Raw genomic sequence first — 71,239 nt, forward strand, 5'->3', positions numbered from 1 at the left:
AACTACGAATTCACCAACCTAAAAGGTACCCGTTTCTAAGCTGTACGGGGGGCCTCCTGACAGAGAGAGGACGTTGGTGGCGAGACCGACCCTATTGTGGGAAGGATAAGCCAGCACCAGAGGGAGTACATGAACATTTGGCCGTGCCAAACATAATGGGGGAGATTTATCAAACATGGTGTAAAGTAAAACTGGCTCAGTTGCCCCTAGTAACCAATCAGATTCCACCTTTCATTCTCAAAAGAGTCTGTAAGGAATGAAAAGTGGAATCTGATTGGTTGCTAGGGGCAACTGAGCCAGTTTCACTTTACTTTACACCATGTTTGATAAATCTCCCCCAATGTGTATAAGGAAGTCACGAGAGAGCTGTGGGCTGAATGATCACTCAGTGACTGATAATGTATGGCCACCTTTGTACATGATACCTGTTGGCTGAAGTTGTAATACCACACACAACCTGGGAACAGGGGTGGTGCTGTTTTTTGAGAAATCAGCAACATTTAATGGGCTTGGAAAAACATGGCCACTTTCTTCAAGAAACATAATTTCTCCTGTCAGTTCTATTGAAGTGAATCGAACTGAATTGTAATACCACACACGACCCGAGGACAGGGGTGGTGCTGATTTTGCAAGAAAGTAGCTGTGTTTTTTCTGATCCTGGATAACCCCTTTAAAGATGGCCAGGCATTTGCTAGCTAAGTCTCGACAATCCTACATATACTAGCAGGACAGGGCTCTCCACTCTCTTTGCTGTTTGCTGCAATGTATTAGTCTATTGTCTACATTGGATGCAACCGCACAAAGGCTCAGCTGTCAAAGTACTAGGGGGGAGACTTATCAAACTGGTGTAAAGTTAAACTGGCTCAGTTGCCCCTAGCAACCAATCAGATTCCACCTTTCATCCCTCACAGACTCTTTGAAAAATGAAAGGTGGGATCTGATTGGTTGCTGAGGCAACTAAGACAATTCTACGTTACATCAGTTTGATAAATCTCCCCCTAGGTCTTTACTGGTAAGAAAGATTTTTTTATTATTATTCATGAACAGCAAGTTGAGGAATTGTAAAGGGACCATTTCATTATGCAATGATTATGCTTCAGTGACATAAAACTGGAGTACCCCTTTAAATGTCCATATGACTCCATTCATACCACTACTTGGCTATGGCACAAACCAATCCCATTCCACTCAGTTTTTGTTCTTTTTCTTATATCACATTAGCATAGTATTCTTCTGATCACAATTGAAGACATTTTATTTTCACACAATACTGTTGGGTGTGTCCATTATTGAAAAAAATAAAATGCTAGCATGAGCCTCCGGGCCCAGAGTACGAAAAGTATAATGTTGTCTGCAGATGACTGGTTCATGATCTTCCTATACAATCCCAATTTTTGTTGGCAAGAGTCCCAAATTGGGGGGTGTGGTCCGTCAATGAACTGTAGATGAGGTATGAAAGACATGGCTGCGCTGTTCCAGGAATAGTGCCACTCTGTGGCTGTGGCTGGAATTGCAGTTCATCCTCATTCAAGTGAATAGGGTTATACTGCAGTACCAGACACAGCCTGTGGACTGTAGTGGGGTGCTATTCCTGGAGGGGAGCAGCCATTTTCGGAACCTCTTGTGATCTTCACCTACACTCCTTCTGATTTCTCTGCCAGGTCCCCTTTAGACTTGGGTTGCGTCCACCACTCGGAGTAAATCCCTTCTTCATAGTCTCCTTCTCCTTCAAATTCTGCATCAGACGGGGGAGGTTCTGTGTCTTGCAATGTTGCAATTTCAATCTGCAATGAAATATATAATATATGATATTCCAACATTCCAGATCCTTCTCTCCTTCCTGTTGGGGGATGCCACCATACATAAAATAAGTCTCTGTACATGACTCATCATAATAAATACCAGTGTCAATAGATCACCACCAGATCAATGACTAAAGTCCTGTTTATAAGGAAAGACATAGTATCTACGCAGATAATGGAAAACTTTGGATCGGAGGAATGTTGTTATCTGTCAGGAGTTCAATGCCCTTCATAGTCTTATAGACATTACTATATCATAGTCCATAGATTCAACCACTGCCTATTTTAAGGATCATTAGGAGTAAATGCTTACCTTCCTGCGGCATAAACTTAGCCTATTAGGCGACTCGATGATCATGGGTCCCTGGGTCTCCCGCTCACAGCGGCCGCTGTGAACACTTCCTAGTCCGTCTGTGTATTAACAGCCTGCTTAGCCAATCACTGGCCGTGGTGCTGTCCCGTCTTGGGTAGTGATTGGCCAAGCAGGCTGTCCCTACAGAGACAGGTTTGGAAGAGCCACCAGCAGCTGCAGTGAGCGCGGAGACAAGCCAGGAGGACACGGGGAGCATGGACAGATACGAACACCTGGGAGATCTTCGAACATCTTGGGAGATTTATCAAACATGGTATAAAGTGAAACTGGCGCAGTTGCCCCTAGCAACCAATCAGATTCCACCTTTCATTCCTCACAGACTCTTTGGAAAATAAAAGGTGGAATCTGATTGGTTGCTAGGGGCAACTGATCCAGTTTCACTTTAGACCATGTCTGATAAATCTCCCCCCCTATCTCATAAGCCTCACTGTAACACATGGCGACCCACAGTCCGTGGACAATGACCTTTAAGGGTCCTATACTTGATTAGGACACATATCGCCCCCTGCAATAAAGACAACAATCAGCCGAGGAGCTGTGTAATATGGCCTCAACATGTTGAAAGACAATGATTAGCTGATAATCAACTTTTCGCCTGATTATTGTTTTTATTACACAGGGGGATATCTGCCCGATTCTGTCTAATTCGGCATGTAATAGGGCCCTTAGCCTAGCCTCTCTACAGAGAGAAAAATGAAGTTTTCCCCTTCATATCAGAAGGTGCTTGGAGCGCGATGCATCCTCCACTTAGAAGGGAGTGTGCAGAGTCTGCAAAAAACAATATTCTGCGATTCATTCTATCCCAATCCCTTCAGAGAGCAAGAAAAAGACTGAAGAGAAGGAAAAGAGAAAACAATTATACAGCCTGTCAGGGCCTTGGACCAAGGGGATACCCTGCTATAAGACTTCAGAAACTGGCACCCCGCAGTTGGGAGCTACAGCTCCAGAATTAGTAAAGACTTTTGGGAAAAGCTGGGAGCCAAGCATTTAAGATTCACCTCAGGGAAGAGACAGGGACTAGTGACACAACTGGGGCTAGGGTGAAGTTCCAAACACCTCCATCACACTCCAGTTCGAGGGTTACCTGCTACTAACCTGTGTAGGAGACTGTGCCTACACTTGTGGAAGAATTGAGTTGCTTATGGTAAAAGCTGTGCCTTCATGGGCATGGCAAACAGGATCAGGCCGGATCTCATACAGGGTGTGCCCCATAAGCACTAGCATCTACAGGGCAGCCTTGTCTTCACTGTGCCAGTCCATGGAGCATGGGACGACCCTGTGGAAGTCCTTGTTCCAGTGTGATCAGAATAAAAGGTGACCACTGGAGGACTAAAGGTCCTATCCATTCTTAGGCTATGTTCACACTACGTAAGTCTCCAGACATAGCGCGTTCCGTGAATAAGCGGCCGGAGACTTACGTAGTTTGCGTACAAAGGAAAGTATACAATGTACGGCGGCACAGTTCACACTACGTAAGAACTTACGCCAGGATCGTATGCGGCGCCGTAAAAAAATGAACCAGACCATTGTTTGAGGACGGAAATGCCGTAACTTACGCCTGTAGCGTAACATGCGGTCCCGTACGTAGTGGTGATTTCTTCATTTTTCAAGCTTTTTGTGCCGATCCAAAAAGTTCTGTGGGGTGTCCGGGGCTAGGCGAAGATTTACAAGTAAAAGACCGCTGTCAGATCGCTACGTAGGGCACTCGGGAAGCGTAAGTAGACTGCGGGCGTAAGTTCGAGCTCCGTACGTAGCCGGCCGCAAGTAGCGTAAATCCCCGGCCGGAGTTTAGCGCGTACATATACGCAGTGTGAACATAGCCTTAAGGTGTTTTCCCCTGCTAATACACCCCTCTTAGCTTACTGAAGATTAACTACTTTTTAAGATTGAATTATTTTTACCTCATCGTCATCTCGACGGAGGAAATCTTTGGCGAACTGTAACAACTCCTTGTGCCGGGTGGTCTGGTTATGATACCTCATAGCTTCCTGTACAGAAGAGAGACATTGATAGGTTAATATACAGTACATTTCCCTTAAAGGGGTTATCCAATGCTACAAAAAACATGACTACATAGTAATTTTAAAAAAAATGCAAGAAAGTTATATAGAATTGCATATTATATATAAAAAAACAAACAAACAAGCCTTCCAGTACTTATCAGCTGCTGTATGTCCTGCAGGAAGTGGCATATTCTTTCCAATTTGCTGCCCGTTCCCCATAGAAAACCTCTCCTGCTCTGGGCAGTTCCTGTCACAGACAGAGGTGGCAGCATTGATCTCCATATCAAACTCGAAAGTCTGCAGAACTGACAGCAGCTGATTTTTGAATAAAAGTAATTTACAAATCTGTATAACTTTCTGACACCAGTTGACTTAAAAAAAAATAAAAAATCTATTTTTTTAAAAGTATTAATAGCGCCAGCAGTGGAACCCCATAAGAATCCCAGCATAGCCCCCCTAAAAATAAAGTCCTAGGAGCAGGGCTGTATTAACAGCTGCTGCTGCCCTAGGCACTAAACCTGAAGATGCCCCATCTTCACGCACCTATTGGCGATACCAGACCTGACCAATACCACCATACCCCCCACCCCCCTGGAAAAGACACCAGATTTACTGGCAAGTCTGAACGGGAGGAGGGAAACTAAACAAATTTAAACAAAAAAAAAAATAGTTTTTTCTGTCCCCCAGCTCCCTGGTGCTGCCCCCCTGCAAGGTGCTGCCCTAGGCACCGGACCACGGGTGCCTAGTGGTAAATACGGCCCTGCCTAGGAGCATATTATAAGCAGTGCCAGCCTGATGCATAGTACTTATATACTAATACAGAAGACTATATTCCCTGCTTCCCATCACTGCTGGTGAATTTGCTGCAACCCCATGGTAACTATGGATACTGCACGTAAAAGAAGATGCAGTAACCATTTGGGTCGGAAAAGGCGTTAGAGTTACCTCTCTGGGGTTGAAGTCCGTATCCTCCAAGTCCCACTTCTCTTTATAAAACTTGTAATACGCCAGATTTTGCTGCATCACGGTATCCGTCGGATCAAAGAGCATATAGCTGGACACACACTGCACAGCGTTCTTTACATCGTTCACTGAAACATAAATGATACATGTGGACGGCAATATATTTTATATTGTTATACAGTATATATACACAATATACAGTATATAACGGGTAATTACTTACGCTTGTAATATGCAAATTGCAGATAGTGATACATGGTGGCCACAAACTTATGAACAAAGTAGCCCCCGACGTTCGGGGTCAGGTTAGATACGCACTGAACCTTACATTCCAGGACATCGGCAAGATGATCTAAAAGGGGGAAATAGGATAGTAAAAATCCTCAGATATAAAAGTGAACGTCCACTTTTTAACATTGTATGCCTCATTAAAGTGTCGGATTCCTTACATAAATATAGATAAAATTTTGCTGCCACCACCCAAAAAAAAATGTAGGGAGATAAAGAACACTGTATCAGTAAAGAAAGGGTTAATCAGTTAACTCTCCGTCCACACACACAACCCCACAGGTGGCTGCAAATCTGCTGGTGCTGGTACCAGTGCCGACTGCCTGGCGGTGAAGGGGTTAATTCCAGGGGTCAGAGGGAAGCAGCAGTCATACACTATCCTGCCCCATGTGTAGGCAATATGGCGGCCACATGTGTGCGGCAGCGGCGGGAACTGTCTGGATGAGGCTCTGGGGAGTTAAAGCTCCACCACTTGGGTTACGCCCAAGCACCAGAGTAGGAGGGCGGCGCAGCCTCACTCACACTCAGTCCTCCGGCAGCAGGGAGAGGCGATGCCCGCTTCCACAGGAGGATCTCCACACGGACAAGCAGTCAATCAAGTATCAGTGGGTTAAAATGAGAGGGCTTTCTACCCAGTACAGTATCAGGATGGGGACACTCAGAGCTCCTATTATGAAATCTTGCTAGTTTACAGATTTACAACTTTTTAAAATTGTTAGCTTGTCTTGTAAAGTGCTCTTAGACCTAGTTACCTACTTCTGGGTAATCTGAGATCATTGTATTTCACTGTATTTTGTTCACAGTTTGTTGTACTGTATGCAGCAAGCTCCCCCCACTGGTGATTTCAGCTGCTACCAGTGTTCAGATACCCCCAGGACTTACAGTAAGGTCGCATTATGTATGGCAAAAAAATGATGAAGTTAGCTGTCATAAATTCAATCAGAAACTTTAAAAACTGACCTAAATGAGCTTTTCCTGACTATTTCCCTAGATCTATCCTTGAACACTGACCCTAACATCAGACAAAACTGACCCTGCTATATCCCTAATGAAACTTCTAAGCTGCAAAACTGACCCCAGGACCCAGAGAGAAAAAAAACACATTGTCTATACAGGGAATGCGGAGCTTGTCTTATGAAAACTGACCTTCAACCACTATAAAGATACATTAGAAAAGGAATAATGGCCTCCCGTCAGCAACTGCTTCTCTAAAAACAAATGTTAATCAATGTATGGCTGCTGATCTGTCTTCTGGAATCTGGGGTAAGAACAACCCAAGTGTAATACTACAAGCTGATATGACCAAATAACATATGGATATGCATGGTTTACTGGAGAGGAACCTGCTCTTACATAGTGCCTCCTTTATCTGGTTCATAAACCGGGGTCCAGAGAGGGTATGTGGAGGGTTATATTGATGAGAAACCTCTTTAAAGGGTTTGTCAATGGAACCAAACTGTAATACCAAACAGAAACTGAGGACATGAGTGGCGCTATTTCTGGTAAAAAAAAAAAAAAAAAAAAAAAGCAGCCATATTCTTCTGATCCTAGACAACCCCTTTAAAGGGAATCTATCAGTACCATAACATATACTGACCATTTTGTGTCATGTAATAGCCGCTGCGACCCTGAAGACATCATTTTTTGCTTTTGTAATATGCTGATTGGTTCGGATTTGGTTTGGCTAGTAGGCGATGAGATTTTTCCTTCTGGAAGGGCACTCATTTGCATACTGTTGTTGTCACAGCTCCACCCCTTAAATACATTTGATTTTTCTTACCTGCAACAGCTGGATAGAAGTCTTTGAACTCCCTCATCTCATAGACCCCCTCGCAGTCGGTAAGGCAGGTGTTGTACGCCTTATAGTACATGGGCAGAGCTTGCTCCATGTCCTCAATGCTGCGTCGGAAGTCTCCAGCGTTGTAGGACTTTACTGCTTTGACAAACACTCCCTGTGGAGGTTCAGATCCTCGATTAGAAACAGGTTCCCCATAAAAGACAATCTGTAATCACTAAATGGCTGGAAATGTAACATCAGTAGTAGATGTAGTAGCCAGTAGAGATGAGCGAAGCTCGAGCACGATTGGGTTTGACCAAACCTGAGCATGCAGCATTTGATTATCGGTGGCTGAAAAAGTTAGATGCAGCCTCAAAGGACAACTCCGGCCAAAATCTATTTTTTAATATGTTATTACATAAGCAAAGTTAGACAAATTCCTAATATATACTAATTATGGGAAATGCACATATAGGGAGAGATTTATGAAAGGGCGTAAATATACACCTGGTGCAAACTGCCCACAGCAACCAATCACAGCTCAGCTTTCAGCTCTGGTAAAATATAAGAGGAGCTGTGATTGGTTGCTGTGGGCAGTTTACACCAGGTGTATATTTACACCCTTTCATAAATCTCTCCATAGTGTTATTTCCCTCAATTTAGTAGATCAGACAGGCTTCAATTTCGCAAAAAAAAAAAAAAGTTACGTCACGACCCGGTTTATACCTGAAAGGTCCAGCAGGGGGTGCAGTATATGTAGAAATTACATGTAAAAAATGATAACAGGGCCCTCCCTGTGCTTTCTGCTGCTGAAGGGCCGCTCTTTTACACCAGCCCTGTCCTGTGCAGCAGGGAGGAGGATGAATTTGCCTGGCCACGGGTGGGATCTGGAGCCGCCGGGTGGCACTGGAGCGGCCTCTTGCGGGGGGAAAGAAGCAAGCCCCCTGCTGGACCCTTCTGGTATAGACGGGGTCGTGACGTCACATTTTTTTTTTTGAGAAATTGAAGACTGCCTGATCTACTAAATTGAGGAAAATAGCAATATATGTGCATTTCCTATAATTAGTGTACATTAGGAATTTGTCTAACTTTGCTTATGAAATAACATATTAATAAATAGATTTTGGCCCGGAGTTATCCTTTTACCCTGCCTGGAAAACATGGATACAGCCATAGGCTCGCTAGGGCTGCATCCAACATCTTCAGCCACCGGTAATCAAATGCTGCATATTTGGGTTGGGACGAACCCGAGCTTGTTCGAGATTTGCGCATCTATAGTTGCCAGTTTTAAGGTTCACGCCATTCTAAGGTTTATTTAACTGAATAGACTATCAGACCCTCATCATCTTTGGCCAGTCCTGTTCAGGTGCATCATTTCTCCTAAAAGAGTTGAGATGAGTGTACACATTAGATTATAGTTAAACAATCCCCCTAACCCCCCCTCCCCCCCCACCACCACCACCAAAAAATTCAAGAATCTTGGCAGGAGAAGCAGACCAAGAAAACAGAAGATACACACCATAAAATTCTTTTCAGTTTCTTTATCCAAAATAATTTCAGGATAACAATGCACATAAGGTATATCACCCAACACTCGTGCTCATAATCTTCAGATGCTGTGTGAGAGACGGAAAAGTCCTTTAAGGCTCAATCAGAGCTCTGCCGTCCTCATGGAGGTGATCGGCGTCGCGGGAGCAGACGCCGGATTCTGCGACGTTTCGTGGAGGAACTCCACTTTGTCAAGCCACACAGCACACTGTATTCTCTACCTGTAACACCACACAGCACGCTGTATTCTCTACCTGTAACACCACACTGTATTCTCTACCTGTAACACCACACAGCACACTGTATTCTCTACCTGTAACACCACACAGCACACTGTATTCTCTACCTGTAACACCACACAGCACGCTGTATTCTCAACCTGTAACACCACACAGCACACTGTATTCTCTACCTGTAACACCACACAGTACGCTGTATTCTCTACATGTAACACCACACAGGACGCTGTATTCTCTACCTGTAACACCACACAGTACGCTGTATTCTCAACCTGTAACACCACACAGCACACTGTATTCTCTACCTGTAACACCACACAGCACACTGTATTCTCTACCTGTAACACCACACAGCACGCTGTATTCTCTACCTGTAACACCACACAGGACACTGTATTCTCTACCTGTAACACCACACAGTACGCTGTATTCTCAACCTGTAACACCACACAGCACGCTGTATTCTCTGCCTGTAACACCACACAGCACGCTGTATTTTCTACCTGTAACGCCGATATTGGAATAAAGTAAAGAACTTTTTGAATTTTTTTTTCTTTTCATTTCCACACACATATTATGATCAAGCATCTGTTATCTTTGAAGTTGAGCCCCACAATAAGGCTCTGATCCTCTCTGCCATTTAGCATCATTTACTTGTGTTACTGCATCATTTTTGTGAATACGCTGCAGTACTGCAATGGCACTCCAACATGTGTGAACACAGCCCTAATTTCACTGCACACTTCTGCACAATTAGTGCAAAACCTGCTTCCCTTAAGTCCCATTGGCATCACAACATATGGGGTAAATTCGCCCCTGCGAGCCCATGGGATGAAGGAATATTTAATGAAAAAATAACAATTAAATTTTAATCCCCTCCTCCTTGAGGTATAAATAGGCTCCACCTCCCCCTAGACCTCAATCTTTTTTTACTTCGTTGCAAGATCTGTTCTTAATGCGGATGTAATAAATAACCCGCCCATTGGGGATAATGCTTGCTAATTCCCCATATGTTGTGATGCCAATGGGGCGTAAGGGAAGCTAAAATTATTATGTTAATTTGTTTTCCCTGAGACCCATTGGCATCACAAGACTCCCTCCCTGTGTTTTATGTTTCTTTATAATTGGACTGAGGTCTAGGGGGAGGTGGAGCCTATTTATACCTCATGGAGGAGGGGATTAAAATGTAATTGTTATTTTTTCATTAAATATTCCTTCGTCCCAGGGGCTTGCAGGGGCGAATTTACCCCCATATGTTGTGATGCCAATGGGTCTCAGGGAAAGCAAATTAACATAATAATTTTAGCTTCTGGCCGGTTAGAAATGGTGAATCACTCAGGGGATTGGGGGATCCAGCCGCGCTTCCTGGGATATCACGCCCTGCCCATTTTTTTTCACTTCCTGGATTTCTATCAGCTACCAGTGTGGCAGAACCGTACAGATACAGTAATACATTGTATAGACACATCTATATAACTTTTAATGTACTTTTAATAGAAAACAAGTTTTTCTTATCCGGAGTTCCCCTTTAATGTGTATCTTGGTAATGCCTTATGTTGAGTTTGGAGAACCTCTTACCTCATATGGTTGAGCCTCCAGATCTATGAGAAACTCGTCAACCTCCAGGAGGGTTTTGTAGTAATTCATGTATCTTAGCGTCATTTCATGAGTGGGATTCTTCTGTAAGAAGGTGTGGGCCGCGGACACTGCTTTTTCCAGTTCATTGATCTAGAAGAAATGTGAGGAATCAGACATATTATTATCACAGTAACGTTAAGGCAGGTTGGCAAACTGGGAAGTGGTCTTGGGCCTCCTTCCCTGAAGGACCCTAATGATGGAAACCCCAAACTAAAGCTAACTATAATTTAGTGTAAGTAGGGATGGTCCGAACCTGCCGAGGTTCGGGTTCGTACGAACCCGGATTCTCAGCAATGATTCCTGCTGTCTTAAACCTCCGTGGAGAGGGTGGATACAGCGGGAGGACCGCCTGGAAAACTGGGATACAGCCATAGCCATAGGCCATATCCCAGTTTTCCAGGCGGTCTTCCCGCTTTATCCACCCTCTGCACGGAGGTTTAAGACAGCGGGAATCATTGCCGAGAGTCCGGGTTCGTAAGAACCCGAACCTCGGCAGGTTCGGACCATCCCTAAGTGTAAGGTATTAGCTGGAAATTGGAAATTTTACCAGAAACAGCGCCACTCTCGTCCTCAGTTAGTATGGGATACTGCAGCTCAATTGCATTGAAGTAAATCGAGCCAAGTTGTAATACCACACACAACCTGAGGACAGGTGTGGCTCTGTTTTTGGAAAAAAGCAGCCATGTTTTTCTAATTCTGTTAGGGGTTGTACAGTAATTTTTTTAAATGAATGGAGCCGAGCTGTAGTACCACATACAGCCTGAGGACAGGAGTGGCACTGTTTCTGGAAACAAACTTTTCTAAATTAAAAAAATAAATAAATAAAAAAAATCCACCTCTTCTTATTGCTCATTCATCTCTGCAAGTGACATATCATCATGTGACATGTCGGCATCCAAGAGTCATGTGCTTGGAGAAGAGGTACTTACTTTCTGTCTTTTTCTCAATCTTATTTTTTTTTTTTACCCAACCTGAAATAGTTGCTGATGGCGAACAATAGATTGCACATTTTGGTCCCTTTAAGCAGTAGCGTGCTTGGAGTTTTGCAGGTTACAGCATCTGGGAATCACACTGCTTGAAGGGTTTTAAGTGTGAAGACTGGAGACAGATTCAGGGCATGTCTGGAGACGTGGCAGTCCCCGACCTCAGCCCAGAGATCTCAAGCACACAAAATCCGATGTGTTGCTGGCAGTGGATATAGCACATGCCTCCAGGATCAGGCCCGCTGCTGCGCTCACCTGCATCCAGACAGTCACTCAATAAATCTGACCATAATAGCAAATGCTGACAAAACCAAACAGGGCAGGCTGGTATATGTAGTCCACAACATCTTCTATTAGCTAAAAATTGGGCTTCTACTGCTTGAAGGCCATATTACAGCCCTATTTTGTACAGATCAGTAGAGGCGGTTGTGAGGCTGTAGAGTTCCTCCCCAATATAAATTAGAAGAACGTGTTGTTACACTATAGTCAGGTGCACATATATGACTTATTATGGTGTGGAGGAGGTCACGCCGCTCCTCTAAGCCCCACCCACTGTTTATTTTTAATTATTTGAAAAAATCTAAGGAGGGAACGTATCAATGATTTCACTAGAAAACCAATGTAAAAAAGTTCTAAACTTCTAAGCAAATAAGAGATTGAAAATCTGCAACAATTTTAGACCGACACCTACACATAAACCATTCATAAATCTCCTACAAAACATAGGGGGGATAGTAACTTTTCCCCTGCGGGCCTCTGTACAGACTCATGAGGCTCCCATCTTAACCACTGATGGGCCATGTATGACAACTGACAGCAATAATATAAAACTAACTGTGAGACCACTTGAGGGTGCGTTCACACCTACAGGATCCGCAGCAGATTTGATGCTATGTTCAGTCATTTAAATGAAATCTGATGCAGATCTGCTGCGGATCCGCAGCAGAAAATACGCTGCGGATCTGGTAAGTGTGAACGTACCCTAAAGGGGTATTCCGAGTTACACCACAGGATAGGGCAGGGATGGGGAATTTTAAGCACTCCAGCTGTTGCAAAACTACAATTCCCATCATGCCTGGACAGCCAAACAGCTGGAGGGTCGGAAGTTCTCCATTCCTGCCCTATCCTGTGGTGTAACTTGGAATACCCCTTTAAGTTGTTTCACAGTTTATATTATTGCTGTTATCTGACTCTTATTTCCTATCCACAGAACATAAGTGTTGCAAGTTGGAATACTCCTTTAGGCTATGTTCACACAATGTCGTTTTGCAGCCGTCCTAATAACATGGTCATGGTCATTATTTTTGGCCGTAATTATTAAAAGACGATCAAAAAACGATGATGTGTGACTATATCTTTAAAGTGGTTACCCAGGACTAGAAAAAAAAAAACAAAAAAAACAAAAAACAGTGCCACACCTGTCCTCAGTTTGTGAGTGGTATTGCAGCTCAGTTCCATTGATATAAATGGAGCCAAATCCGCATGGCTTTTTTTTTGCATAGGTTTTTGCTGTAGCGTGCGCATGAGATTTCTTAAAATGAGCAGCGGAGATAAGAAATGAAGAAATTATTCCCCTTTCCAGGGACTCTGACATTGATCGTGGCTAGGCTGTCACATTAGATGGTTAAAATGGACGCCTCTCTAACCAACTTTAGCTATGCAAAGGATTTATTTATTGTAGCATGAAGGGGTGTGATGTTGGAATAGCCATAGGACCCATGCTTATGGTTGTATCATGAACCATATCTGTTATATCTTGTCTATAGACAGCTATGGGATCATACTATACTGTTATACATTGACACATGGAGTGCCCCATAGGGACTCCATGTGCTTCCATTTAAAGGGGTACACCAGCTAAAAAAAAAATCTCAAATCAACAGGTATTATAAAGTTATATAGAATTGTAATTTACTTCTATTTAAAAGTCTCAAGTCCTCCAGTACTTATCAGCTGCTGTATGTCCTACAGGAAGTGGTGTATTCTTTCCAGTCTGACACAGTGCTCTCTGCTGCCACCGCTGTCCAAGACAGGAACTGTCCAGAGCAGGAGAGGTTTTCTGTGAGCATTTGCTACTGATCTGGACAGTTCCTGACACGGACAACGGTGGCAGCAGAAAGCACTGTGTCAGACTGGAAAGAATACACCACTTCCTGCAGGACATACAGCAGCTGATAAGTATTGGAAGACTTGAGGTTTTTTTTTTAATAGAAGTAAATCACAAATCTATATAACTTTCTAGTACTTATGGATTTGAGAAAAAAAAAAGTTTTCGCTGGAGCACCCCTTTAATGTGGCACTATGTGGTCATTACGATTATGGTGACCATGGCCATTACATGGGTATCACAAAGGTTTTTGCTCTGGATGGCACTGAGGTCCGATAGCCTTGGTGCCTACGGCCATTTTTGATGATATACTGGTATATAATAGAAGGAAACAATTGTTTCACGCCTCACCTTGAAGTAGGTATAGTGCAGATACTGGTAGGGGTCACGTCTCTGGAAAGCTTCCAGGGTTTCCTTGTCCGGGTATGGCTGCTGGAATACCGGCAGGGTGGCTTTACACTTCCTCAGACACACGGCCCGGGAGAGAACCCGTCCAAACATCTGCAGCTCCAGCTTCCAGTCCCCTTGTTCCTCCTCTCCCTTAAGTTCCTCCAGGCCAGGGATCTGGGACTCTTCGATACAGCTCTGACCGCAGAAGGCTTCGCTGTCCTGGAGCAGGCGGTGGAGCCTCAGGCTGATCTCCAGCATACGACTAGCCTCTCTCCAGGACTGCGCCTCGTACAGTTCCATGGCTTTGGTATAGGTGGGCTTTAGAGGTTTGATCTCAGAACGGGGAAAGCCTCGAAAACTGTACTGTTCATACTGGGAAAGGCTTGGGGCCACCAAAAGGACTAATGTACCCAACAGAAACATCAGCATGGTGGCAACAGCCATAGGAGCCAGGGCAAGATGAGGGACTCAGGAAAGTTTAGAAACTTTGGCTAAAAAGTTTGGAAACTAGAGATAAACTTCTCAGAAGAGTTTATGAAGGAGGGAGACTGAAGTGTAGCATCAAGACGTGGAGGAGAGGAATGAGAGACCTGGAGAAAGACTTAAGAAGAAGGGAAGACTAGCAGGGGGGGCTGCAGGGTCTGCTTACTGCCAGCTCAGAGGAGCTCCTTCCAGGCCATGCGCAGGGATGTAGATGGTCTGAGCCCCTTTAAGGATCTGGTTGGGATACATCAGATCTTGTAGATCACAAAGTCATCCTGCATAGACCTTTACCCCACTCACAGCTGCCACCATCTTCTTATAACAAATGTATCATTCAGGGGAATCCACTCTGAGTAATGTGATCTGGATATTCACAGCCCTCGCTGTGCTAAGAAGCTGGAATCCTCAGGGTCTTAAAGAGCAAGTCGTAATGTGCAGGAGGAACGGAGAAGGGAATGGATGAAGACTTCTTTAAGAAGCCAAAATACCAGTCCTTGAGACGTCGCCTGTAAAAATTCCTCAATTATACAGTGTTTCTAGTAAAGTTTGGTGAACGTTTCGTTTTCAGTTGCTATCCATCTCTTCAGGATACATTCATCCGAGCTTTAGACAACAATGCGGAGTTTTTTCTCCACATCAGTCAATAAGACGACAGTATTAATTCTTATTTTATTTTTAATTCTAGTGCAAAACCCTAAAAAAGTTGGATGCAGCCCTGGAAAACATGGAAACAGGCATAGGCCATAGGTTGGGGTTCTGACATACGCGAGAATGCTCAAGATTCCCTCATCTCTAGTTAGGACCCATCTCCAGGCACCAGGGCTGTATATACTATAGAGGCCAAACATGAGGCCTTAAAGCGCAACTATAAAATATTTTGACCATTCAGTTTTAGTTAGCTTAGGTCATGATAAGAATTTTTCCAATATACATTAATAACCTAAAATGAACAGTTTTTTTTAAATACAGAAGGCTGATTATGCCCTTATAGCCCTCTCTGGCTGTGACTTATTTCTGCATTCCTGCTGGACACGCCCCCTCCCTGCAGATCTGTCCTGAGTGTACGGACTGTGACAGGAGGATCAGATAACAGCCCTGACACAGACACAGCCCCTCCCCCCCTCCTAGCAGCACATTCTCCCCCCTCCCCTCACAGAGGTCACATACTGTAGCAGAGCTGAGGGTGTTGTGTGTGAGGAGCAGCGCAGGGGAAGAGCTGGAGCTGACATTATCCCACAGTGTAATGAGAGCAGATGACTGTATCTAATCCCACTGTGTGTGATACCATCTGCTGGGGCTCTGTATCTAATCTTACATTGTGATACTGTATGCTGGGGCTGTATCTAATCCTGCTATGTGTGATACATCTGCTAAGGTGCTGGTCAGTGACTGGAGGGACGCAGCCAGGGAGATGAGGGATAGGCCACGCCCACATTCTCTCAGCCAGAAGAAAAATTCATTTATTCCTCTGAGCCAAACAACTGGGGATATCTCAGCGAGCATACACGCTATCAACGCAGTTTAGGGCTCTTTTTAAAGGGTAACACGTGGGCTTTTTATTTGAGGAATTTTATTTTTTGGCTACTGAAATTATAGTTACGCTTTAAATAACTAAAACCACTATTATAATGGGCTGGGGGACACTGTGACCTTCTCTATTCTATATATAGCCATTCCTATCTATTATATACGCCTAATGCCTATACATGCAGCTGTATGAGAATGAGGGATGTATCACTAAGCACACAGGACATTGTGCTGTCCCTAAGAGTCTATACATTGTGATGGACATGCATTACATCCAATATTCACAAAATTGCCAATAATTACGCACCAGCTGCTAGTGTATTTAATATCTATCTGGTAAATAAAATTCACGTTGCATTTATAAGTGAGCTACAAACTTTCTGTTCTCTACACAGAGATGGAGAATTGCAGTTGCCATATATATATATATATGTCATTTAGATATAACACCCATTCTCTACACAAACAGCATCATCTATAAAGGTATTGTGTGTGTTCAGATGTATATTAAGAAAAGACCTTCAGTTTTAAAGGGCGCATTGATTATAATACCCTATAGTGCTCAATAGAGAAACCAAATACTCAATATCAGTAGTGTCACGTCATACAATAATTCTGGGCCTGTAGATTTAAAACCCACTATGGCCCAATTGGCCTTGCCATGGAAACTGGCAACCAAGAGAAAAGTCCCCAAAATCCTAGGTTACTGATCTGTGATATCTATATCCCATGGCTTACATGTCATAAAGGGGTACGCACTTTGTCCTCAAACATGGTGTATGATTATACACTTGGGGTAACTTTGAATACTTAGAGACATTAAGACGCACTGGGACACTTTCCCCCCACACCTGCACTTATGAGAGCCAGCTTGTGCTGGGAGTTGTGGTTCTGCGACACCTGGAGAGCCAGCTTGTGCTGGGAGTTGTTGTTCTGCAGCAGCTGCAGAGCTAGGTTGTGCTGGGAGTTGTGGTTCTGCAGCAGCTGGGAAGCTAGGCCGTGCTGGGAATTGTGGTTCTGCAGCAGCTGGGAAGCTAGGTTGTGCTGGGAGTTATGGTTCTGCAGCAGCTGGGAAGCTAGGTTGTGCTGGGAGTTATGGTTCTGCAGCAGCTGCAGAGCTAGGTTGTGCTGGGAGTTGTGGTTCTGCAGCAGCTGGGAAGCTAGGCCGTGCTGGGAGTTGCGGTTGTGCAGCAGCTGGGAAGCTAGGTTGTGCTGGGAGTTATGGTTCTGCAGCAGCTGGGAACCTAGATTGTGCTGGGAGTTGTGGTTCTGCGACACCTGGAGAGCCAGCTTGTGCTGGGAGTTGTGGTTCTGCAGCAGCTGCAGAGCTAGGTTGTGCTGGGAGTTGTGGTTCTGCAGCAGCTGGGAAGCTAGGCCGTGCTGGGAGTTGTGGTTCTGCGACACCTGGAGAGCCAGCTTGTGCTGGGAGTTGTGGTTCTGCAGCAGCTGCAGAGCTAGGTTGTGCTGGGTGTTGTGGTTCTGCAGCAGCTGGGAAGCTAGGTTGTGCTGGGAGTTATGGTTCTGCAGCAGCTGCTGCTGTACAGCTAGGTTGTGCTGGGAGTTGTAGTTCTGCAACAGCTGGACAGCTAGGTTGTGCTGGGAGTTGTAGTTCTGCAGCAGCTGGAAAGCTAGGCTGTGCTGGGAGTTGTGGTTCTGCAGCAGCTGCAGAGCTAGGTTGTGCTGGGAGTTGTGGTTCTGCAGTAGCTGGGAAGCTAGGTTGTGCTGGGAGTTGTGGTTCTGCAACAGCTGAAGAGCTAGGTTGTAATGGGAGTTGTGGTTCTGCAGCAGCTGGGAAGCTAAGTTGTACTGGGACTTGTGGCTTTGCAGCAGCTGGGAAGCTGGGCTGTGCTGGGAGTTGTGGTTCTGTAGCAGCTGGAGAGCCACATGTTGGAAACCACCCCTGCATAATAAAGTGTTGTAATTGCAATTGATTGTTTACAGCATCTGTGTAACCCTTCCTGGGCTGTGCCCTTCCCATCACTATTCAGTCATCACACACCTCATTTCCATGTCCCCAGGGAAGCAAATAACATTGTGGTGACAAATGCGACAAGGACGGAATATTTGCCCAGCTCCATGTGAGTGCAATAGTAATGTAATGTGAACGAGACCCTGTGCATTCTGCTTCTCATATAGAAGACCAAAGTAGCTACAGGTTTATATAGTCAAATTAATTCATTTTGACCTTATGCATCGCATCACAACTAGAGATGAACACAACTGGAGCATGCCCCAATCCGATCGTTCGGCATTTGAATAAAAAAGTTGGAACCAGCCCTAAGGGACTCTAATCACAACCTTATGTTATATGAAAGCTCATCCTGAGCTTTCTGATTCATGAATAGAACACTAGACTGAGAGTAATGGCCCTATTCCACGGGCCGTTTTAGAGGAGCAAACGAGCGCTATTAGCGCTCGTTTGCTCCTCGTTCGCCGCTCGCTGCCGCCGCTATTCAACGCGGCTGCAGCGAGCAGGTGAGTGCGGGAAGGGCGGGGGGGCTGCTCGGAGGATCGCTGATCGTCCGGGCAGCCCATAGGATATAGCAGCGTCTGCTGCCGATGCTCCTATTCAGCGGAGCGACGGCAGCAGATCGCTGCTATATCAGTCGCTTGTTTTTCAACATGTTGAAAAACAAGCGACTGCAACGATCAGCCGACATGAACGATGTCGGCTGATCGTTGCACTCTATTCCACGGAACGATTATCGTCCGTAGCGGTCGATATCGTCCGAAAATGAACGATAATCGTTCCGTGGAATAGGGCCATAAAGACTGACACTCACTGACACTGCAGCTGCAATACCGCATACAGACTGTGGACAGGAGGGATGCTGTTTTTGGAAAAGAAGAAAAGATTCTAACCCTATCTCCATCCTTCGACTCTCCAGCTGTTGCAAAACTACAATTCCTAGCAAGTACTGATCATCACAGGTTGGTGATCACTACCTTCAGGCATCTGTGTAGTGCTGTGTATGTGATCCTGTGACTTGTCCTCACTAGTGATCTATTACCTGTTGTCAAACTACAACTTTGTCTTATGGTGCGTTTACACACACAGATTTATCTGACAGATTCTGGAAGCCAAAGCCAGGGATGGATTTGAAAACAGGAGAAATCTCAGTCTTTCCTTTATGATCTGTTCCCTGTTTATAGTCTGTTCCTGGCTTTGGCTTCCAAAATCTGTCAGATAAATCTGTGTAAACGCACCATTAGGGTCCATTTACACAGAAAGATTATCTGACAGATTATCCGCCGAAGATTTGAAGCCAAAGCCAAGAATGGATTTGAAAAGAGGAGAAATCTCAGGCTTTCCTTTATGACCTGATCTCTGTTTATAGTCTGTTTCTGGCTTTGGCTTAAAATCTCTGTCAGATAATCTTTCTGTGTAAATGGACCCTAACGTTGATCATACAATGCTGGGAGTTGTAGTTTCACACCGACTGCACACCACTCATTTACTTTGATAGAAGCGGCACTAGGACCCTGAAGCTTGCATTCCCTCCATCTTAGACTTGGACTAGTTCCAATAAATTTTTTAGCTCTTTTACGCTCTTTTTTTGTCTCGCGGATCTTGCTTTACGTAAAGTAACTGTATTTTATTTAAACTTTTTGCATTTAAAAGTTTTTTTAAGGAGGGGACATAGAAGTAGAATCCACTTCCTCTCTCCTTTGTGGGAAGCACCGTCTCCTCCCCCCTAGCCAAACATCCAGCCTGAAGCCCCTGCTTCTTTCCACGTTAACAAAAATTCCTTTATAACCAGAGACTTGGCAGTCAATGAAGGAACAGTAGAGAGGAAGCAGAGGCAGCAGTGACAGTCTTCAGGGCCGAACTATCTGCAAAGATGATTTTCAATAGTCTCATAGTGTGGCTACAATTCTTAATCTTATGTGTTTCTTCTGAATCCGGACCCTTAGAAGATGTCGTCATTGACCGCTATGACATTCCCAAGATATGTCCCAGGGAAGTTCAGATGGGAGACTTTGTAAGATACCATTACAACGGGACTCTTAAAGACGGACAGAAGTTTGATGCCAGGTACTCATCCCTCTTATGTAGGGTCGGTGGCGGTGGTGGTGGGGGATACTTAGATTTGTTACCCCATTGTGGTTTTATATGCACCCTTTTCATGGGCTCTATGTTATTTTTCGCGATGGAACCTCTTCTTTTTATTGGATGTCACCATTTTCTGTATAGGTTTCTCTATAAATCTGTTATATCTAATATTAGGCTTCTACAAATATAGAGGATAAGGTAATTTACTTATATAGCACCAACATATTCCATAGCGCTGTACAGTATTGTGGCACTGGAATTCATAATCTTAACTATAACTGAATCCATTCATTGGTGGTGGTGATGGTGGGGGGGAGTTCAACCACTGGGATCATAGATGGTGGGAGGAAACCCATGCAAACATAGGGAGTACATGATAACTCCATGCAGATGTTGCCCTCGGTTGGGTCAAAACCCAAGACCCTCATGGCAGTAGTGCTAAATACTAAGCCATCTTTACATGGGTTATCTATCTACAAATATGGATGGAGTATCTCCTACCCATTCATTGGTGGGGGCTCAACCACTGTGATCATCTATGATGGATTTGACTACTGACTATTATAGACCAGGAGCTCAAGTGGCATTTTGGTCGGGGTCGGGGTCATAGCAGTTAGACCCCTATCAAATGGACAGAATCAATCATAGACGTAGTCATAGAATGATGGACCTCTTCTCTATGGTGGTGGAACTCTCTTCTCCTATGATCTTCCCCTTCTTTGCTCTATTATTTGGACCCTCGGCCAACGAGATAACGTCAGTTTTTACAATTTTCTTTAGAAACGTCTTGTAGAATGAACCTTATAATATGGATTATTCTTATGGTGAGGTGGACATTGTTGCTGGTCACTTTGTAGATTGTCAGCTCATACTGATAGGACTCTTTCACTTCAGTAGTAATAGGTTCCTTATGAAAGAACTTGTGTCCTGCTGCACACTGTAGACATCGGGGGAGGTCTCCAGTAGCTATAGGTTTGGGGGATGGCGTACTAGGGTTATAGTGAGTGCACTATTGTCTTTGTTCCAGATGTTGCACCCTCCAGCTAACTTCTACTGTACACTGAACACTGTAGTGTTAATAGGTGGTTGGGCCTAGCAGGAGCCGGCTGTGAGGGAGGCGTACATGTGTGGTGGGTGGGATTCAGGCCTCTATTTGTAGACGTGGCTGAGCCAAACATTGCCTGCAGCGCTGGCTGCCTGTGGATGCCCCATTCACAAGGGGTCTGCACGATGCTCCACGTATCCTAAAAAGCAAATCTAGCTGTTCTGGGAAAGCTGGTTAACCCCTTTTATTGCAGACTCCCAAGGCCTCAATGAAATGGGCATATTACAGATTTGTACAGAGTTGTACAGAATTCTAAAAGTGCATGTCCCTTTAAATATACCATCAGATGCCCCATGGAGGGATTCTACCTAGAAGCAGAGTTATAGCCCCCTTATTGCTGTAAACTAGGTAGACTTGCCCACTAAAGCTGTAGGAAAGCTGGGTGCTTGCACCTCACATCCATGCAACTGCTACAGAGCCTGGGTTGTCGGCATCCTGTATCCTGTATTTTAAGGGGGGAGAAATGTACAAGGATCTGAGCATGCATGGTTTTTTTTAATGGAAAATGGTACTGCCATACTTCAAAATGTCTTGATGTACCCCTTAAAGGGTACTCCGGTGAAATTATTTTTCTTTCAAATCAACAATGTCAGAAAGTTATATTAGTTTTAATTTCATTTGATTTGAACTGATTGATTTAATTTCAGCCACTGTATGTCCTGCAGGAAATTGTGTATTCTTTCCATTCTGACACACTGGTCTCTGCTGCCACCTCTGTCCATGTCAGGAACTGTCCCGAGCAGTAGCAAATCCCCATAGAAAATGTGTTCTGCTTTGGACAGTTCCTGACATGGACAGAGGTGGCAGCAGAGAGCACTGTGTCAGACTGGAAAGAATACACCACTTCCTGTAGGATATACAGCAACTAATAAGTACTGAAAGACTTGAGATTTTCAAATATAAGTAAATTACAAAACTATATAACTTTCTGGCACCAGTTGATTTAATAGATTTTTTTCTTTTCTCTGGAGTACCCCTTTAAAAACGTTTTTAGCAACTTCACATGGAACCAAGGGATGGGGAACACTGCTTTATGAGGACTGAATTCAGAGCTTCAAGGTGTAAGAACTTGGTCCATGATATTGCACAATGAGCATTTATTTCTTCCAGCATTTAGAGGAAAACTCCAGGCAAACCTCGTGTTATGCCTAATGCAGAGTCTGAGGGGTGGAGCATCCCAAGGGAATTTAAACATCAAAGAGAGAATCTCTGTGTCATGCTCCACCCTCTTAGGCCCAGCACTATGCATAACATAATGTATTAGTATTGCCTAGAGTGCTTCTTTACCCTTAAAAAAGTAGGCACAACTTGGCCATGTCAATAGGTGTTCAGACCGCAACTACATGTAAGACATATATATAAAAATATGTCTATGTAAAAAAAAAAGCATACATACCCCTCGAAAATGTCCAAACAAAACAGACAACTAGTATTAAACAATATTTCTGAGGGGTTCCCCATACCCACCTACTGGTCATCCATACTGGCTTTGTAATAATATTCCACCAGGGCCTGTTTGCCTAAGAATCTATTGGAATGAATACCAGAGCGAGGAGTGGTGAGCATGTAAGAACCTGAGTATATTCTACATCATCAGGGCGTGTTCAGACTCTGCAGCCTCCATGACATCAGTTCATTTGCATCAGAAAACCTTAGCCAGAGGGAGATTACAGTCTGATAACCTCTTCGCTGACCCTGTGGTTCATGTATCCTAAAGAGACAATAACATAGAAATCTGAAATGGTGGGGATGGTGACGGGTAAATTCATGTATCTACAAGTGGGTTAAAGCTTAAGTATCACATAGATTGATTTGATTTCTAATTGATTTCTATTTTCTGACTATTTTTTTTTTATGTTTTAGTACATTTTTATGGGGGCAGCCATTTTGCTTGAGCAGCATTTAGCAAGAGGCTTTACAGCAAGCCACGGAAAATGAACATCTCCAAACCCTATTTTTATATGGGAAATGTTTGTAAGCATGCTCTGTGACCTGTGCAGAAGTCCTCTACAGGGAAGGGATGCTGAGCTGGTGTCACTTTTTAGTGTTGTGCTGTACACAGGGCCATTTCCAGGCTTTCTGCCGCCTGAGGCAAACCTGGGCACAATTTCAGGATTATTTTAAAATACAGATGGTAAAATGGAGAATTTAAAAAAAAAATCACAAAAAAACCCCAAAAACATTTAACAAAAACTTCAATTAAATAATAGGTCATTTTGATGACACATTCCCTTTAAGGCATTTAGAAATATGCTTTACAGCAGGCGTCATGGACATGCCCTATCCTAGCAGACCCTATCCACATAAATGGGAGAGTTTTCTAGGCATGCTCTGGGACCAGTGCAGATGTTGTTCTACAAGAGTGGGGAGACTGAGCGTCCGATATTGTGAACAACAGAACTTGTAATCCTGTCTTTGATAGTAAGGAAGACACTGCTTGACATAGTACCCCAGTCGGTAGGGTTAAATTACATACCCTGATATATCTGGCCTGGAAGTCATCTTCAAAAATTATAAGCCATTCAAACATCAGGGCCACACATCTTGCTTAGTCACACTAAGGCCAGCCTTCCTTCCCAGTAGGCAGTCCCACCAAGGCTTTTCCAGAGGTGCATTATGTAAAACCTAGTCATCAGCCATTATGACTGGATTTTATTTATTCTATTTTTCTATCTTTGGCTTTGTAGTCTGGACCGCTCCTTTAACTAATTTGAATAGCTGTCAGGGAGCGGCCCAGAACATACAACCAAATAAAAGCAATGGATCTCAACAAAACTGAAAAAACTGTATGTTTAAAATATATATTACAAATTTCTTCTTTTTCCCTTACACTATGACAACCAATTTTTACAGTGAACTTGCCCTTTAATCATGATTCCTCCATTGTTTCTGTGTACTTGCAGTTATGACAGAGGTATCCCTGTAGCAGGATTTGTGGGAATAGGTCGTCTCATCACTGGTTTGGACAGAGGGATTCTGGGTATGTGCGTGAACGAGAGACGGAAACTGATTGTCCCTCCACACCTGGGATATGGCAGCATAGGAGTCCGTAAGTGTCATTGGTAGTCCATGCTCTTATGTGATTGTACTGCCCCCTAGCAGATGATTTCTGAGATGACGTATTATTTGTTCTTACTTAGCCGGGATGATCCCTGCCGATGCTACTCTCTACTTCGACATCATCTTGGTGGATCTGTGGAACAAAAAAGATGAGGTGCAGATCACGACCCTAGAAAAGCCCAGCCAATGTAACAGAACCGTTGTCGACTCCGACTTTGTGAGATATCATTATAATGGAACACTGTTGGATGGGACATACTTTGACTCCAGGTAATAATGCATACTTACCTTCTCCCGGGCCCTCGCCTATTCTCCATCTGGTCACCCGATCTTTTGACTTCAGCCTGCTTCCATGATGATCACTTAGTGCAGGACCTGCGGACTAACCCCATTGACTGTCTACATTGGTATCCCATCTCTTGCAGCCATAATGCCCCTTTAATTTAATATAGAGAGTTTGCTCTATGGAGGACCTAGCACATGCATTACATGGAGGATGTGTAATACTTCCCTCCTCCTGTGGTGGCACTACAGGGAATTGAACAGGTTCCACTACAGATTTCAGATGATCGCCGGGTTTCCCAAATGATAAGGAACCCTTTTAGCAAAAAGGGATTCTCCATATTGGACAAGTCCTTTACCATTTCAGTCTTTAAAGCACTTGCATTAATTATAATACTGTATATATAGGGTTTTAACACTGCATATAAAAAATTGTTCATATTGTCAAGTAATTCAATATATCTGAACTTCCCTACAGCTACAGCCGCTCTAGCACATATGATACCTACGTGGGGTCAGGATGGTTGATTAAAGGCATGGACCAAGGCCTACTGGGCATGTGCGCTGGAGAGTGGAGGAAGATCATTGTGCCACCATTTTTGGCCTATGGGGAAAAGGGATATGGTAAGTACTATAAAAAAAAAAAAAAATCCTGTATAGGTTTAGATAATTTTTTTTATTTCTTTGAACACCACTTGTTAGGGACAGATGCTAGATAGTTGAATAGAAAGTTAGAGCTTGTCGGCGAGTGCAGTCCATGTAATACTTTACTAGGGAGAGGAGTCATTGTGAGGGCCAAAAATGAGATGACGAACCATGCAAGCGATCAGGAAAGAAATGGGGAATCATGATAGGGACCAGGAAAAAGATGGGGAGATATGCTGGGGATCAGGTCTGAAATGGGCGTCAATAATGGGGACTAGGACAGAGATGCAGAGCTATGCTGGGGAACAGGAGACAGATCCATGCTGGGAACTCGGAATAAGAGGTGTTCAAAAATAAGTTCCACCAAATAAAGAAAAAAAATGGAGGAAGGCAGGGGGTGCAGAAAAATAATGTAAACAATGTAAACTCACCCGTCCTGGTGTTTCCTTAGTGCTGCTCATGGGTCCTGCTGCCAGATGTCATCTGCTGGAAACTGAGTATGTCACTTATCCGGCTCTTCCAGCTGCAACGAGATTGCCCGCTTAGCCAGTCAAAGACTCGGTTAATGTCCCGCCCAAGTCACTGATTGGCTGAGCGGGCAATCACTCAGCCAGGTACGTGACATTGCAGATGGGAGAGCTGCAGGACAGCAGTTGCTGTCAGCTGGACCCAGGAGCGTCGCTATGGGGCACAAGGATAGGTATGTTTCATTTATTTATTATTTTCCTGCACCCCTTGCCTTCCTGTCATTTTTGGATTTTGTGGGACCTCTCCTTTAGGTATCCCTCACCTCAGTAGCCTTTACTAGGTACACTGAAAACTGAAATAAAATGGATAATAGCTGAAAGTGTCTTTATGGAATAGATGGCGATGTAACTCTTGTTTGTCCTTGTCTCTAGGGACAGTCATCCCTCCACATGCCTCTCTGGTGTTCCACGTTCTAATGATAGACTTTCACAACCCCAAAGATGGGATTACAGTGCAGAACCAAGTCCGCCCTCAAAACTGCAGGCGCAAGGCTGTTACAGGAGACTTTGTCCGTTACCACTACAATGGCACCCTCATGGATGGAGTGTTGTTTGACTCCAGGTATGTGAATGATTCCTCCAGAACGTTGTTGTCTTTCTATCTGCACTGAAGGCCAGTCAAGCTTCAGTTGTGAAAGTGCTATTTCTATTATGGCACTACTGTGTATGGCCACCTTTAATATCGTATGAAATGGTCACATTTCTCGATATGTTTTGTACTATTCATAACTACTTTGGCTTATTTTGTACTTGCTCCCACCAGTATCCCTATAGTTATCCAACTTTGTGGTGTTACAATGGGTTTATGTCTTACCCTCTGTATTGAGCTCTAGAAGACTTAGGAAGATGACGGGAAGACCTCCATTACAGTGGCTTGGGCTCTCTCTCATAAATGCATAGAATGACTGTGTATAACAAGTACGTCTTATGATTGTCTCCACAGCTACTCCAGAAATAACACGTACAACACATACATCGGAATGGGTTACATTATTGCCGGTATGGATGCCGGTCTTCAAGGCGTTTGTATAGGAGAATGGAGAAGAATCATCATCCCTCCACATCTTGCATATGGAGAAAAGGGAGTAGGTAAGTAAATTAGGGCCCAACCAAGACTTCCGCTAAATTCATGTCTATCCTTGAGCGTCCATACTTCTGACAATAAGCTTTGTTTTCCAGAAGACCATTTTACTTCCATAGCTGTCTCTATAACTATCTCTATCACCATTAGGAGAAAATATTCCTGGATCTGCTGTGTTGGTCTTTGACATTCATGTGATCGACTTCCATAATCCCAAAGACAGTGTTGACATAGAGGTGACCTATAAGCCGGAGGTGTGCAATGTTACTTCTCAGAAGGGTGACTTCATCAAGTATCACTACAACTGTTCCCTGATGGATGGAACCTTGCTCTTCTCATCGTGAGTATCTGTATCCACGCAGTTATCATTATAGTTTACGTTACACTTAGTTCTCTTGTAGAACTAAGGATGACAACCCATTCATTGCGGTGCTGTCTGTGGTGAACTATGGGTAACAGCAAACTTAGACCTTATACAATTGTCTTTCAGACACGTGTTTGAAAATCCACAGCAGATTAGCCTGGGCATGAACAAAGTTATTGATGGTCTCGATATAGGTCTGACGGGAATGTGTGTAGGAGAGAGGAGAACGGTCATTGTGCCCCCCCACTTGGCACATGGAGAAAGTGGAGGTGAGTCTTGTCTGAATTCATCTATTTAACACTTTTTCATTAAGCTGAAGGGGTGGTAAATACATGGATGGGTGCCCCATTACAACTGTCCTTCCTGTCAAGGGCCATATACTATCCATATGTGGTCTAAAGGAATGGAAGGTAGTATATAGTTTGATCACACCACCAAGCCATATCTCAATGACTAGATGGCCAAAAGGCAGCAAGTCATCTTATTAAAGAATATTGTCTGGAAGGTGTAGAGACTCTAAACGTGTTTGCCCATCTAGTTCCTGGATTCCTTCCTTGAGACCACATCCATGCTCATCCGGACATGTTTTGAACACTCATCAGTTCCATCTTATAAAAAAAAAAAAAAAAAAAAAAAGTATAGTTCATTTGGAACCCATACCCCATTTGTTATCCTTGCTTATGGACAGCTACACTTCATCTTAGCCAAAAGGCCAAGCAGCAAACTCTTATAGACATCTACACTGACTACATTGTCCGAGCAGAACTTAGAAGGAAGGGCTGTCTGACAGCCGATACATTAGATAACATGAGCTCATTCTGTTTCCTGGCTCGCTGCTTAAAATCTTAAAACCAGATGATGTTTCCACCTCCAGAGCGTATTGACTTTCCACAGCTTTAGTGTTTTACCGAGGAAAGTGGAACATGTCTTGTTAAACAGGATATTGTTAGCGGTGGTTATGCACTTATTGGGAGAGATGGGCAGTATTGCCTTCTGAACACCCTGGAGAAAAATTTGGTTGTGACCATGTAGTACCTGGAAAATTGAGACTCGCAACTTAGGCTCTACGGACTCCTTTTTTGCACATGTAGTTCCCAGAGAAATAGTCTAATGCAGTTTCTGAGTCCATTTTCCCTTCTATGACAACTTATTCTGCTGGGCAATGGTTTTGTCTTGTTTGGCATTTAGGGCTCTTTCTCTGCAGTTCTGCACTTGGTTTACTTTGGCCATGTCAGTAACTCTACAATCCATCTTTCCACCATCGTCTGCCAACGTAAGACTGTTGGGCTGCCTTATGTACATATAATCGTCAGACAACTTTAATCTTGCATGTATGACCAAGCTTGTCTTGTTCAGAATCTGTCTTCTAGCGGATCACATAGTACTGGCTTGCTTGAATATTTTGTTTTCTTTACTGTAGCTCGTGACGTACCTGCAAGTGCTGTGCTTAAGTTTGACATAGAACTGGTCCATAGAGAAGAAGGAGTCCCAGAAGGATATCTGTTTATTTGGCTCCAAGATACACCTGACAATCTATTTGAAGAGATGGACTTGGATAAAAATGGAGAAGTTCCTTTGGAAGAGGTACATTTTTTTTTCCCCCTTAAAAATTTTTTTTTACAGGTTAAATAATTTTTGAATAAAAGTAATGTACAAATCTATATACCTTTCTGACCTCATCCAGATTTTTTTTTTCAGAATACCTCTTTAATCTTAATAGGCAGTTTCCATCTTTCTTTAATGCCTTCTACCGATACCCTTGACAGAGGCCTACCTCTATATAAAATAAATGTAATTTCCTGGAATATACATTTTAATTTAATACTTTTGTATTTCCAGTTTACCAGCTTTCTGAATGCTCAGGTGCAAGAAGGGAAAGGCCGATTTAATCCCACCGTAGACCGTGAAAAGTCCATCTCTGACATGTTTATAAATCAAGACCGAAACAAGGATGAGAAAATCACCGCTGATGAACTGAAACTGAAGACAGAGGAGGAGGCAGATAAGGTTCACGAAGAACTATAGGAGGAAGCGTGCTGAAATATCAAGAAGATGCCAGTCCCTCCTGTGGTATGCACCATGCCTGTATGGGTTCTTAATGCACTGCGACTTCTGGAACCCTATTACAGCCAGGCGCGGCTGTGACCTGTTGTAGATCATTGGGTTACAGGCTTCTAGCTGTGAGGGCATTATCTGGCAGCTCTGCACAATACAATCCACGAATGTGGAAGCAATCCTGATCTCAAAGGACAGAAATGATGGACAACAAGCAGGGAATCAAAGACTCCATGCAATTGCTAATGCAACAGACTGTACTATTAGTATTTGTTTCTTGTGCTTAGAGAGTATTGCACCTTCTATAATAGTCCAAAGAATTCCTGAATCTCTGCCATAGAGGTTCAGCTCTCCCCATCCACATCAACAACATCCCAAATGTCACATGCTGTTCACAACAGGACACAATTGTTATTTTTGCAATTTAATTTTCCACTATTAAAACAAGTGGTTGAATTTTACAGTAAAACTGACTGACGTTTGATTCATTATATTCAATTATACAAAAAAAACAAAAACAACAGATAAAGGGTAATGTTTTCATTGGTGTTTTTATTAAAACAGATGTATTTTGTAAGCTCCTGATCCTGTATGAGAGGTTAGGAGGTGGCTGATGCACATTGTAATACGTTACATGGTAAGTCTTATGCATAGTTGATGGACTAAAAAAAATAAATAAATAAAAAATTCCGCAATTGGGGGATGAAAATAGATGAGAGTGGACTTATAGACTGGAGTATTGGTATATTGCTGACATTGACATTTATCCATGATTCGTGGTGAAGCTGTAGCACGATTGGTTCTTGTAATCTGTGAGGGTCCATACCCAATGAGTGGAAATTGAGCTTGCTGAACAATCATGTTCACAAGTACCTTTATTCTGGGGTCCCTCATACATCTCCAGTCCTTTAAGACTGTCCTATTATCTCCACAGGAAGAAGGGTTGGTTCCTATTGCTTCACCAATCTACACTTGCAGCACTCACATAGAAGTAGTGTAGGTCTCCACTTTAAAAACAATTAAGGGGCATTCACTTGTTCCATGATTATAGTTTGTGCACGGAAGATTTGCTCTGGCCTGCAATCAAGGAACTTCTGGCATCATAAGTCAAGGATGCCAGGAGCTCCGCATAACATTACGCAGCACACTTATAACACAGCACCAGCATGAATTTATGAGGGATCGGTCCTGTCAGACTAATCTGATCGGCATCTATAAGGGTTTAGCTATAGACTGGACCTGGGGGAGTCTGTGGACGTTGTGTATTTGGACTTATTAAAGGCATGTAAGGTTGGTGTACAAATGAGGATGCTGGGACCCGGCTGAAATATGTAAATGGGTCAGTGGTTGAGGGACAGAAAACAGAGGGTGGTTATTGATGGAACATACTCTGATTGGGTCACAGTTACTAGTGGGGTAATAATAATAATGCTTTAGGGTATAAACCCACACACCGTATATGCAGCAGATATGCAACAAATACGCAGCAGATTTGTTGGTACATATTTGATGCTGTGTTCAGTTATTTAGATCTAATCTGCTGCGATTTTGCTGCGAGTTTGCTGCGTATCGCAGCAGTAAATACGCTGCATATACGGTGTGTGGGTTTATACCCTTAATCTAAATTCACCTATCTGTATGTTTTGGGTGTGGGAGGAAACCGGAGTACCCGGAGGAAGCCCATGCAAACACTGAGAGAACATACAAACTCTTGGCAGATGTTGCCCTTGGTGGGATTTGAACCCAGGACTGAGCCACCGTGCTGCCCCATGACCTTGTAGAGTGGCTATTTTTGCAGATGATACTAAACTGGGTAAAGTAATCACCACAGAGGAGGATAATATCTTATTACAGAGGGATTTGGAGAAGCTGAAGGCTTGGGCAGAGAAATGGCAAATTAAGTTTAAATGTGGATAAATGTAAGGTTATACATTTGGGCCACAGAAATAATAAGTACAGTTATGTGCTAAATAATAAAACACTGGATAAAACTGCTTCTGAAAAGGACCTGGGGGTAATGGTGAACAGTAAACTCAACTTTAGTGATCAGTGCCAGGTAGCGTCTAGCAAGGCTAATAAAATAATAGGATGCATCAAAAGAGGTATAGATGCTAAAGATGAGATCATAAGTTTACCTCTTTATAAATCACTGGTCAGACCACACACATGGAATGCTGTGTACAGTTTTGGGCACCGGTATATAGGAAGAACACAGCTGAACTGGAGCGGGTGCAGAGGTAACCCACCCATTCCCTTAAAGGGGTTATCCAGTGCTACAAAAACATGGCCACTTTCTTCCAGAGACAGCCCCACTCTTGTCTCCAGCTTTGGCGGGGTTTTGCTTCTCCGTTCCATTGAAGTGAATGGAGCTTAATTGCAAACCGCAGCTCAACTGGAGACAAGAGTTGTGTTGTCTCTGAAAGAAAGTGGCCATGTTTTTGTAGCACTGGATAACCCCTTTAAGGGAATGGGTGGGTTACAGTACCAAGACAGGTTATCAAGCTTGGGGTTATTTAGTCTAGAAAAAAAAAAATGTTTTAGGGGCGATCTGATCACAATGTACAAATATATCAATACACAGTACAGAGATCTTTGTAGTGGTCTTTTTACTCCTGGGTCTGTAACAATGGCAAGGGGTTATCCTCTACATCTAGAGAAAAGGTTTCACCATCAGCACACACGCGGGTTCTTTACTGTACGAGCGGTAAGACTGTAGAACTCTCTGCCACATGATCTTGTCATAGCCGATTCATTAAATAAGTTCAAGGGAGGCCTGGATGCTTCTTAAAAAATATAATATTACAAGTTATGGGCATTAGGTTTCTGGAAATACACTGATCCAGGGATTATTCTGATTGCCATTGGAGTCCGGAAGCAATTTTCCCCCTGTGATGGGGTAATTGTCATCAACCTCGTGGGGGTTTTTGCCTTCCTCTGGATCAACACAATATGGTTTCTCTAGGTTAAACCTGGTGGATTCTTGTCTTCTTTCAACCTTATTAACTATGTTACATCATCCATACACTGACTGTAATCACAGAATGTGTGAATGCCCCCTTAGTGGAGTGTGAAGATTCCATGGTGCATCTCCTTAAGATGTCAATACATATAAGATAGCTGTCAGCCAAAAAATTATTTAGCAGACAGCCATCTTTCTCTATCACATACACAAGGACACATGGCTCGAGCATATCTATGTTTTGAACAGTCAGAGGGGATAAGAATTGGCTATACACATACCATAGCTTTTGACCGACAGCCATCTCTTCCCTCACTTCTGTTGTTGAAGACCTAAACGGCCCCAATACATATCACACAGATTTTTGGTTTGTCCAACACATATTGCTGTTTGATTTGTTAATTTGTGAAATTGAAGGAATTTAAAGGAACCCTCTAGCTATAATATTCGGATATGCCTAGTACTTAGCTTCTTGAGGGGCAATGCATTTTTAACTTTGTGTCATGCTCTCCCCCTCCCTTTTAATAGACATAACCCAGTATCCGTTATATCAGGAGTGTTTCTATGACCCTCTCACAAGTTTACCATTGGATTGTATCTATTAGGGGAGGGATTCCCAGGGAACAGCCATATCCCAAAGTAAAGGGCAGGTTTGGCATGCAAATATTCACTGCCCCCTTGTATCAAACCGTACACTACTGGCTTTATAAAAGTGATCATGGCTCCTCCCTATAACACCGTTTCCTGAAAGTCTTGATCTGAGAAATGGTGCTGGGTTGACCACCAGTTACAATGACTGAAACCGATTAGTTACTGCACATTTTAGAAGGGTCTTGGAAACGTGACTACATAAATCTATGACATCCTAGGGTAGAGCTGGTAGGAATCCGTACTGGCTTGAGGTTTCATAAGACTTAGCACAGTGCTGTTTTTAGAGGAGATCAATTCTTGGCAGTTATGAAGTTGAGAATACCGTTCACTATATCTAAGGTCTCATCTCTGATCAGGACAATGTCGTAGGACTGTAAAAACTGATCTGTCAGCTCTTCAACCTGCAGGGACAAAAGACAAAAGGACAATAAAGATACAGTTCATATTCTCATTGTGTGCATCCTATTGTGGGCTTTGCCTTTGCGGCAGCTGCCTGGTACTAATTGTAAAGTTAAAAGGATTATCCAGTGCTACAAAAACATGGCCACTTTTCCCCCTCTCTGGTCTCCGGATTGGGTTTGAAACTCAGTTCCATTAAAGTAAATGGAGCTTAATTGCAAACCACACCTGAACTGGAGACAAGAGAGGGGGGAAAGTAGCCATGTTTTTGTAGCGCTGGATAACCCCTTTAATTTTTATTATCTATTACACCGCAAAATAGTTAAGTTCACCATAAATAATCTGGTTCTGCGCTTGTCCTCACCTTGTCATTGAGGAAGCCGATCCTGAGAATGTTCTCCACAGTAGTGACTCCTTCAGACATCGTGAGGTCGCCCAAGGTATCTCCAAGGAGAAGAATGTTAGTGCGGTGGCTGATCTGCTTGAAGTACTCAGTATCTCGCAGCACAGTGTTATTCTTGTTGTATGTGTGAATTAATTTACCCTTAAATCCTGTCAGGATGCCCTGGAATGAATGAATGAAGGTATTGGTATAAAATCACCAGAATACATTGTCACCTGTCCTGAATACACATACTCCCCCTTGTGTCATTTAGATACAAGTACAGAGAACTCATTCTGCCTTGTATGTGGGTGAGAAGATGTGTTCACCTCCTTCCGGTCCCAAGACAAGTGCTTAGCTGATCTCTACTCGCCGAGATATCAATCTTGCTGCAGGAGGCCACAACCTAATGCAATACTAAGCATGGTAAAAATGCACCCCTAGCTTGCAGAGATGGAAATGAGGAGACTAAGCAAATTAGGGAGGTATATAGGAGAACCGAGAAGTGTGTTCCAAAATCTAGAAAATGTATTTTAGATCATGGGGGGTATATAGGAGAACCGAGAAGTGTGTTCCAAAATCTAGAAAATGTATTTTAGATCATGGTAACTGCCTTTAAGGGTAGCTTCACATGTACCGTATCGCAGCAGATTTGACTAAATGAGTGAACACAGCATCAATCTGCTGTGGATCCGCAGTAGATTTGACAGTGTGCTGTGTTAATTCATTTAGTCAAATCTGCTGCGATACGGTACGTATGAAGCTACCCTAAATAGGATCTGTCCACTCTCCTGTTTTAAGGGCAAATTATTAACCAGGAGCAGTGCTATTAAAAAAACAAAAAAAAAACTCTTTGGCCGATAATTGGCCCATTTATAAGTGACAGTGATCAGCTGAGGATGAAGAAAACACCTGATCCTTTACTGTTCGCATCTTTTGGGCAGGTTTCAAAAATGTGTAAACAGGGGTTATGCTCACAATAGCAACAAAGAGAAACTGAGAACACGGATAGACATGTATCCGTGCTGTCAGTTTCAAGATCACAAGCAATGCATACTTACCTTCTGTGCTGTTGTGTGTTCCAGCGTCCCACTCTCCTGTCCTCCGGCTGCTGCATCTCCAGGCCTGAAGATACAGGACGAGAGAGCTGGTGGAGCGGGATGATGTATCACAAGCAACGCTGATGGTGTGTATGCACTGCTTGTGATCTGGAAACTGACAGCATATTCGTGCTGTCAGTTTCCATAATTGCACAAACGATACAAGGATCGTTCATGCAGCCCGACTGCTTGATTTATCATGCCATGTAAAAGGCACTGCAAAAGAGCACTGACCAATCCTTGAATATATTTTCTTGATACTGGGGTATCACTATTCCCCATGCCAATAGGATGTGTAAAGAGCTCCAGAAACATTATGGAGGATGCAACTAGGAAAATAACCTAAACTCCATAGGTTACTTACATTATCATCAAAATCCATGTAGTTAGAGACCACCTTAATATTGGAATGATACACGCCAGCCTGGCGAATAATCTCCTCCAGGACGTCACCGATTCCAGCAGAGAAGATAAAAAGAGGGACTTCACTTTGGTACAAGGTGTCGAAAAACTTCTCAAAGCCATCCCTAGAAAACACAAAAATGAGACTTGCAAATGAGGACACTTAAAAGAAGAGAGATATGAGAGGGGGCGGGGATGGAAGGCATCTACACATATAAGAGCTAATATATTACCTTAATCTGGCCTGTGAGTCCTTCACAACCTGTGACAGCATCTGCTTTTCAATCCTCTGTTCACACAACAGAGTGTGAGCTTTACTCCACCTGGAAGACACAAACAGATCAGGATACAACTTCTACTGGATTAGGGGGAGTTTCGTAGAGGGAATCTGGCATCACTATCATCATGTCTGAACCAAGAGTCATCAGGGCGGTATCAGTGACTTCTCCCCGTCCTACCAGCCTGGATTGATTTATCCAGGAGAAAGAGATCAATCAAGTAGGCAGGGCAGGCAGAAGACAATGGAGGCTGCCCCAATGACTCATGTTTCATGCAGCATGAAAGTGACGACAAGTTCCCCTTAAAGAAAGCCTTCATCTCTCTTGGCGTGATCCCCTTTGGATTTCTGTTTAGTATAAACACCACAATGGACAGCAAAAGTAAGAATAGGTGTCATTTATTAATAATGATCAGACATGTTTTGAGGAATTACCTTTGTCTTCCTCAGGTCCATGACACCTATTTTTTTTTTTTTTTTTTTTAACCATTTTCTGTGGTCATGTTATTACTGCATGTTTTATACTAACTAATATCCACATGGGTATCGCACCAAGCTAGCACCACTTTTCAACCCCTGCCAGCCCTTCTACATTTAAGCACCACTCTCACCAATGATTACAAATCAGATGTATTAATAATTATCAGCAAGAAACAATCTGAAATCCACCACCTTACCATTCCACCATGAGAGGGTACTTTTCTTGACTGGTCCGATTTGGGTCAATTTCCAGGGGATAGTAGATATTAAAGAGATCTTTCAACTGCAGGAAGCGCAAGACATAAAAATATTGTAGAAATCTACGTACTATGGCTAGCGATCTACATTTAAAGGGACTATGAGAACAACTAATTATACATAACCCATAGGGTACAAAGATGTTAGTGAGGCGTTCTCCTGTATATCTTAGCGAGGAGCTGCTGAAGGCAGAGGCTCTCACTTCGGAGGGTACTTTGTGGGCAATTATTGTATGGCTGTCTACTCATCTTAATGGGAGACAACAAACAACTTCTACTACTGGTTGGTGGATGTGCTCAGGCTGCTGCTAAATAAGTGCAGATGTGGCCCGAGTGTAACAAAAGCAGATTGGGATTCAGTGTAACCACCCTTCATATGCTGGTCATTCAGAGCGTTACGCTGAGGATTGGAAAAAGCCAAGAAGCTCCAGGTTTCTGAAAGCCCCATACAAGTGATCCTCTCTGACTGACATGGCAACGGGTGGAGATTCTAGCCATGTAAGAATTACAGGGAGGAACGCCGAATATAACCCGTCTAAGCCGGCCACCTACCTTCTTCCTGCAGTCCTCACTAATCATCTTGCTGTTGTCAATAATATCTGTGTAGGAGAGACGTCCGGCAGGTTTATTAACCACACAATGATACAGGCGGCCAGCAGGGGGCGACAGGCACATACTCACTATAGCAGGTAGGACTTCTCTGGCCATTATACTGGAAACGACTCAATGTCATGTCAAAATCAGAGATCACCTGTAAAGTGGAATAAGAGAAGTGACTACGCTGAGAATTTATAGCGATACTGACTGATTTACCTACAGTGGCAGTTCATAGGGTTACATACAACTCCAGGTATAGCCTCGCCGGTAGACTCAACCACACCCCACAAGATTGGCCGTTCTGATAACGCTTAGTTGGTCCCTGTCAGTCACTCAGATCCTTACATTTGCCCCTTCTCCTGCTTCCAACACATTAACTCCAAGACCTGACTGATCACTTGTTGCCTAATATACCCCGACCAGTCAGTGCTATTCACTGCACCAGTCACATGTATTATAGTCATGGCTGATGAGTGTATATGTGATATACTATGCTGGATCTATGTAACTTACCTGTAATTTCTTATCCCCTCCATTCTGTAACGCCAAGATCACCTGTCTGACGTTTTCTGGGTCCTTCATGCGGACAGTGTCTTTACTCAGCTCTGGGATCTAAGGATATAATACAGAAATGAATTAGAGATCTATTCTGGAAAGACACAATGATGGAGTATGCTGAGGATAGGCCATCAATGTGGGATCATGGGGATCTGGAAATTACCTAGCAGGCACCACACGACACAAAACTGAGTGCCAACCCCCATGCTATAAAACACACAAAAGTAAGTAAACATAAATCCATTGTTCATGCACCGCTCCATCCCGCCCAGTAGGCCCCCATCTGTACCGCCCCCCCCCCCCTGCACCTACTCCAATCCAGCATCTCCCTGTGCCATTCAGCCCGCCCCCTTCCTTGCTGCCGATGCCCAGCCGATCAGGAGCCTGAGACAGTATACTGCTCCCTGCCACAGTTTGCAGCTGGCAGGAGTGGGATCGGCGCTGGGAGCCTGGGTCGAGCTGGATGGTAAAGCTAAGCCCAGGCTCCCAGCGCCGATTGCGTTCTTGCTATTTGCAAACTGCAGAAGTGAGCAGCATACTTTCCAGGGCTCCTGATCGGCATTCAAGCGCCGTTCCGTGCCACTGAGCTGACAGCCTGCTCGCAGCCCTGGACAGGGGACACTCTTCTGGCACTTGAATGCCGATCAGGAGCCCAGGAAAGTATGATGCTCGCTGCTACAGTTTGCAAATAGCAAGAATGCAATCGGCGCTGGGAGCCTGGGCTGAGCTTTACCATCCAGTGCCAATCCCACTTCTGCCAGCTGCAAACTGTGGCAGTGAGCTGGCAGTGAGTGGCTCCTGATCGGCTGGGCATCGGCAGCAAGGGAGGGGGCGGGCTGAACGGCACAGGGAGATGTAGCCTGGGTGAGCTGGATTGGAGGAGGCGCAGGGGGGTGGTACAGATGGGGGCGGACTGGGCAGGATGGAGTGGTGCTCCCAAACCCAGGCGATGCCCCAAATGCTCTAAAGCCCCATATTTGCATAGCGGCAATTAGCTAATTATTAAAGAATGCGGAGATGCAGAGGAGCGCTTATAATAGCTATCAGCTCCTAAGGTAAACAGCTTCTGCGGCATATCAGCAGGTTCTCTTGGCAGAACCTGCTGATAGTGCCGCTTTAATCATATCATAGCAATTTATCATGTCATTTATCATAGTGCACAGTGCTGATAGATGCGCTCCACTCACAGTGCCAGGAACACCGCATTCACGATTCAACAATTATCATGGTTGGCCCGCGACTTTGTCCAATTTTTTTTATTTTGGCCCACTGTGTATTTCAGTTTGACACCCCTGATGTACACCTTTAAATAGGAGTGCCAAGAGCAGCAAATATGAACAGTGACCACATTAGAAAAATCCCAACGAGTTACAGGCGTATTACACACATGGACGAAATTGTCGGTACCCCTCGTTTAATAAAAGAAAACCCACAACGGGTGCAGAAATAACTTGAATCTGACAAAAGTAATAATAAATAAAAACAGACATTGCTTTTCAACCATGATTCAACAGAAGAATTTTTAAGAATTTTTAACGACAATAAATTTTTTTTTGTAAAAAAATAAAAATAAAAAAGGCAACATAAAAAAAAAACACTGCTCTTTGAGGCTATGTTCCCACAATGTTAAAATAAGAGAAGCTGTTCTGCAACAATGGCCGTCACTTGTCCTTATTTTTACATCATGGGAATACAGCCTGAAGATAAATGGGGCATCAGCTTCTTGTCCTCAAGACTTCATCAGGGGAAAGTAACTGCCTCTAAATACAAGATATTTATATGACCAACACAGGTTGTGCAATCAATGAAACGGAAAAGTGGTGTGTGTATATATATACATACATACACACACACACACATATATATGATGTTATAAGATCATCACCCTTCCACGTCCCTAAATCTGGCCAACCAGGGTCCACACCGCTACTTCACTAAATTACAATCTGTACATGAGAGGAGATTACATGATCACAGTCCCCATCTCTCAATACAGACCGGGGCTCGCACAGGTGCACTAAGTAAAATGATCAAACTTAGGGTGTGTTTACACAGAAAGATTTATCTGACAGATTTTGGAAGCCAAAGCCAGGAATGGATTTGAAAAGAGGATAGACCCCAGTCTTTCCTTTATGACCTGTTCCCTGTTTATAGTCTGTTCCTGGTTTTGGCTTCAAAGATCTGTCAGATAAATCTGTCTGTGTAAACGCACCATTAGGGCCCATTTACACAGAAAGATTATATGACACATTATCTGCCAAAGATTTGAAGCCAAAGCCAGAAACAGACTATAAACAGGGAACAGGTTATAAAGGAAAGCCTGAGATTTCTCCTCTTCTCAAATCCATTCCTGGCTTTGGCTTCAAATCTTTGGCAGATAATCATTCTGTGTAAATGGACCCTTAGATCCAGGTCAATCTAGTTAAAATCTGCACAGGAACACAGAGAACCTAAATCATCTACAACAACCATGGTCTTTGCAGGCGCACTAATGAACCGATACAAATCATAGTACTTAAAGTGACTGTACCACAAGGCCCAGGCTGAAGCACTGGAGGCGGGCCGACCCACCCTTAGTGGGAGGAAAATCCCGCCCCTCTATGATAGGGTTCTATTAATTCTAATGGAGTCACATCATGGAGGGGCTGGGGTTTCTTCCCACTAAGGGTGGGTCGGCCGCCTCCAGTGCTTCAGCCTAGGCCTGGTGGTACAGTCACTTTAATCATTGTACTGCAGCCTCCTTATAGTTTAACAAGCATAGCGCCATACATTTTGTAGTGGCAGATCTTGGTACTGCAGCTCAATTCCACTTCAAAGGGTTGCCATTAGAGATGAGCGCAACTCGAGCATGTGTCCTAGGGCTTCAGACAACTTCTTCAGCCACCGGCAGGGCCGGATTAAGGTTGGAGGAGGCCCCGGCCGACAATTCCCCCCCAAAATAAATAAATAAACTATACTGTGATCTATACAGATGGATGTTTACTGTAAGTGACTTAGCACAGACCCCTTCTCGCTCCTGGCTGTATGGCTCAGCATCCTCCTCTGTTGCCCACGTAATGGTCAATAGAGGCTGCAGTGCATTCCCACATTGTGTTTGTGTTAATAACGCAATGTGAGAACACAGCACTTTCTGTGCGCTGTTGCCCACTGTGTTAGGGCCCTATTACATGGCCTGATATCCTCGGTAAGCAGCAACGGTCTGCTAGGGTTCGGGCTGGTGGGGGCCCCCTAAGTGGTGGAGGCCCCGGGGCACGTGCCCCTGGTGCCCTCCCTTTAATCCGGCCCTGGCCACCGGTAATCAAATGCCGAATGGTGGGACTTGAGCGCGCTCCAGTTGCGCTCATCTATAGTTGCCATCAATGTTATAAACCCAGACAACCAATTTAAAGGGAAACTGACAGCACGGATATGCCTATATCCATGCTGCCAATCACAGGAGCATCCCATACATATACCTTTGGCAATGCTCTGTGATGTCTTTATTTTGGGCTGACAGTGTCAGAGGTGTGTCCGTCATACTGCCAGCCCACTATGTGCAGTACCAGGCACAGCCACTACAAAATACATGGCGCTGTGTGGCTTCTAGTGAAGGGGCTGCAGTGCTGAAGCAAACTGTGATGGCAGATCTGATCAGCAGGGGGTGCAGTGTGTGTAGAACTCTCCTGCTCCTGCACAACTACAACTCTCAGTAAGCCCATGCTGGGAGTTGTAGTTGTATAGCTGGTGCCAGTACCCCTATGCAATGACTATGCGTTTTCTTACTCACCAGCATGCTTCTTCTCCACTGGAACACACTGCGGTACCTGACAGCAGCAGCAAGTGAGTGGACGGGCCCTCTGACAGCCTGGACTGCAGGGGATGAAACTCTACGTACAGTATAGAGCGCACTACTACTCAGCACAGCGCCCCCTGATGGCGGGACACACGCGGACCTGTATGGAGCCGGAACTACAATGACTGCTACAGGGCTCCGCTTGATTACATGCATATGCGCCGCATACGTGTATTTCACGCACAGCCCCTACAGCAGTAGGTTGAACGCCGCTTCCGGGTTCCGCACATTACTTCCGGGTGACGTAGACGCTTCCTGACGTCGCTGGATAGGGCCGTCAGCCATTTTATTGGTTAGGGAAAAGTATTTACTTCGTACAATGTAATGTTTCCTTGATTTGGATTGAAATGGGAGTACTACTAGTTCCAGCAGTGTTTTACTTTATGCGTCATAATAAACACAATCGAGAAAGATTTCTCAAGCTGTCTTTTAATAAGAGACGATTGGTTGCCCATAGCAACCAATCACAGCTCAGCTTTTATTTCTCATATTACTCAGAGAAAATGAAAGCTGAGCTCTGATTGGTTGCTATGGGAAACATAGAATTATTGTAATACACACACAATAAGTCTCCCACATATTTGGTGTAGATTTAAAGCTCCTTCCCACCATGTCATTGGTTTTCATTGACTAAAAGTGACTCTGTGAGCCCCTGACTGCCCACAAAGCTGATGGCACCACTGTCTTTATTGTCTGTGGGAGTTTTTATTTTCCTAAAAAGAACACCTTTATTTGGGCTGTGAATGGTGTCAAAGAGGCAGGGCCTATCATGCCCTCTGCATACAGCACAATGAGATGTAGTGGTGCTTGGGCTACAGCGAATTACAAGCTCCACCTCTTTGACACCATTTGCAGCCCAAATAAATGTGTTTTTTTATGAAAATAAAAACACAGGCAGTAAAGCTATGTTCTGAATGCTTTTAATGATATCCAGAGGGTTACTGATTCACTTTAAGACTCTGAAGCCCGCATGTGCGATATACTCTGACCAAATGGAGAGACAGTATCCCCACCAATGGCGTAGCTACCATAGAGGCAGGGTAGGCAGTTGCTATGGGGCCCGTGCAGGAGGGGGGCCCAGGGGGGAGAAGGTAAGAGCCGTCCTGTGTCCTTCTGCTAAACCCTTTAAAACTCTGTGCAGAGGTCAGGGGTTATCAGTGCACAGCAGTAAAGCAGATGTCACTTTGTCTTCTGGACTTTGGGTCACCTACACACTGCAGTACATAAGGGGTTAAGCAGAAGGTAGTCTGCTCCTGCACCTATGTATTTAACCATAAGCGCTCCTAATGGGCCTTTATAGGTAAAAACAGTGGACTGACAGAGCAAGCAGCCAGATGAGAGTGTCCCTGTGATAGTGTACTGTAACAACTCAATAACACTACTTTAGATACAGTACCATAAACAATACACTACATCGACTTCTACAAATAGTGCGCCCCCTGTTGGACACTCCATATGAATTACACCTGATTTGTGACGGCACTTTTTTTTAAAAAGAAAATCTGAAGCCTACCTGATCTACTAAATGAAGGGAAATAGCACTATATGTGCATTTTCCATAATTAACGTACATTAGGAATTTGTCTAACTTTCCTGTTATATACTAAAAAATATGTTTCGGCCTGAGTTGTCCTTTAACCCCTTAGCGACCCATGACGTATCTGATACGTCATGGCGCCGCGGGGGGTGTTCAGAGCGGGGTCCCGCCGGGACCCCGCTCTGAACGGCGCTGATCCCGGCTGACACGTGCAGCCGGGCAGTGCCTCTCTTAGCCGGCGCGGGTCCCGTTGCCGCGCCGGCTAATTAAGCACTTCAATGCAGCTGTCAAACCTGACAGCTGCATTGAAGTGCTTTATGCACAACATCCCTGGTGTCTAGTGGGTCGGATCTCCCCCCCGCAATGCGATCACGGGGGGGAGATCCGTTCTTCTGCCCGTGCCGGGCCTCAGCGTCGGAATGACGCTGATCCCGGCTCGGCAGTAGATTGCTATGGCCTGCAGCAGGCCATAGCAATCTATGACCGATCTCATGGATCTTTGCTGTGTATATACACAGCATTGATCTCTATGAGAGATCAGTGCTATGTATATACAAGCCCCCCAGGGGGGCTTCTAGTCCATGTAAAAAAAAAAAGTAAAAAAGTGTTTTTATTAATAAAAAATCCCCTCCCCTAATAAAAGTCCAAATCACCCCCCTTTTCCCATTTTATAAATATAAATTATTAAATAAATAAATAAATAAACATATTTAGTATCGCCGCGCGCGTAATCGCCCAAACTATTAATTAATCACATTCCTGATCTCGCACGTTAAACGGCGTAAGCGCAAAAAAATTCCAAAGTGCAAAATTGCGCATTTTTGGTCGCATCAAATCCAGAAAAAATGTAATAAAAAGCAATCAAAAAGTCGTATATGCGCAATCAAGTTACCGGTAGAAAGAACGCATCATGGCGCAAAAACTGACACCTCACACAGCCCCATAGAACAAAGGATAAAAGTGCTATAAGCCTGGGAATGGAGCGATTTTAAGGAACGTATATTTGTTAACAACGGTTTGAATTTTTTACAGGCCATCCGATACAATATAAGTTATACATGTTATATATCATAGTAATCGTAACGACTTGAGGAACATGCATAACAAGTCAGTTTTACCATAGGGCGAACGGCGTAAATGCAAAACTCCCCGAAATCAAAACAAATTCGTTTTTTTTTCAATTTGACAGCGCAAATGATTTTTTTCCGGTTTCACAACATATTTTATGGAAAAATTATGCCTGTAATTGCAAAGTACAATTGGTTTCGCAAAAAATAAGCGCTCATATAAGTCTCTAGGTGAAAAAATGCAAGCGCTATGGACTTTTAAACATAAAATGGAAAAAGCAAAAGCGCAAAAACGAAAATTGGCTTGGACCTTAAGGGGTTAATACATTACCTCTCCACGTTCCCGGGCGGCCAGTGATTGGCAGGCCGGCTTCTCTGAAGCCTGCAGAGTGCAGAAGAGCGGGAGTGTGGAGAGTTATGCTAAGTTTACACGGAGCGATTATCGGGCGAATTTTCGCGATAACGATCGAATTCGAACGATAATCGATAAAAAGAGTAGTGCCGGTGGTATTCTAAGACTTTGTATATATGTTTACTGTAAGGTAATGAATTAAACTTGTACCCAAACTGGTCTTTATTTGTATTTATCGTCCTTGGGGTTGTTTTACGCCACACATCTGTTCTGACTTGACAGGGGATTACATGGCTCTTAAAGGGGTTGTCTTGGAAAATAAATTTATTTGTGGCTGGGGTTGGAATAAAATAAATGGTAATTTTATACTCCTTCGATGACCTACTGATGCTGGTGCTCTGCTTCTTCCGGGTTCTGTAGTCCAAATCCCACAAGACCTGCCAGTCCAGTGGCTGCAGCAGTGCCCTGCCTCAAGCACTCATTGGCTGAACGTGCAGGTCCCATGGGGTCGGGATGTCACAGAACCCCAAAGAAGCTAAGACTAGTCGAGGATTTTGCGTGGCAGTTGCAGGGGACCGGAGGAGGTGAGTATATCATGTACATTATTTTTACAACATAAATTGTTTTCCCCTTATATATTGAAATTGCAACACATCATCTCTTCCTCTGGCCATGATTTTATCCACCCAAGTGGGTAGCACATATCCTTGTCTCATCTGTCATGCTCCTTTTTTGTTTTTAATTTCACTCTTTTGTCTCTTTCTGTGTTTTCTTGACCGGGGTCTTTTTTGGAGGTGCACTGAAGTGTGACCCATGGAAATCCTGAAACTGGTTTAGATTTGCCATGTAACGTTTGGCGTAAGGCCCACTCCACCAAGTCTTCAGTTTTGAGTCATGTTTTTGATGTGCGAAAAGTTCATTGGGGTCAAGATGGGCCTTGACTTTTACATTAGCGGTTCTCTCCTCCCAAAAGAAAAGGAAAAGTCTCCGCTCCACCTTCTTTTGGCCCCACAGTCGAGCCACATCCAGTGCTGTGTGTCCGCTGCCATTGGTGTCTTGTGTCTGTGCTCCATTAGCTAACAGTTCATCCACGCAGTCAAAGTTGCCCATGGCCGCCGCCACATGAAGGGCGGTGTTTCCAAGACGGGTCTTAGACTGTACATCGCATCCTAAACAATAGAGAAGAATACAACGTAAAAAGGTTATCAATGAAGTTAGATCAGAAGTGTTGACTTCTGGAGTTTATTATATCAGAAGTGCTCAACTGGAGTTTATTTGTTGGAGACCCCCAAAAAAAGTGCTTTCCACTTCCAACTCTTCTAATAATCCGACAAACTTATAGGGGTTGTCCAGAACTAGAAAATCATGACAGTTTCCTTCCAAAAACTACACCTGTCCACAGGTTGTGTGCGGTATTACAACTCAACCTTGTACATGTTAAACTTGTAGTCCAGTATGCTAACATTTTTTATAAGTTGCTGGGCATGGAATAAAAAAAAATTATACTCATCTACCCCAGTCCCCCGCTGCCTATGGTCACTTGTTCCTGCTTTTAATACAACTCATATCCACAGGACCTGCCCATTTAGCCAATCACTGGCCGAGAGGTATCTGGCCTTAGTGATTGGCTGATTGGGTAGGTCCTGTGGTCCTGCTGGGCTGAATCATCTGGGTAGTAGCAACAGTAGTCCCTCTTGTTCATGAGTGGTCTGTGGTATTGCAGCTCAGCCCCACTTCCTTAAAGGGGTATTCCCATTAACTTTTGTTAGGTGATGGAAATGCATTGCATTAGCAAAATTTCTTCCTCCCTGGAAACGTGTAGTGCAGAGGGAGACAGAGCAGAGCCGAGCACATTCAGCTCAGCACTGCTGCGTCCCGTCCTCGCTCCCCTGCACCAAACCCGGAAGTGAAGCGGCTGGGCAGAGCAGAATGTAGGGAGATGAAACAACCCCTTTAAAGGGAACCAGTCTTTGCTTCCCTGCATCACTGTATAAAGCTGCTGTGCAGCTCGTGGCACGTGCCGCCGCAGCTGCAGCAGCTTTATAACGGAAAAAATAAATTTTTAATCCCCCAGTGCGTGGCGGGCAGGTAGTCATCTGGGCGCCTCCCCACCCGTGTTTAGTCACTTCTCTCTGCTTGTCAGCACGCTCGTCAGGGATGATTGACAAGCAGAGAGGTCTGTTACTGGCCTCTCTACCTGTCAATCATGCACGCTGAGCGTGCTGACAAGCAGAGAGCGGTGACTAAACACGGGCGGGGAGACGCCCAGATAAGTGCCTGCCCGCCGCGCTCTGGGAAATTAAAACCTTATTTTCTCCCGTATAAAGCTGCTGCTGCATCAGCAGCGGCACATGCCACAAGCTGCATAGCGGCTTTATTCAGTGATGCAGGGAAGCAAATCAGCCCAATCGGGCTGATCAGTTACCTGCAAAAAGAGCTGAGCTGCAATACCAGACACAATTTGAGAATAAAGGGGGCACTGTTTCTAATAATGTAAAAAAATAGTCGGTAATTCTGACCTAATAGAGATGAGGTCCCGCCGTACAGTCCCCCCCAATGAAGTGTGGGCAGTAGCGGCAAGAGGTGCCCCTCTCTCTCTCTGCATGTCTGAACATTACATCAACAATCCATTGAAATGAATAAGAACTGTATAATTCTTCACTATTTGCAGGACTTCCGCTACACTCTCTGCATGATTCCTTAACAGATTACAGTGGATTACCAGGTGCCCCAGCAGCAGGACGCCTTGTCATCGGATTACTAGAAAAGGGCCAGACTATCAAAAATGTGTTCTTCAAATGCTCAGCCCAACGACAATGAAATCCCTTCCTGACTCCCCATCTGAATGAGAAGCAAACAGGTAAACTGTCAATCAACAACCATCTTACCATTCTGTAAAAGGAATCGTATCACGTGCAGGTGGCCGCGGTGCGCTGCGATATACAAGGCGAGGCCCGTTCGGGACGCCAACCACTCCTTCTTCTGGTCCGTACTTAAGCGCAAAGAGTTTTCTGTGTTAAATGAAGAATCCGGGGTGACTCCCACAGTTCTCAGCTGAGGAAAACATTTTTTTTTAAAATTATGTTACTATGTAGTTGCAGAGGCAGCTAGAGCTGAACTTAGAGACGTTGTATATGATTAGAAAAACATGGCTGCTTTATTCCACAAACAGCGCCATATGATAGCTCGGCTCCATCACTTAAAGGGGAACTATCAGCAGGTTAGACGAATCTAACCTGCTGATAGCCCCCTATTATGGACTGGGTGCTGAGGATCAGGGTATGTCTCTTGGAGCTGTTCCCATGTAGTTTTAATGTCATCCTCGGTCTGGTAAAGCCATTTAACACACTGGCAGCAGAGGAGCCGGCCTGTCATCTGAGGGAGGGAGTAAGGCTGGGTTCACACTGTGTTTTTTTCATCCGTTTTTTTTTCCAAAACGGATGCATTTGTGTGCATCCGTTTTGATCCGTTTTTCCATTGACTTCCATTGTAAAAAAAAAGGGATCAAAACAGATCCGTTTTTTTTAACGGACACAAAAGTAGTGTCAGCTACTATTTTGTGTCCGTCAAAAACACCTGATCCGTTTTTTTGTTTTTTTTTACAATGGAAGTCAATGGAAAAACGGATCAAAACAGATGCACACAAATGCATCAGTTTTTTGCAAAAAACGGATGAAAAAAAAACTGTTGCAAAAACATAGTGTGAACCTAGCCTTAGTCTGTCGGTCAGCACAGAAGGGAGGGAGCCGGCCTGTAATCTATGCTTGTATGAGGGCCAGGAGGAAGGAGTGTGTTGGAGTGGACTCCATTTAGCTCATTTGGTGCATGCAGAAGGGGTTAGCCAGCAGAAATAACTCCAAAACAGCTCAGAACAGGTAATTACTTGCTTTGAGCAATAGGTTGAGCTTGGGGTGATCTATTTAATGCTGTAAAAAAGTACCCTTTTAAGAGACATACCTTCATCCTCGGCGCCCCATGCACAATAGGCGGCTATCAGCAGGTTAGATCAGTCTAACCTGCTGACAAGTACCCTTTAAATAGAACTGAGCTGCAATACCACACCCAAACTGTGTGTGAGAATGGCGCTGTTTATAGAAGAAGCTATAGTCATCTAATCCTGGATAAGCCGTTTTATACCGTTTACAAGTATTCGTACCTTCTGCAGGTCTCCTGTTGCTGCAAACGTTACCAGATCAGGCAGGTCATCATAAGGCCAGAGGCGCATACAAAGCTTGCCTCCAGGAATTATTCCATTGAAGCTGAATGTGGAACGATCCGGCATGTCCCCTGCAAGAAAACATGGAATATGACACCTGCATATACTGTAGGCCAATGGAGTCTCCAGCTGTTACAACTACAACTCCCAGCATGCCCATAGAGCAGCTTCAGTATCTGACCAAAGGAGTGAAGGCTCTGCTGACTGGCAGGGAAGGGTCACCTGATCAGATCCCACTCTGGATCAGGTGACAAGAAGCTCCTATTTAAAGGTGTAATATGGAATTAGGCAATAGGGTCTGATATTGGTTGTCCAGGAGCAGCGCCCCTTTGTGTGTTGGCTGGATCTGGTATTGCAGCTGCAGACACATCCCTGCTCACCATCATCCAGGTAAGACAGTGACTGCAGGTTCTTCGGGACGCCAGCCAGCAGCTCCAGCTTCTCCTTCACTTCTCCGATCTGCATAGACTGGCTGCACCCGGCCACTGACAGCTTCTCCCCGGTGTCCAGCAGCTGCACCTTCACAGTGAAGCGCCCGCCATGCGGGGTGGAGGCCCCGGGCTGCACGGACATCTCCTTCCCCCGGGACGCCATCCGCAAACTGTTTAGAAAAGTATCAGCGTCTCCAAGACAACGGCCGAACGTCCGGCGCCGCCCGCCAATCAGGGCTCAGCCCTCCGCATTCACGGTCGCTTGGCAACAAGGGAGCGCGGGAGGGGGGACACGTGCTCCGGAGCATTCTGCAGCATGTTAATGCAGGCATGCGTACAGATGGCGGAGAGCGGGAGTCTCCCGGTTATATCGCTTGTACTACCTCTAGTTGCAGCTATGTGCAAGGGGAGCTAGTACTAATGGGGACACAGAGGTGCTGAGCTATTATATGGGGACACAGAGAAGGCTAACTTATGTGGGGGCACAGAGGGGGTGAACTATTATGTGGGGGCACAGAGGAGCCTAAGTATTAAGGGGTCAAGGAGGGGCCTAACACTGGGGCAAAGAGCAGCCTATTATGTGGTGCACAGAGGAAGCATAATTATTATATGTGGGCACAGAGGGCCCTAACTATTATGTGGGGGCACAGAGGGGTCTAACAGTGGGGCACAGAGGAAGCATAATTATTATGTGGGGGCTAACTGTTATGTGGGGGCACAGAGGGGGTGAACTATTATTTGGGGGCACAGAGGAGCCTAAGTATTAAGGGGTCAAGGAGGGGCCTAACACTGGAGCAAAGAGCAGCCTAACTATTATGTGGTGCACAGAGGGAACTATTATATGTGGGCACAGAGGGCCCTAACTATTATGTGGGGGCACAGAGGGGTCTAACAGTGGGGCACAGAGAAGCCTAACATGTGGAGACACAGAGGAAGCATAATTATTATGGGGTGGGGGGGGGGGGGTCACAGCAATTCCAATAATAGTGGGGCACAGAGCGGCCTATTAGGTGGGGGCACATAGGGAGCATTATTATTATAGGTGGTGACAGAGATACCTAAGTATGATGTGGGGCACAGAGGGAGCTAATAGTGGGGCACAGAGCGGCCTATCACATGGTGGCACAGAGGGAGCATAGCTTATGTGGGGCACAGTATATGGGGTCAAGTATCATCTTTGGAACATCAACTTATTAGGACATGGGACTTAAATTAATAATGTGCTTTGCTTTATCCCTTCTCCCAATTAAAAATACATGCTCGACTAAGCGGAGTGTGCACACTGGTTCGGGAGAGGTAGCCGTGCACCTAATGAGCATTCGGCAATCAGCCAACTTATCTGCATGGCCAGGTTAATAGACTGGACCCATCCCCCAGCTGGATGCGGTGGCTGCCTTGCCTAACAGAATGGAGGTCAGGAGTAATCTGTTACCCCAATAAGTGCTTATCCATTTCATTAACTGCAAAACTGATATGAAATATTGCTCATTTATCCATCCCTTCAGCTATAATTTGCTTTGACATCATCGGAAGTAAAACTGATTTATGTGTGCGGCATAATACTGGGGTTTATGGAGTGTGTCATTTACTATGATTTATGACTCCTCGGATAAGGCTCATTGTTAACTACTTACATTGCAAAACCTCACCCACAGAGTCTACACGTGTAATTAGAAGAGTACAGGGATAATTATAAGGCTATAATGAATCAGCTCCTCAGGCGAAGTATTATCCCTGGGGTTTCCTCAAATCTGATAGATGGAAACGGAACCGTCTTGCCTGTCCCGTAATGGAACCCAGTAGGTAATCCTAATAGTCCTAATGTTATCTAATAGAGCGCCAACATACGCCCTAGCCTGCACAACGTGAAGGGTATAAAGTACTAAATCTTCCCTATTATAGGACAAGAGGACCTAGGGCCAGTGGCGTAGCTACCATAGAGGCAGGGTAGGCAATTGCTATGGGGACCGTGCAGGAGGGGGGGCCCAGGGGAGAAGGTAAGAGCGTTTGTCCTTCTGCTTAACCCCTTAAGTACTGCAGTGTGTAAGTGACCCAATGTTATAGGTGCAGTGCTTTGTTTTGTGCGTAGGGGGGCCCCTTAAAATTTTTTGCTATGGGGCCCGGTGAATCCTCGCTATGCCCCTGCCTAGAGCGGGAGGTTGTACGTACATAAAGGCAGACCACGCCGTTACCTTCAAGAGAGGGTCTCTAGACTTAGGGCCCTATTACACTGAGCAATTATCTGCCGAATTGCTCTGTGTAATAAAGACAACAATCATCCGATGACAATGATCAGCTGATCGTGTCTTTTGGACCTAAAATCATTGGGCGCTGACCATGCATCGCTGCGTGTAATAGCAATACGCAGCCGACGACTGATGGATCTGGAAAGAAAATAATAAACTGTATACCTTACCTTTCCACGCTCCCTGGTGTTTTCCGGGCTTCTCCATGCCCCCCGCAGCTGCCGGTGCAACTACAAAGGCCTGTCTCTGAAGTGACAATAGCCTTTCTCGGTTTTCAATCCTTTCCTGGTTTTAGTTGCAAAATAATAACCAAAATATTGAACAAAAATACTGAGTGTGAACATAGCCTTAAAAAAGATACGATAATGGGGGAAAAAAAAGAAAGCTATATTTAATTATGATCAGGGGATTTGAACCAAAGTATGAACTGCTGGCAGGTCAGTAGCCGGGTAAGTTACCCGTAGAATGTAACCCCAACACATTTGGGCTCAGAGATTCAACTATAACTGGAGTGTTTCAGACATAACCTGCCTACAGAGGACTGATCTGCAGCCAGTGACACTGGCTGACAGCTGAGCGAGCAGGAGGCCGGGCAGCCTTGATTATTCATGAAGAAGAGGGAGGAGGAAGGAGTGGTGAGGTGTGCCAGAGTGCGACACAAATAACTCTCTTTGACTCTTCATTACAGTAGTAGACCCGAGATTGTACATAATCCACTACACGGACAAGGTACCATGCTCACTGGGGGACTGCCAGCTACAGCACACTATCAGCACCTTAGGTAGGGCCCAAGTGCTTACAGATTCCCTTTAAAAGACGAGTGTTCATAGCTCCATCATCACAGGACAGAGTGTCCATAGCTTCACCTTTACAAGACAGGAGAGTCCATAGATCCACCATCACAGGACAGGACGGTCCATAGAGCCACCATCACAGGACAGGAGGGTCCATGTAGCCACCATCACATACTGACTGACCCAGAGTTCAGGACAAAGGTAACGTTTGTGCTGCCAATAAAGCAGATGGATGTAATTGTAACAGACTCTGAGCTGTATTGTTCTGTACTGGTTTTTAGCCTGAATTTTGGGTGCAGCTCCTGTACCCCAGATAGTTACACCCTGTAGGAAGGGATGCCTTTTTTTCTAGCTCTTTGACACTTTTCACTAGAGAATAAAAGAATTTGTTTACGTCATGGAATCACAGACAGTGCCTTCTTGTGTCTTAGAACTTTTCATGGCAGAAATCTGTGTGAACCGGTTCAGACCTGTCCCACTAGATGGCGCCCTTGTGTAACTGTTACAGAACGTTGCAGTAGTTTAGAACTTAATCCATTCAGGATGTTTATACAGTATCAGCAACTGCTGCAGTGGTTACCTGGTCACAGCGATAACAAGGCTCTCTCTCACCAAGGACAATTATTTTTATACTTTTTATACTGAAGCACCTTGTTACAGCATACCCCTGAAATTGGTGCTCACAAGGCCATACTGTTTATAGCAATCAGACCAAGCAGTGCTGCAGTGTAAAGCATAAAGTATAGCCAGAGCATAGAATATCAGATAGAAGGCGGCTTATAGAACACTAAGCTGCTAAAACATTACCCAGCATGCTACTGTCTTAAATGTTTTTTTTTCTTTGGCAAAACGGCCTAATGAGCTATCCTTTATTGACCTTATTGATGTTGGAGCGTCATGTGAGAAACATCAGATAACAAACACCCTGCAGCATTGCTAGAAGAACACAGGCTGGTGGTGACAGTGTTATGGTCTGGGGAATGTTCTTGTGGCATTCTCTGGGCCACTCATCTATGTGGAGGTTAGGTGGCCATGCCAGTTGAGGTTGCGTGGGGAGTTGGGGGTGTTTCCCCCTGCTGGGTCATCTGGTATGGTGGTGTGGTAGCGGAGTGCGCCTAGAGTCACTTGGGCGCTTGTCACGGTAGCCTGGAGTGGTATCGGACCCACTCCCAAACAGTTGGCACGGCCACAACACCGTGAGGAAGGGGTAAACCAAGTGTACAGGTGTGTGTAGGTGCAGGTGCACAAGGAGTAAGCCAGAGTCTAGTGCATTGGCAAAAATAGAACAGTTAACTGGAGATAACTGTAGTACAATTCAAGTAAACAGATATCTGGATACCGTCCAGTGCAATACAATTGTTAAAGTTGGCAATTACTTGCTCACAGTTGAAGTAGAGAGCCAGTGCTTGTAGTAGTAGGTGCTTTGGTGTAGAGAGAGAGAGAGAGAGAAATTGCCAGAGAGGCACTGCCCAATGTAGTAATGTGCTCTGCCAGATCAGTGAAAAAGAAGTGGAGAAGAAGAAGTGAAAGAAGTGAAGTGAAAAGACTAGTCGTACTGAGGAATGACTTGTTAGTCCCTGACCTCCTTATGTCCCTTAGTTGCGGGCTACCCATCCTAGCTGGGTAGTACGAGCCCCAGTTCTTGATTATCTGGGTGAAGCAGACTCCCGGGCTTTCACAGTTGTCTTGCACTGCGCAGTGGGATACATAGACTTTCCGTAGCTTTGTCCCACTAGGGTCAGTTCCTATAGCTTTCAGGTAACTGCCCTGCACGCTTTAGAGAGGTTTCTGGTGTGGGCAAGGTGAATTCCTGTTTGGCTTCTCTCCCCTAGTGGAAGCTTATACATTGAGGGGGAGAGGGAGAGAAAAGCTCACATGCATATTTCTTTATCTTCAGCACAATGCAGAAGATCAGAACTGGAGGAAAGAGACTTAATAGATAATAAGAAGTATGGAATTAATTATCTCTCACCATGAGCAGCAACATTTGAAAAGCTATGTTTGAGCGGAATACCCCTTTAAGGGGTCGGATCGCAATGCTATTCTTAACACATTTTTCAGTCTGTGAGTGTTAATTTTAAAAACTTTACTTTCTGCTTTCTCTAAACACCATAGTACTAGTAAAAGTTACCTTTCCCCTAGTTTTTAGTGTGACCTGGATAGCAACAAAATGCAGGAAATAAGTGTAGGAGAGTGCGGAGGGAGGCTTTGATGTGTAACACACCAAACTGATATCCTTTCCTTCCTTTGATCCAGCGTCTGTCAGTGCCAGAAAACAGAGACAAATAATGCATCTTTATTTACTATGGGTTTACAGCAAAGCCATTTCCAGAGATTAGTTCACCACATAGAGGAGAGCCCACCGCGCTATCACCACAATAATGGAGGATAGTAATTGTTTTATGTCTATCAATTGGAAGATAGATGGAAGATTTCATCCAGCACATAGTACATACGCCCACACAATCTATTGGTTTAAAGGAAATGTGCCAGCTCTATATAAGATGCTCAGAGTTTGGGTCATTGAGGTGCTTCCTTCCTTACCCCCCTACCATGCACGATTGATGAACAGGCAACGGGAGAACAGGGAAAGTATTCATAGGTTATTTTGTTTCTTACCATTTGCCTTAGCAGAAATCTAAAAAAAATACTCCCTGGAATATCCCTTTAAGCTTGTACAGACATGGCCACACACATACATTTACACCAAAATGCACATATGTATCTACATATACCTTAGATACACAGAAGCAAGAAAACATACATAAACACACACTCAAACACAGATCAATACACACAAATGCACATATACACCAATAAATAACAATTTACACACTCATGTACATAAAAACATTCTTGCAAACATGTATACACTCACACCTATACTGTACAGGCACCAACAGTGATACATACAAGCAATCAAAGACAGATCTATGTCAATGTATACACACACACACCGTTCAAAACTTTTGACATGTCTCTATGGCATAAACACAAAAAGTGCAACAGCAACCTGCAGGTGCAAGTGCTTACCGTACATACTGCCCCCCGTGTACACACGATAAAAACCTGCTCTATAGATAGTAAATAGATCTTTGCAAACCATTTGATCAAACAGAGAGCACCATGTCACCACCTAAGGGTGTCCTAAGAGACATGGTCCTACTCTAGCATTCCCAAGCAACAGCCTATCCTCGGCTAACAATAAGCCTACAAACTTAATGCTTAGTGTTAGCCCAGGAGAGACCATTGCTAGTGTGAGAATGCTAGAGTAGGACCATGTCTCTGAGGACACCTTAACATGGTGACATGTTAAACTCTGAGCAAATAGTTTGCTAAGATCCTCATTTTTTTTATATCTATAGAGCAGGTTTTTATGGTGTGTATGCCGGGGGGAGGGGGGAGTACTTGCACCTGTAGGTTGCTGTTGCACTTTTTGTTTTTTTGTTTTTGTCTGTCCTTAATGTGACAGTGTCATCCCCTTTTTGCATTCTGACTTCTCTACAAAGGTGGAAAAGGTAAATTTAGCAGTTTTTATACCTTATTTTATATCGTAGTGCTTGTTCAAGTAAAAAGTGATCTTTTATCAAGTGCAGATTGTGCTAAGTGGGCGGGGCTAGTTCGGCCCACACCAATGGATGTGGGGGGCAGGCCCTATGTGGTGATGACATCAGAGGGGCGGGGCATAAGGTAATGCTGTGGGCGGGGCGGCGCCCACTTAGCACAATCTGCAGATGATAAAAGGTCACTTTTTACTTGAACAAGCACCATGATGTATGATATAAAATAAGGTATGAAAACTGCTAAATCTACACCTGTGTAGAGAAGTCAGAATATAACCAGCATGCAACCTGCAGTGTAAACAGAGGCATAGGAGTGCTGCCAATTTCTGTTTTTTTTTAATGTCTCTATGGCAAGTCAAAAGTTTTTTTTATTATGACACGTACACTTTTAAGGTTTTAAGGGTGTCATTACAAAGTGGAATTGGCCTCACAAAAAACATGCAATCATTTAACTAAAAAAAAATATCAGAAATGGGAAAAACATTTTTTTTTCTCCAGAAAAAGTACAGCTCTTGTCCCCACACATAAACTAAGGACAAGGGTGGCGCTGTTTAGGAAGAAAATGTTCCAAATCCTGGATTACGCTTTTAACTCTTACATGTAACTGCAGATTCCACTCTTAGGACCTCCCTCCAGAAAAGATTTTGGTGGATCCCATGGGAAATGAGGATTTATTGATGGATATAGTAAAAACTCAACTTTACTGTTGACTTGAAGGTTGAATTAGTGTCCTTGTCGTTATAACTTTCAAAATCTAAATCAACAGTAGATGTGATATAAAGCAAGTTTGCCAATCACATTCATTATTTTTTTTAAGTTATGATAGAAAACACGTCACTTCACGTCACGTTTTCTGACTTTTTTTCTGTCAAAGAGTCAGAAAACAGGAAGTCCAGTGTTTCCCAGATTATCCGAGCGCTCACAGAGAGAAGGCAGTCATGTGATTGACGGACACACTGAGCTGTGAATCTCTGTACTGGCCGGAATTCCTGTGTTTAGTCTGTTTTAAAGTCTAAAAATCTACCTTCAGGAGACTGGACCTGGATTTCTGGTAAGTATAGCTTTGTTTTACAGCATGATAACAACAACAAAAAAAGAATGTATATTGCAAACCTGCTTTATTTCGCATCTACTATTGATTTAGATTTGAAAGTTATAACAACAGTGACACTTTAAGAGTCATTTAGTGGTCCCTGAATCAGAACATGGCGGGCGACGTCACATCTAAGAAGCCCCTTCAGACTCATAACCTTCAAGAAGTGCTGACCTTCATGGTAAGTTCCTTCAAGCAGGAAACATGAAGCAGATATGAGATCCATCCATTTCATTTAAACGTGTAAATCATATAGGTCAAGTTTGTTCATCTATAAACACCTAAACAAACAAAAGTGCAGCCCAAATGTCACCGAGCCCATTCATTCTGTAGATTTCTCTTCAATTAAATGAGAAGAAATGCTCGGGGATATAAGTGGCACCTGCCAGGGACTCGACAAGACTCTTCTTGTAATATCTGGAATGTCTTTAATACAATCTCGGTAATTGTTTTGTAACAAGAAGGGTTTAATCTCCTGATAGGAAAAAATATGCAACTGTAATGTGTAAATGGGTTTGTTCTGCTAAAATCTCAAGAGAATTTACGGTAATCTGATGTTCTCACCTTACCGTAGAGAATATCACTTGAAAAAGTATCTCCATCTCCCAGAAGTCAGAAGATTGGGTGGATTTAGTTAGAGATAAGTAAAAGTTTTTTGCCCCCCCCCCCCCGCGCCCACCTTAGAGCCCTTTTAAGTATCGTCAAGGAGCATTGTTAGAAATGTTTCCTTGGCCGATAATTGGCTCATGTAAAAAGGATGGAAAACACCCGATCCTCGGCTGATCGCATTTTTTGCCAGGGCCAATTACCGTTCCCATATATTTTAATGTCTCGACTACTCGATTAGTTGTGCCGTATAAAGACTCTCCAAATAAGCCCTGATCTTGCCCATCGGCGCTAGTTTACAGCCTAGATTACTACATAAAAACGGTCCTTAAACGGGTTTTACGGGAAAAATTAACTTTTCCCCTATCCACAGGGTAGGGGAAAAGTAGGTGATTGCAGAGGGTCCGACCCCTGAACCCCCCGGCGATCTCCGCATTGGACCCCACCGACTCTGTTATGAATAGACCCCCGGGTCAGCACGGGACCTGCGGCTCTATTAATTCTTATGCAGCGTCGGAAAGAGCTTAGTATGCCGGAAGAGCCGGCAAGGTCCGATATGTGGCGTTCAACCCCTGAACCCCCCACCCCCCGCGATCTCCTACTTTTCCCTTACTCCGTGGATAGGGGGAAAGTAATTTTTTTTAGGAATACTCCTTTAACTCATTGGTATATTAGTATTAAATAGCCCTGTCAGGTGAGATACATCTCCTGCACTACCAGCAAAGTCTTACAGTGAGAAATGGCAAATATAGGGTGACTGTCTCTAGGAGAGGGCTTCCTAGTTGGGAACCCTAAAATGTCCATATGTTCACTCCATGAGACAACCCCTTTAAGATATGGCATCTAAACCGGACTACCATTTAAAATACATGGGGTGTCCCAACTCCCCTAGGAGAAGATGTCAGGGGAGAGAAGGAGAAGGCCCCCATATACCTTCAATAATTGACGGACGAACGATTGTCCAGCCATCAGTCCACATACACAGGAATGTTTGGCACAGCCGAGTGTTCTCGTGTTCTTAATCGGGAGGGGTAGACCGCAGCAAAAGCGCTCTCGTCCCATACACATTAGATTGACAACCGACAGTAATCTTAAGTGAATGGGGATCTTAAAGGAGAAGTCCGGACATTTTTTTAAAATTCAGCAGCTTGCAGGGGCAGGGGGAAATTGATTACAAGTATGAATTTACCCCTCCTCGTGACAGCGGTGAGCGGCGGGACCAGTCTCGGCATCTTCAGTGCTGACACGTCACAACCCGGCTGATGGACTGCCCGCTCAGCAAGTCAGTTATTGGGGTGGGATGCCACTCTAGTCACCGATTGGCCGAGCCATCAGCCAGGACAGCCCCCCCCCCCCCCCCCCGAGTCCTGACATCATCGCAACTCAGGGAGAAAAGTGCTTTCCGGCTGGGGTCCCGAGGCCGAGCCGCTTACCATGGCCACAGGGAGAAGTAAGTTCCCACTTGTAATCAATTTCCCCCTGCCCCTGCAGCTGCTGATTTTCAAAAATGTCCGGACTTCTCCTTTAAGGCCACCTTTAGGCACTCAAATGATGTAAATCCTAAGATGTAAATGCAGTAATGAGAGGCAATCCCCCCCCCCCGCAATTGAGTGGGAACAGTAAGGAATGACACTGCCCCTCTGCTGCCACCAACGGTTGTGTTGGGAACTGCATGGCTCCTCAAGCCCTTGTCCTGACACAGTTAATTTAAGAATATCTTAAAGTCAATGTGTCACTCAGGGTTCTCTATCAATCTGGTTGCCCTAACTTGCCCATGTTTCATGTATACATGGTCAACTTGTAAAATTTCCAAAATCCGACATGAAGAGAGTGGAGCGGCTGCACATCACACCTATGGCTGATACTAATGCTGCTAAGCCTTTATTAAAAAAACAACTTCAGGATGTTGGAATATGAATTGATCAAGCCATATCGCCCCGTGTACCAACGTGCAGATCTCCTGGTTCACACGGGTCCCTACGCTAACTCCACAGCGACCGCCACCCCCGCAAAGCGTGCACATGCAGGGAAGGGAGGCAATGGAATGGCCCTGCAACCCCCATGTCACAGGACCAAACCCAAAGTGCCCCCCCAAAAGTCCCAGCCAGCACCACCGGCGGGGAAGGCTGCCCCCAAACAACACAAGTATGGATATGGTATTACACTCACCAAAACTGCTGCAGACAGAATGGGAAAAACATGGAGGTACTGTCATGTGAGCACAGATATATGCTCTGCTGACTTAGGTCACATGGGTCTTTTAAAGGGGAGTGCCAGCAGCCCAGCTGAACCAGTGTGAGTATAACCTTTATTAAGACATGACGACTTGCTTGGATATGACCAGTGGGGGTGCAGTGCTTATGTATTGCCGTGTCCCTTGTGTTTTCTACACAGTGGCCCCTGGCCACCCAGCCATGCAGGGAACCGAAGTGTAATCCCATTCAAATAAATGGCGCTGACAGCATTTTCCTGCATCACAGACACACACAGTCATTGAGGATGTCAGCGGCCAGACCACCCCAGCGATCATATCCTAGCTACATCATCAGTCTATGGAATGGGAAAACTCCTCTAGTACCAGATTTGCCTTTGCCCTAAAGGAGTTAAAAAAAGTCTCCGTCCAGTAATCCCAGTCTCTCCTTCGCATCAAGGAATAGCGACATATATAAGCTGCTGCTACCTGAGGATCGAAAGTCCATTCAGGGAATAGAAGCGTTTAATATGCCGACGCCTGACCTTGGAATAAAGGCCAGACCCGAGCTTTAGTGAGGAAAACAATGTTATCCCCAAGATTACCTGGAAATTCACATCCCATCAAAAAGACGTGACTAGGAGACGCGGTATCATGTGAATTGTGGTGCCGGATGTGAAGGAGAAATCTGCTGTATTATATAAGATTAATAGCCAAATATGTCCTGCAAGGAATTGAATCTTCTCCCCATGTTGTATTATGGAAATGGATCCGATACAATTATATATGATAAAGCGATGCGGCCTCTGAGGGATCGGGAACGCTGTCTGAGAATTCTACATTAATTGCTTGAAAATTGATTTCAGTAGGAGAGTTAAACTAATCCTGTAACATAGGAATCTGTGTGCTCAGCTTCCTGCCTCCACTGGCTTCTTTATCGATAGTTGTATGAATTATTCTGTGTTTTATACACACACACACGCACATATATATATATATATATATATATATATATATATATATACACACATACACACACACACTATATATGGTGTAAAGTGAAACTGGCTCAGTTACCCCTAGCAACCAATCAGATTCCACCTTTCATTTTCCAAAGAGTCTGTGAGGAATGAAAGGCGGAATCTGATTGGTTGCTAGGGGCAACTGAGCTGGTTTCACTTTACACCATGTTTGATAAATCTCCCCCATAGTCTTTAAACTTAAAGGGAACCAATCACGCCGAAATTGCCCCCATTGATAAGGAAGCGTGCTGGTACATCAGCCAGCACGCTTCCCAAACATCCCCCTGTCCCCTCCGTCCCCTCTTTTGTTAGCCCGTAATCTTACTTTTGTGATGTCCCGCGCCGTATGCTAATCAGCCCCAAGTAGTCAAGGTGTGCTGAACTAGTCAAGGTGGGCTGTACTAGTCACGGTCCTGGGCGCTGTAATCACGCCCAGAGGGGCGTGATTCAAAGACCTTCGCTCCGCCGACGTCATCTCTGGCCCGCGTTCACGTCGGCGGCGCGCCGCGTCTTTCGCATGCCGCGCATGCGCAGTGCGGCGGGAGAAGACGCTGACGTACTGCGCGTGCGCGGCGTGCGGAAGACGGCGGCGGCGCTTGCGTTCCAACGCCGACGTCTTCCGCACGCCGCGCACGCGCAGTACGTCAGCGTCTTCTCCCGCCGTACTGCGCATGCGAAAGACGCGGCGCGCCGACGACGTGAGCGCGGGCCAGAGATGACGTCGGCGGAGCGAAGGTCTTTGAATCACGCCCCTTTGGGCGTGATTACAGCGCCTAGGACCATGACTAGTACAGCCCACCTTGACTAGTTCAGCCCACCTTGACTACTTGGGGCTGATTAGCATACGGCGCGGGACATCACAAAAGTAAGATTACGGGCTAACAAAAGGGGACGGAGGGGACAGGGGGATGTTTGGGAAGTTTGCTGGCTGATGTACCAGCACGTTTCCTTATCAATGGGGGCAATTTCGGCGTGATTGGTTCCCTTTAAGTAACTTTGGAACACATTACCCAGGGTTAGAAAGATTGGCAAGGAGGCATCGAATATCTAGCGCATGCTTCATAATTAAAGGGGTTATCCAGTGAAAAACTGGTGTCAGAAAGTTATATAGATTTGTAATTTACTTTTATTTAAAAATCTCAATCCCATAGTTATCAGCTGCTGTATGTACTGCAGGAAGTGATGTATTATTTTCAGTCTGACACAATGCTCTCTGCTGCCACCTCTGTCCATGATAGGAACTGTGCAGGAGAGGTTTTCTGTGGGCATTTGCTAATGCTCTGGACAGTTCCTGACACAGACAGAGGTGACAGCAGAGATTTTTAAATAGAAGTAAATTAAAAATCTGTATAACTTTCAGAAAAAAAGGAAAAAAATAATTGCCAGAGTATCCCTTTAATTTAAAAACACAATGTGGGAACACGGCCTAACACTTAGAACTCTACACTAATGTCTGCAAGGCATCTTTCTCTGCACTGCAGCCTCTAGTCATAATGTGACTAATGTCACAATAGTGTTCGGCTTCTCTACAGTATGCAGCATCTCTATAGATGACTCTAAGGGAGTTAAAGGGAACCAATCAAGCCGAAAACGTCAATAAAGCTAAGGTACATCACCCCGCACGCTTCCCAGGCATAACCCTGCACCCTGTGTTCCCTGCACAATTAATCCGGTATGCTAATTCTGTACAATTAGTCATCTGGGTTGTGGCTCCTCCATGTAGTCACGGTCCTAGGCGGGTTGCAGCGGTGTAATCACGCCCCTTTGGGCGTGATGGAAAGCACTGTACGCTATAATGTCACCCAAGGGCTGGCATTGCACGTCGGCAGCATGCCAACGTCTTTACTATGCCGGCCTGCACGGCGTAGTACAGCAGTGGCTTTCTCTGCTGTACTACACTGCTGTACTAGATTGTAGAGAAAATGTAAGCTTCCTGTCTACAAGACTGGTGGTTGGTGGGAGCAATGTACCAATGTCATTGCACCTGTCTGAATCCTGATGCTGACAGACACTCATCACAGGCCAGAAAATGTCAAGAACAGGAGCAGCCCTGTTTGTCATGGGAACAAGTTTGACGTTTTTTTTTTTGCTAAATCACTGTGTGGGGGCACCAAGAAGTCCCTTACTAATTGTGGGGGTACACTGTTACTGTGTAGAGTCACAAAAGGGGCACTATTACAGTGTGGTTGTCACTATGGACCTTCCTCAAGCTAAATCTATGAAGCTGGAGAAAGTGGAGTATTCGGTCAGCATAATCAATGTCATCATATTTAAACTCATGTTATATAGCAGTCAGTACACAGCTGCCATCATTTACAGTGATTCTGATGAAACTAATATAAAGTTTAGCTCTTTTAGTAGAATTTTCCTGACATTTTCTTAGTTGTAATTTATAGCAAAAGTACACAACGTACAAAGCATCAAAGAAATTTCATTGTTGAAAAGGTACAAAAAAATTCCAAGACATTAGATATACCAAGTCATCAAGAAATAAATAAAGTTGGAAACAACAATGACATTACTAAGAACTGGATGTCTGTCAAAAATCAATGAAAAGAGGACCTTCAGTCCCTCAACTCCCCTTTTACCCTAGAGGAACTATCAGAGGTAGTTAAAGACCATCCACACGGCAAATCCCCTGGACCTGACGGTCTCCCTTACTCCTACTATAAGACCTTCATAGATACTCTCTCCACACACATGCTGACCCTGTACAATGACTTTCTTACAGGAGAAGGATTCCTACACGACTGCTCGATTCATATATAACAGTTGTCCCTAAGCCCGACAAGGACCCTACGGACTGCGCCAGTTATAGGCCAATATCCCTGCTTAATGCAGATCTTAAGATTTTTACAAAACTTTTGGCTACCAGACTGGGGGCGCTCCTGCCGCAGCTCATCGACAAAGATCAGGTGGGATTTGTGGTTAACCGACAGGCGGGGGACAATACAAGGAGGACCGTAGACCTCATAGAGGTCCTTAACAAGACTAAGTCTTCAGGCCTCCTGCTTAGTCTTGATGCGGAAAAGGCCTTTGATAGGCTAGGCTGGTCATTCCTGGAGGCGACCCTGGGCGCCTTTGGGGTGAGGGGCTCATTTCTTAAAGCTATCTCCTCCCTGTATTCCACGCCTACTGCTGAAGTTCGGTTGCCTCATGCCCTATCCCCCCGTCTCCAGATAAAGAATGGGACACGTCAGGGGTGCCCCCTCTCCCCTCTTTTGTTTATTCTATGTATAGAGCCCCTAGCGGCTAGGATCAGATTAGATTCGAACATCCAGGGGGTCCTTGTTCGGGATAGGGAGTTCAAGCTGTCTTTATTTGCGGACGACATTCTCCTAACATTACGTAACCCTGTAACATCTCTACCTAACCTCCACGCTCTTCTCCACACCTATGGCGAATTATCTGGTTACAAAATAAATGCGACAAAGACAGAGGCCCTCCCGATAAATCTTCCCATAGGGCAGGTGACTACCCTTAAATCTTCCTACCCTTACAGGTGGAAAGACCACAGTATTAGATACCTGGGAACTAACATCACCTCAACCTACTCTTCTCTTTTCCGCCATAACTGGCTAAAATGGACCACCCTCCCCCTTTCTTTGCTTGGCCGAGTAGCGGCGGTTAAGATGTCGGTCCTCCCTAAACTGCTTTATCTATGGGAAACCCTGCCAGTCCCTAACTCCAAGACGTTCTTGAAGTCTTTTCAGAAAGTTATAATGAGGTTTATTTGGGGAGGCAGGCGACACCGTATCCCCCTCCGAGTTATGACAACCAAAACAGTAGCTGGGGGGCTGGGGGTCCCAGATTTGCAACAATACTATTGGGCGGTACACCTCAGACGGGTACCAGCATGGTCTTCCCTACTCTCTTATACGAAATGGATGTTCTTAGAACGGGTGTGGATGGCCCCTTGTCACCCTAATAGTACGCTTTGGAATCCCGACACCCGCTCCTGTCTAGGGATCTGCTGGGCCCCATGAGACTGACCATACAAATATGGGAGGACACGCACTCTCTGGCCTCCCTTAAGTCTTCCTGCTCTCTACTAACCTCCTTCCCCTATAACCCCTTCATACCGATGAGTATGGAGGCAGAGGTGATAGCCCCTTGGTTACAAGTGAAACTTTTTCACTTCGCCGACTTGGTGGACCCCCTCCAGAGAACCCTTCTTCCTTTCCAAACATTACGTGAGAAATTCCATCTCCCTCTTCGGGCCTATAGCCTTTACGAAGCGATATCGCGCTATAAAAACAGGTTCTATCCAGAGGACAGATTCCCCAAACCTACCTCATTTGAGTGGATGTGTAAGACCTGTACCTCCACTAGTGGACTTATAACTTCCATTTATGATACCATCTCTCGACCACCTGACAGAGACTCAGACAAGTTGCCCTACATGGTTAAATGGGAGGAGTACCTCGGCAGAGAACTACCACCCGAGATTTGGCAGACAGTGTGGTCCCAGGCATTGAAGTCTTCTGTGTGTGTCAATTATAAGGAAAACCAGTACAAAATATTGATGCACAGGTACCACACTCCTGCTTTACTACATAAACTGTTCCCACAGGTCTCGGAATTATGTTGGCGATGTAACTCACGGGTGGGTACCATCCCTCACATCTTTTGGGATTGTGATAACCTGATACAATTCTGGAGAGAGGTGAAACTCCTGATACGCTCAGTACTAGGGGTGATGGTTCCATTGGATGCATCTACGTACCTGTTGAATATCCCCCCTAAGACCCTCCGCAAGCATGGAGCACGCCTCCTCCTGCACATCCTCACAGCCGCTAAATGTACCATAGCAGCAGCATGGAAAAATACTGATGCGCCTTCCAGTCAGGCGCTGATTAACAAGAGATGTCAGGAGAATGGAATACCTCTCTGCCCTCAATAACAATACAGTTGAGAAATTTGGCCTAGTCTGGGACCCCTGGGACGCCCTTTACCCGTCAGCCCTCCCCCCCTAATGTACTACCCCTTAGTCTTATGTCTTGTCTTCGTCTAAGTTCAGTGTTTTATGTAGTTTCCGTGTTATACGAGAGTTACCTTTGCTCTTATCTGGGTTATTACTTGTTCTTTTCTTTTGTTTTTCTGTTTGGTTACTGTTTCCTATACGAGACATGCCTGACTGTACTCACAGTTATGGACATATATACTAAATTTTGATATGTGAGTCCTGATAAGTGGCGTTCTTTTACCAGGTTGTGACGCTAAACCCATGTGACACTGTTAGATGCTAGCTCCCCATATGTGGGTACCAATGTTGAATGCTTCATATATTGTCGTATTTTTTTTTGTCTTCAAAAAATGGAAAACTTCAATAAATATACAGTTTATTAAAAAAAAAAATCAATGAAAAGACAAGAAAAACATTGGTCCAGGAGGATGCCAAGAAACCTATTGCAACGTTAAAGGAGCTGCAGAAATTTCTGGCAAGTACTGGTTGTGTACTACAGGTGACAACAATCTCCCATGTTCTTCCTATGTCTGGGCTGTGGGGTAGGTTGGCAAGATAGAATTGTTTTCTTAGATCAAGTCTGCAAAAACATGTGGGAAAATGTGCTGTGGTTTCATGAGACCAAGATTGATCTTTTTGGCCATAGTTCAAAAAGCCAAACCTGTGTGTCATCAAAGGAATACCATATCCACAGTGAAGCTTGGCGGGGCAGCATTATGCTTTGTGGCCATTTTCCTGTATTTCCATTGGAATTGGGGCTATAGTCAAGCAAGACAATAATCCGAAGCATTTCTCCATATCAACATAAGAATTGGCCGAGCCAAAGCCCAGCCTGACTCCAAATAAAAATCTGTGTGTTGACCTATAGAGGGCACTATACACAGTAGACACCCTCAAGTCATCTAGGGATTTCTATACTACAAGAAACTTAACGCAATTTTAAAGCAAATGTAATGATATATTGGATAAAAACAGATATAAAATATACATACAGGTAAACATAAACCACAGGGCCCTTATGGTATCGCTTGTAAACCAACAAAAGGTTAAAAATAGCAAAAAAGAAAATTGCAGGTATGACGTAAGGAGCATTAAAAATTAGCTTCAGCCCAGTAAATAAATCCATCAGTCTGAATAGATTCCGTCAGCCTGAATCCACCTAAGTATAACCTTCCAATTCATGCGTTGAGAGTTTAAATCACAAGTTCATAAAGTATTATGTCACCGGTTTATCCCTTCACGGTTTGATACGTCGCTATTTGAATATCACCAACTCATGAATTCATAACTACACATCAATTGTGTCAATGCGTATAGGAGGCCAGAAGGGGCGCCGCTGGTCTGTGTAGTAGGAATCAACAGTCAATAGTGGCAATTTAGCCACATCGATATTTAGCCTACGTTCACACACAGTAAAATAAAAGCAAAAATCAACAGTAATTTTGAGTGAAAAACATGACCGTATTTTCAATGGAAGGCTATGTTCACACTACGTTTAACAGCATCTGTTGCTTAACAAAGGACGCTGTTAAACTGCTGGCCGGTGGACTACATTTAGGATGCTCCTACAGCCGATAACTCTGTATCGGCTGCAGGAACGTTCTTTTTATGCTATTGATTTGTGAGCACCGTCTGGTGTGCCCACAAATCCATTAGCCATTCTCTTCAATGTTATGTGTGGCCGTCGCCGCACTTTACATTATTTGAACAGCTATTATTTCCGGACCCTGTTCAGTGGACAGCGTCCTGAAATAGTAGGCAGGTACATTATTGTAATGCCCGTTCTAAATAACGGGCGTTAACCTAACGCTGTGTGAACACAGTGGGTGGCATTGCGTTGACTTCAATGCAATGTCCCCCCTGCAGTAAAGAAAGGACGCCGATTCCATTGCAATCAGCGTCCGTTCTTTACTGAAAAATTCATGTTGTGTGAACATAGCCTAAGGCTGGGTTCACTCTGCAATTTTGCAATCTGTTTTTCGTGTGCATCCGTTTTGATCCATCTTTCCATTGACTTCCATTATTAGAAAAATAATTTTTTTTTTTTTTTTATGGACAAATGTTTTTTTGTGTCCGTTAAGAAAAAAGATCTGTTTTTTTAGATAATGGAAGCCAATGGAAAAACGGATCAAAACGGATGCACACAAAAGGCATCTTTGTTTTTCATCAGTTTTTTGGAAAAAAACAACAACAAACAAACGGATAAAAAAAAAAACGGATTGCAAAAACGCAGTGTGAACCCAGCCTAATAATATGGTCTATTGACGTCTATGGTGCATCTGTGCACACACTGTAGAGAGAAACTGCTGTAATTGAGTAAAAAAATACCAAAAATAAAACATGCTGGTTATTTACTTCCTGGTTTTGCAAAAAATGCACGTTTTTATCCACCTGTTCACACATTGTTTTATTTACACTCCAAATTATGGACTTACTTTGGTATTATTTTAATGCGTGAACATAGTTGCCTTAAAAAAACGTTGTGTGAGCAACCTGCCAGGGGTGTTTAGACTTTTTAGAAAAATACGTATGGTATATTTAGGTGTTAGCAAAACCATCCCCTCTCTAAATTACAGGTCTATTGATTTTCTATGAGAAAAGTAGAAAATATGATGATCGGTGGGAGAATCTATCAACAGGTGCTCCGTTCCCCTGCAGTGCCTCTACAGTTGAAATAAAGTATAACAAGCTGTCCATTTAAGTAAATGAATAGTTCCTATAATGCAGACATGCCAGGTCCTCCAGAGCAACAGATGTTCCTTATAGCCTCTTTTGGTAATTGATTGAGAAATCTTCTATTAATAAATATGGTATTTGGAGATATTTTCCTTTTTTATAAAAATGCTAAGTCTTTCAGTACTTATCAGCTGCTGTATGTCTTCCAGGAAGTGGTGTATTCTATCCAGTCTGACACAGTGCTCTCTGCTGCCACCTCTGTCCGTAACGGGAACTGTCCACAGCAGGAGGGACTCTCTATAGGGATCTGGACAGTTCCTGACATGAACAGAGGTGGCAGCAGAGAGTACTGACTCAAACTGAAAAGAATACCCCACTTCCTGCAGAACATACAGCAGCTGATAAGTACTGGAATATTTGAGATTTAAAAATAGAAGTAATTTACAAATTTCATAAAACTTTCTGACATTAGTTCAATATAAAGCACTTTCTGGAGTACCCCTTTAAAGTACCATTACTCTTTATTTCCACAATTTTCCTGAACATGTAGTTTGGTAGGTGCGGAAAACTTCAGTAATAACCCGCAGCCTAGTGCTCATACTATACACAGCAGCATTACCTTATGGGATGATACACACACAGAGAAAGAATTCTCATAGGGTTTTATCATTTTTTAAAATTTCATTTCATGGTTTTTTTTTTTTTAATATTCTTTGGATAAATTTATATTTAAATAGAAGATCTGCTGAATAGTAAAAAGGGAAATGACAGCTCCACAATAAACCCGAGTCATTAATCTGTCATGTGTTATTACATGTAAGGCGCAGCGCTAACACGTGTTACAACATTATGCACGGGCCGTCTGTAAGTACGGTGAGGAGCTAGTGAATCACTTGCCTCTGTAATATGCCGTTTAATTGTTGTGTTTTTCCCGATTTAAGAAATGATTGTATTATATCTGCTAAAATACAATAGAAAAACTAAATGGAAAAAACTTAATGGAAGCTTCTAGATATGTTGAGTGCATGAAAGCTTCAATAATTTATGTCTTCTGTCCTTAAAGGTGTTATAGTTACACATCAGAATATGGATTCTCTAGGATACAGACTGCTTAGTATAGAATAGATAGGATGGCCCTATACAATGTATGGTGCTGTCTGGCTCTATTCAGACAGGTACCATTACTTTACCAAACAGATGATTGTTGGTAAATGGATGGTCTTCCTTGTAATGGAAAAAAGTCTTAAAGTGTACCCGTCATGATGTATACCCCCCCCTGCAAATATATAGTAAATACTTGCATTATGTATGCTGTCCATTTTAATTTTAAAGAGACTCTGTGAGCAGGTTAATGGTGTCCCATCTCAGTGTAGCATAAAAAGTGACAGAGAAGCTGAAGAGAATGATATATCACTTACATTGTTCTGTGCAGCTGATCCGGAGCTATCCTCCTGAATAACATAGACAATAAGTAGTCTTCTTCATTATGTGCGAGAGCCCAGTAGTCCTGGATATTCATGAGAAGCAGTAAACTCCTCCCACCAGTTGCTGATTGGCAGTTACCATCCACATCGTTTTTGGGACTCGGAGACTTAAAACCACAGAGACACTCTTAAGCCATTTGTAAGACTATTGCCTTATTTTTCTTATGATTGATATCCTGCTCATGTGCCTTTTTATAACTCCTTTGCGAAGAATTAAATACACCATATTTTTACCTACGAGTATTCCTCGGCCTTTCTGGACAGTTCAGATTTCCCTCCAAGCATAATTTTCCTTAAAACCTGATTTTACAACAATCACCTCCCCTGCTGATTTCAAATTATTACGTATTCCGGAACTTGCTCATACAGAATGGGTTTCCAAATGCTCTTGTAGGGAATATAGACTAGGGCTGTCTTCTCAAGAAAACCATTTTACCAATTGGATCCCAGACTGAAGAACAGTCCAGAACACCCAGAAATGCCCCTTTTTAAAATACAAATTAGCATTAACTTTAGCTCTTTTGCAGTTTAGCTCATGGGGCCCCCTTAAAAAAGTAGAACCGTTGATAAATATGGATATTAGTGGGAATTTCCCACATGGATGCTATAAGTATCCTGTAGTTGATGTCCCATTACAAGGATTGTCTAATCTTTTTTACAGCTAAATACTGACCTTGGGAACCTCACAGTCAGCACCTGCCCCTGTTATTGGGTACCAGAAGGCAGGGCCGTCTTAACAAAACTATGGGCCCCTGGGCACAGCTGCGGACTGGGCCCCCCAACACAAGATCAAGTCCCCGCATCCCCCTCACAGTGTTGCTGTGCAGCCCCATGTGGAGAAAAAGAAATAGAATAGCCCCCCTGCATGCCCACATATAGAATAGCCCCCCTGTGTACCCTCATATAGAATACCCCCCTACACCCCCCATATAGAATAGCCCCCATACATCCCCCCATTTAGAATAGCCCCCCTGTGCATCCTCCCCTTATAGAATAGCCCCCCCCTGTGCATCTCCCCATATAGAATAACCCCCCTGTGCATCTCCCCATATAGAATAGCCCCCCCATACATTCCCCCATATAGAATAGCCCCCCTGTGCATCCTCCCCTTATAGAATAGCCCCCCCTGTGCATCTCCCCATATAGAATAACCCCCCCCCCCTGTGCATCCCCCCATATAGAATAGCCCCCCCATACATTCCCCCATATAGAATAGCCCCCCTGTGCATCCTCCCCTTATAGAATAGCCCCCCCTGTGTATCTCCCCATATAGAATAGCCCCCTGTGCATCCTTCCCTTATAGAATAGCCCCCCCCCTGTGCATCCCCCCATATAGAATACCCCCCTTATAGAATAGCCCCCATGCACCCCCCTAGGTAGAATAGCCCCCCGTATATATCTCCCCTTATAGAATAGCCCCCCCTGTGCATCCTCCCCTTATAGAACAGCCCCCTGTGCATACTCCCCTTATAGAACAGCCCCCTGTGCATACTCCCTTTATAGAACAGCCCCTTCTGTGCATCCTCCCCTTATAGAATAGCCCCCGCTGTGCATCTCCCCATATAGAATAGCCCCCCTGTGCATCTCCCCATATAGAATAGCCCCCCCCTGTGCATCCCCCATATAGAATAGCCCCCCATACATTCCCCCATATAGAGTAGTCACCCTGTGCATCTCCCCATATAGAATAGCCCCCTGTGCATCCTCCCCTTATAGAATACCCCCCCTGTGCATCCCCCCATATAGAATACCCCCCTTATAGAATAGCCCCCATGCACCCCCCTATGTAGGATAGCCCCCCGTATAT

General features: G+C 44.3%; 4 protein-coding genes across 5 annotated transcripts; 1 reads left to right on the forward strand and 3 right to left on the reverse strand.

Annotated features, from left to right (window-relative positions):
• Positions 1 to 289: 289 nt before the first annotated feature.
• Positions 290 to 14,966, reverse strand: P3H4 (prolyl 3-hydroxylase family member 4 (inactive)). Its single transcript, XM_069951796.1, has 7 exons — positions 14,073 to 14,966; positions 10,572 to 10,721; positions 7,210 to 7,381; positions 5,365 to 5,493; positions 5,124 to 5,269; positions 4,077 to 4,163; positions 290 to 1,784 (listed from the first exon to the last, which is right to left on the reverse strand). Exons 1-7 carry the CDS (start codon positions 14,553 to 14,555, stop codon positions 1,635 to 1,637), a joined length of 1,317 nt encoding a protein of 438 aa, XP_069807897.1. The 5' UTR covers positions 14,556 to 14,966; the 3' UTR covers positions 290 to 1,634.
• A 4,848-nt stretch (positions 14,967 to 19,814) lies between these two features.
• On the forward strand, positions 19,815 to 29,747 carry FKBP10 (FKBP prolyl isomerase 10). Its single transcript, XM_069953922.1, has 10 exons — positions 19,815 to 20,157; positions 24,184 to 24,329; positions 24,421 to 24,610; positions 25,101 to 25,246; positions 26,167 to 26,356; positions 26,738 to 26,883; positions 27,026 to 27,215; positions 27,366 to 27,508; positions 28,660 to 28,823; positions 29,079 to 29,747. Exons 1-10 carry the CDS (start codon positions 19,964 to 19,966, stop codon positions 29,262 to 29,264), a joined length of 1,695 nt encoding a protein of 564 aa, XP_069810023.1. The 5' UTR covers positions 19,815 to 19,963; the 3' UTR covers positions 29,265 to 29,747.
• A 79-nt stretch (positions 29,748 to 29,826) lies between these two features.
• Positions 29,827 to 41,514, reverse strand: LOC138773028 (7-methylguanosine phosphate-specific 5'-nucleotidase A-like). Of its 2 annotated transcripts, XR_011359869.1 has the most exons (10): positions 41,123 to 41,514; positions 37,312 to 37,410; positions 36,883 to 36,952; positions 36,754 to 36,800; positions 36,142 to 36,227; positions 35,421 to 35,510; positions 35,150 to 35,312; positions 33,668 to 33,868; positions 30,908 to 33,305; positions 29,827 to 30,725 (listed from the first exon to the last, which is right to left on the reverse strand). XR_011359869.1 is itself a non-coding variant. In XM_069953923.1 (9 exons), the coding sequence occupies exons 1-9, from the start codon at positions 41,342 to 41,344 to the stop codon at positions 33,195 to 33,197; spliced, it is 1,089 nt and encodes a 362-aa protein (XP_069810024.1). In that variant the 5' UTR covers positions 41,345 to 41,514; the 3' UTR covers positions 29,827 to 33,194. The 2 variants fall into 2 exon arrangements, 1 of the variants encoding a protein (XP_069810024.1); XM_069953923.1 differs by having other exon boundaries at positions 29,827 to 33,305.
• Positions 41,515 to 44,138: 2,624 nt separating this feature from the next.
• On the reverse strand, positions 44,139 to 49,042 carry ANKRD60 (ankyrin repeat domain 60). Its single transcript, XM_069952763.1, has 4 exons — positions 48,741 to 49,042; positions 48,301 to 48,431; positions 47,033 to 47,198; positions 44,139 to 45,313 (listed from the first exon to the last, which is right to left on the reverse strand). Exons 1-4 carry the CDS (start codon positions 48,952 to 48,954, stop codon positions 44,889 to 44,891), a joined length of 936 nt encoding a protein of 311 aa, XP_069808864.1. The 5' UTR covers positions 48,955 to 49,042; the 3' UTR covers positions 44,139 to 44,888.
• Between the last annotated feature and the right edge of the window lie 22,197 nt (positions 49,043 to 71,239).

Source organism: Dendropsophus ebraccatus, chromosome 14 (genome assembly GCF_027789765.1).
Source record: "Dendropsophus ebraccatus isolate aDenEbr1 chromosome 14, aDenEbr1.pat, whole genome shotgun sequence".
Taxonomy (NCBI): Eukaryota; Metazoa; Chordata; class Amphibia; order Anura; family Hylidae; genus Dendropsophus; species Dendropsophus ebraccatus.

Coding starts and splice junctions, on each gene's coding strand:
- ANKRD60 (XM_069952763.1), bottom strand. CDS start 48,954: ATGGCGTCCCGGGGGAAGGAGATGTCCGTGCAGCCCGGGGCCTCCACC. Junction 47,199..48,300: donor CAACAGGAGACCTGCAGAAG/GTACGAATACTT, acceptor TGTTTTCCTCAG/CTGAGAACTGTGGGAGTCAC. Junction 45,314..47,032: donor ACGATTCCTTTTACAGAATG/GTAAGATGGTTG, acceptor TCTATTGTTTAG/GATGCGATGTACAGTCTAAG.
- FKBP10 (XM_069953922.1), top strand. CDS start 19,964: ATGATTTTCAATAGTCTCATAGTGTGGCTACAATTCTTAATCTTATGT. Junction 24,611..25,100: donor GGGACATACTTTGACTCCAG/GTAATAATGCAT, acceptor ACTTCCCTACAG/CTACAGCCGCTCTAGCACAT. Junction 26,884..27,025: donor ATATGGAGAAAAGGGAGTAG/GTAAGTAAATTA, acceptor TATCACCATTAG/GAGAAAATATTCCTGGATCT.
- LOC138773028 (XM_069953923.1), bottom strand. CDS start 41,344: ATGCATGTAATCAAGCGGAGCCCTGTAGCAGTCATTGTAGTTCCGGCT. Junction 37,411..41,122: donor AGTGGAGAAGAAGCATGCTG/GTGAGTAAGAAA, acceptor TTATATCCTTAG/ATCCCAGAGCTGAGTAAAGA. Junction 33,869..35,149: donor ACATGGATTTTGATGATAAT/GTAAGTAACCTA, acceptor CATTCATTCCAG/GGCATCCTGACAGGATTTAA.
- P3H4 (XM_069951796.1), bottom strand. CDS start 14,555: ATGGCTGTTGCCACCATGCTGATGTTTCTGTTGGGTACATTAGTCCTT. Junction 5,494..7,209: donor CTTCTATCCAGCTGTTGCAG/GTAAGAAAAATC, acceptor TCCCCCTTTTAG/ATCATCTTGCCGATGTCCTG. Junction 4,164..5,123: donor CGGACTTCAACCCCAGAGAG/GTAACTCTAACG, acceptor TCTTCTGTACAG/GAAGCTATGAGGTATCATAA.